Source organism: Salvelinus sp. IW2-2015, unplaced genomic scaffold (genome assembly GCF_002910315.2).
Source record: "Salvelinus sp. IW2-2015 unplaced genomic scaffold, ASM291031v2 Un_scaffold16303, whole genome shotgun sequence".
NCBI classification, from domain to species: Eukaryota; Metazoa; Chordata; class Actinopteri; order Salmoniformes; family Salmonidae; genus Salvelinus; species Salvelinus sp. IW2-2015.
In genome coordinates, this window is record NW_019957529.1 from 68,197 (window position 1) to 140,285 (window position 72,089).

At 42.8% G+C, this 72,089-nt stretch overlaps 3 protein-coding genes across 8 annotated transcripts in view; 2 read left to right on the forward strand and 1 right to left on the reverse strand.

Moving 5' to 3' along the window:
* LOC112080385 (myosin regulatory light polypeptide 9) overlaps positions 1 to 130 on the reverse strand; it is a 4,566-nt gene extending 4,436 nt beyond the window's left edge. The window contains exon 1 of the mRNA XM_024146121.2: positions 39 to 130. The gene's annotated coding sequence lies outside the window, so the exon portion shown is untranslated. The remainder of the gene's footprint in view (positions 1 to 38) is intronic.
* A 5,286-nt stretch (positions 131 to 5,416) lies between these two features.
* On the forward strand, positions 5,417 to 46,639 carry LOC112080386 (myomesin-1-like). Of its 4 annotated transcripts, none has more exon segments than XM_070442532.1 (37): positions 5,569 to 5,660; positions 6,437 to 6,659; positions 14,587 to 14,718; positions 14,859 to 15,042; positions 17,946 to 18,103; positions 18,415 to 18,507; positions 21,707 to 21,795; positions 22,036 to 22,077; positions 23,964 to 24,125; positions 24,351 to 24,512; positions 26,265 to 26,406; positions 26,846 to 27,045; positions 27,237 to 27,290; positions 27,570 to 27,694; positions 27,934 to 28,117; positions 28,517 to 28,691; positions 28,899 to 29,020; positions 32,538 to 32,734; positions 32,849 to 32,975; positions 33,335 to 33,519; positions 33,926 to 34,040; positions 34,195 to 34,351; positions 34,442 to 34,548; positions 34,708 to 34,752; positions 34,855 to 34,991; positions 35,168 to 35,312; positions 35,714 to 35,773; positions 35,873 to 35,940; positions 36,093 to 36,206; positions 40,766 to 40,853; positions 40,954 to 40,992; positions 41,129 to 41,234; positions 42,047 to 42,210; positions 42,313 to 42,349; positions 42,667 to 42,689; positions 42,911 to 42,966; positions 45,336 to 46,639. In XM_070442532.1, coding segments are annotated over 36 exon segments (4,401 nt in total). In that variant the 5' UTR covers positions 5,569 to 5,660; positions 6,437 to 6,501; the 3' UTR covers positions 45,585 to 46,639.
* Positions 46,640 to 57,499: 10,860 nt separating this feature from the next.
* Positions 57,500 to 72,089, forward strand: part of LOC112080388 (phosphatidate phosphatase LPIN2) — a 51,000-nt gene continuing 36,410 nt past the window's right edge. For 2 of the 3 annotated variants that reach the window (XM_070442536.1, XM_024146123.2), the window contains exon 1: positions 57,500 to 57,634. The gene's annotated coding sequence lies outside the window, so the exon portion shown is untranslated. The remainder of the gene's footprint in view (positions 57,635 to 72,089) is intronic. The other variant, XM_070442537.1, reaches the window with a different exon arrangement.

Genomic DNA, 72,089 nt, shown 5'->3' on the forward strand with positions numbered 1-72,089 from the left:
TAATACTTTTTACGTTCAAATAAGCATATAAGACCTACCTAATTCCGAAAAAATGGATAGTCAGTTAGCCCGTGCTGCCCTCTCAACCACCGCCCTAACTTCCTAATAATGGTTTCGCACAGGAAATGCAGGCCAAACCAACTTCGGTAAATGGGGAGGACTTTAAAATGTCTAAATCATTTGTATTTGTATTCAATTATATTTTGCACCGTACAATAAAACAATACATATTTAGATATGTATTTAATGTTTTTTAGATTTGACTATACATAGTTTATGTAAATGCTCGTAAATCATTTCATTTTTACTTTGGTCAACCCCCACGAGGTAATGGTGTTTTCTCAAAAGACATTCTTGACATATGCCCAAATACGGAGAAAATAAATGCATCTTCCTGTGCCTAATCATGAGTAAAATAACGTTGCTTTGGTGACACAATTTTAATTATATTAAAACTCGGATTTCCTTCATTTCACAAAACATATACAAAAATAGAATGATTATAGCTAAGCCATTTCCAACACTTCTACAACTACACTAGTTGAGCCCCACCCTCTTGTCATAGGCCAAAGGAACAGCAAACATAATAATTTTTWWAAATATTTTTTTTAACCTTTATTTCACTAGGCAAGTCAGTTAAGAACAAATTCTTATTTACAATGATGGCCTACCAAAAGGCAAAAGGCCTCCTGTGGGGACGGGGGCTGTAATTAACTCCTTTGTAAACTCTCCTTTGTAAACTCTAACTTTAAAAACTCCTTTGTAAACTCAGCACAAAAAGAAACGTCCTCTCACTGTCAACTGTGTTTATTTTCAGCAAACTTAACATGTGTAAATATGTGTATGAACATAACAAGATTCAACAACTGAGACAAAACAAGTTCCACAGATATGTGACTAACAGAAATTGAATAATGTGTCCCTGAACAAAGGGGGGATCAAAATGAAAAGTGACTGTCAGTATCAGGTGTGGCCACCAGCTGCATTAAGTACTGCAGTGCATCTCCTCCTCATGGACTGCACCAGATTTGCCAGTTCTTGCTGTGAGATGTTACCCCACTCTTCCACCAAGGCACCTGCAAGTTCCCAAACATTTCTGGGGGGAATGGCCCTAGCCCTCACCCTCCGATCCAACAGGTCCCAGACGTGCTCAATGGGATTGAGATCCAGGTTCTTCGCTGGCCATGGCAGAACACTGACATTTCTGTCTTGCAGGAAATCACGCACAGAACGAGCAGTATGGCTGGTGGCATTGTCATGCTGGAGGGTCATGTCAGGATGAGCACCACATGAGGAAGGAGGATGTCTTCCCTGTAATGCACAGCGTTGAGATTGCCTGCAATGACAACAAGCTCAGTCCAATGATGCTGTGACACACCGCCCCAGACCATGACGGACCCTCCACCTCCAAATCGATCCCGCTCCAGAGTACAATCCTCGGTGTAAAGCTGTCTTAGGCGTCTCACAGTACGGACATTGCAATTTATTGCCTTGGCCACATCTGCAGTCCTTATGCCTCCTTGCAGCATGCCTAAGGCACGTTAACGCAGATGAGCAGGGACGCTGGGCATCTTTCTTTTGGTGTTTTTCAGAGTCAGTAGAAAGGCCTTTTTTTCTCCCCAATTTCGTGGTATCCAATTGGTAGTAGTTACAGTCTTGTCTCATCGCTGCAACTCCCGTACGGACACGGGAGAGGCGAAGGTCGAGAGCCATGCGTCCTCCGAAACACAACCCAACCTAGCCGCACTGCTTCTTGACACAATGCACATCCAACCCGGAAGCCAGCTGCACCAATGTGTCAGAGGAAACACCGTACACCTGGCGACCTGGTCAGTGTGCACTGCGCCCGGCCCGACACAGGAGTCGCTAGTGCGCGATGAGACAAGGATATCCCTGCCGGCCAAACCCTCCCTAACCCGGACGACGCTGTGCCAATTGTGCGCCGCCCCACGGGCCTCCCAGTCACAGCAGGCTGCGACAGAGCTTGAACCCAGAATCTCTGGTGGCACAGCTAGCACTGCGATGCAGTGCCTTAGACCACTGCGCCACCCGCGAGGCCCAGAAAGGCCTCTTTAGTGTCCTAAGTTTTCATAACTGTGACCTTAATTGCCTACCTTCTGTAAGCTGTTAGTGTCTTAACGACCGTTCCACAGGTGCATGTTCATTCATTGTTTATGATTCATTGAACAAGCATGGGAAACAGTTTTTAAACCCTTTACAACGAAGATCTGTGAAGTAATTTGGATTTTTATGAATTATCTTTGCAAGGCAGGGTCCTGAAAATGGGACATTTCTTTTTTTGCTGAGTTTATATAAATATAGGACAAAACACACATCATGACGAGACAACACAGCACTACATAAAGAGAGGCCTAAGACAACAACATAGCAAGGCAGCACACATGACAACACAACATGACAACACAACATGACAACAACATGGTAGCAACACAACATGGTAGCAGCACAAAACATGGTACAAACAMTATTGGGCACAGACAACAGCACAAAGGGCAAGAAGATAGAGACAACAGTACATCACGCAAAGCAGCCACAACTGTCAGTAAGTGTCCACGATTGAGTCTTTGAWTGAAGAGATTGAGATAAAACTGTCCAGTTTGAGTGTTTGTTGCAGCTCGTTCCAGTCGCTAGCTGTAGTGAACTGAAAAGAGGAGCGACCCAGGGATGTGTGTGCTTTGGGGACCTTWAACAGAATGTGACTGGCAGAACGGGTGTTGTATGTGGAGGATGAGGGCTGCAGTAGATATCTCAGAMAGCGGGGAGTGAGGCCTAAGAGGGTTTTATAAATAATTATCAACTAGTGGGTCTTGCGACGGGTATACAGAGATGACCAGAATTATCCCTAATAGTGCTATTTAACTTCTTAATAGTTTGGTTGTTCACGGTATGAGCTACTGCTAGTTTACTACTATGATCCAATAACCATCTTTTAAATGAAAAAGGAATGCATTCTGCATGTTCCCAAGAGAGCTGGAATGGTTCTTAGTCTGTTGAACAGTATAACATTTTCTTCATCAGCAAGTTCAGCAGATGGGAACCACTACAATGGCAGGAATGAGCAATGGCAAACTCATCTTGAGACCATAATGTGTTCATGTTTACTGAAAGGAGACAGAGGGTCGCTGCTCCAAACTGGGATGGTGAGGAGAGCTTAACATAGTTTCACATTCGCCAAAAAACAAGCTCTAGGCTATGTCTAAACAAGTAACAACAATACATTTTTTCAAGTATTTCTGGGATCCATGAAGACAAACAATAACATTAACATGTATAAAATAATAGTAAATCTCTAGACCATTAAACCAATACGAACACACTTGATTCAGTTCATTAATAAGTCATTGATTAGTGAATTTAGTGTGTTGTGCCTGTCTGACCAAAATCAAAGAATCTTGCCTGGAAACATGACCTCATATTGCACTGCCCTTATTCAACCACTTGAGGGTGCTAGTCTCATAAGGGGGACTAAAACAAAGTTTCCATTCATAATTACAATCAATCAACTTCCAGTAGGAGTTTCACAGAAGACTTGCCTGAAARGATTCTGACTTTCTATGATCTAACACACCCACTCCTACCCACTGGTCAATAGTAGTGCACTATATAGGAAATAGGGTGCCATTTGGGCTCCTGAGTGGTGCAGCAGTCTAAGGCACTACATCTCAGTGCAAGAGGTGTCACTATAGTACCTGGTTCAAATCCAGGCTGTATCACATCTGGCTGTGATTGGGAGTCTCATAGGGCGGTGCACAATTGGCCCAGTGTCATCGGAGTTTGGCTGGAGTATGTAAATAGGAATTTGTTCTTAACTGACTTGCCTAGTTAAATAAAGTTGGAACATAGTAGTACCATCCCAATGATTTACTGCAGGTTGTGATAGGATGAAGTCATTAGCCCACAATTTTATCACATTCCTGGTTGGGAAGGCACTTGAGCTTTAAATGGAAGAGTGAAGAATTGTTTGAGTAAAATATCCTCCATATGAGTTATGATTGCCATGCTGTCAGGTAATTGGGGGTTATCTTTAGATTGGAGTAAATTACTGTAGTTTTAGTTGAAACCCTATTGAAAAGCAACACAATTTCCTTTGATGTTCAGTCACACAAAGACAGCTGGTCTTTTGTTATGTTGTATGTACCATAGAGATATGTGATTCAATATGACGTTCTATGGTAAATGTACCTCCATAGGTGTCTGATTGGTCAATGCTCTCTCTATCAGTAGGAACTACTGAAGATACCAACAACAAAAAAAGGCATTCATGATCTGTATTCTGGAAATAGCATGACGAAGACGTGTGTGATGCAAGGAATAAGGCAAAGGCMAAAAGTGGATGACCTGTCTTGGAAAGTTGTTCAAGCAAAGAAAGAATCACAGACTAGTGGTTTTATAGTGTTTTGTGTAATCTGTAAGATCGTCTCATAACAAAGCAGGAGCCATAACAAAGCAGGAGCCTTAGTGTTCAATCACTACTCAGAGGATGTCACATTTGTCAGTTTCATGTGCAGGGTCAAAAGGCAAGGAGTAGGGCTCCACCCACATGATAAAACATGGGCATGCAAGCACACACAATGCTAACTGGCATTTGTTATATGTGACACAAGCAACAATAGCTAGTCACAGCTGAAGCTCTCTTAGATATTGTTTATTTTTATTTTACCTTTATTTAACTAGGCAAGTCAGTTAAGAACAAATTCTTATTTTCAATGACAGCCTAGGAACAGTGGGTTAACTGCCTTGTTCAGGGGCAGAACGACAGATTTGTACCTTGTCAGCTCAGGGATTCGATCTAACAACCTTTCYGTTACTAGTCCAACGCTCTAACCACGAGGCTACGCTGCTGCCCCATTGTGAGGAGCCAAGACAACCATTACTGAAGTGTAGGATATTGAACATTGGCACAATATGAGATGGAAATTACACCATTTATTCCTTTTTAAGATAAAGTCCAAGTTATGGGGTCAGCCCAATAAGATTGATCAGAGTAGTATATAGGGCTGCCAGGCAACCAGATGTTCAGGTGTGAGGCCTAAAGTGACCTTTCTAAATGTGAATATGATACAACGACAAAAACCTTGATAGTCATTAATACATCTAAGGTCTTCTGTAAGAGGAAATACCCATGTTTAAATACCAAATGTATAAACTATTCCATTAATGGGACACTGATGATGAGTTAGGCTATACTCTTTCCAATAAGTGGTGTCAAAAATACAGTAACATTGACTGATGATGAAAGGCTACACATTGTTTGTACAGTAGGCCTTGTCTAAAATATAGGCCAACAGGTAGAGAGAGTAATTTTTGGCGTTGCAAATAGTCGCACTCGTCAATGACCAACCTATTCAAACGTCGCTGGAACTAGGTTGGMTCTGCCGCTCTCTTCCTAGAGTTGTGATAGCTTCAATCCGCTCTGCACTCGTCTATATTTATCGGGCCTCCACGCCATAAAAGGACGTAACTGCGGTTTGGCCATTCCATAGAGTGCCAATATTATTTTTGTTGTGTAGACGGCTGCCCTGTCCTCTGCTACCGCACCTACCTGCGGCTTTGCCTGGATATCAAGCTTCGTTGACTTACACCTGGAGTTGGATCACTTTTTCCTTTGKTTTCAGCAGTTGGTGGCTTTTTGGSCCTAGGTAAGTTATCGCGATACGAGTAACTGATACGCTTTCTGATTCATCAGCAAAATAGAAGTAACCAGAGGTAATTTTTTTCATAATTCGTTGTTGAATATTATGTTATGTTTAGTGTGCATTTTGATGGTGTGATTGTTTGCAATGTGAATCCTGTGCTATGCCAGCCTCAGTCGCACACTGCAATTTGGAATTTCAGATTCACAGGCTCTTCTCATATTAAAATCATGCCCTATTGGATTGAACAACTACTGAACCAGTGCACCTGTTGCCATCCACTCATGTCAGTTAACATACTATGCCTATTGCCGTTTAGAACAGCCAAAAAGTATTTTCAAAGCAATGGAATCTGGAAATCCATTGATTTCCATTAACAGGATATAYGCCTAGGCTACACCAGTCAAGTTATTTGGAAAAACCCTCAAKATATTTTAATTCTACATCTACTGAATCAATTTGGCAAATTTTACTATCAGAAAAAAGTTGTGCATTTTATTCCTTGTCCACTGATGTTGATAGTAGGCTACACTTGAGTTGTGTACAGAGCATGACGATATTGATCTGGCACAATCAATATAATTTCCCCCCTAATCCAATAGAGACAATGAAGGTCATGACCGTTCCTCTGTGATTATTTCAAGTAACATAATACAATAACAACAAGTATCATCAAGACAAATTGTAAATGAAACRGAAACATTAAACAAATAATAGCTTACAAAAGTACATTTCGCAYCAGTGCTTTAACTGTYTTGAACAAAACCATTCTCAWACACTAGCTAAGCAGACAGGCAGACTACAAGACACTGAGAATTCAGTGCCCGTGCCAGGAACACCGTGRAGGATGTCTGGATCCATTCCTTTCTACCAGAAACAGCACCGCCACTATGACCGTGGCTACCGCAGCAAGGAGGTGGAGTCGGCTGTTAGCCAGTACCAGTCGAGCAGCAGCAGCTATGCCACCCGCAGCAGAGCCAGTGCCAGTCTCAGTGCCAGCAGGGGGTAAGGAGGAGCAGGATGCCCTGCAGCACAGTAGCTCTGMCCCATATCCATGCATCCCCTCCATACTGGTGTCAGAAGATGGCCCTGCTGCCCTTGTAACCCCATCACCCCCACCCAACTTACTTCCTATCTCATACTTCTGGCAACTTTTCCCGTGCCATCATGGCCTCCACATCAGTCGGTCATGCTTAGTAACCCTTATTTCTCTGCGTTAAATAATAATWATTCTACTTCCTGCTTCTACACCTGCGGTATTAATGTTTGACCACTCCCAGTAACATTCTCCAACCTTATCTGTTTTCTCTAAAAACCATTCCACAAATATAACATGTCTGTGAATCTTGCATGAAGTTCCAAGTAGCGCGTTGCATGGATACTGTGTATATCGGTGTCTGTTGCACACTGCTTTGTCTGCTTTTGAACTAATGCACTTTTTCTTTCAAGACAACCTTCTCCTAGTTCTCACTATCATTCAGTTAACCAGAAATYGAACATCTCAGATTCACACCGGCTCTGTCGTCATAAATGTTTGGTGCAGGCTGGGTATAATCAAGCTTTAAAGGAATGCACTGGGTTGCATAATGAAGTGTTATGGTATTGGCCTTTGCCATGGCCTATAGACTGAAATAACATCCTGACCCATGCATACCATGTCTTTGGGAATGTGAGCTGTGGTGTAGATTCTCTGCCCTAGTTGTCTAAACCCCAGTTTTAATGGTTTACTTCCTTGAGGTCTTGTTTCCCTATTAAGATATTTTGTTTTTATTTTATTTATTTTTATTTCACATTTATTTAACAAGGTAGGCCAGTTGAGAACAAGTTCTCATTTACAACTGCGACCTGGCCAAGATAAAGCAAAGCAGTYCGACAAAAACAACAACACAGAGTTACACACAAAAAAACGTACAGTCAATAACACAATAGAAAAATCTATGTACAGTGTGTGCAAATGTAGAAGAGTAGGGAGGGTAAGGCAATAAATAGGCCACAGAGGTGAAATAATTACAATTTAGCATTAACACTGGAGTGATAGATGTGCAGATGATGATGTGCAAGTCGAGATACTGGGGTGCAAAAGAGCAAGAGGGTAAGTAATAATATGGGGATGAGGTAGTTGGGTGTGCTATTTACAGATTGGCTGTGTACAGGTACAGTGATCAGTAAGCTGCTCTGACAGCTGATGCTTAAAGTTAGAGAGGGAGATATAAGGCTTCAGTGATTTAAAAAAATATATATATTTTTTTTGCAATTCGTTCCTGTCATTGGCAGCAGAGAACTGGAAGGAAAGGCGGCCAAAGGAACTATTGGCTTTGGGGATGACCAGTGAAATATACCTGCTGGAGCGTGTGCTACTGGTTGGTGTTGCTATGGTGACCAGTGAGCTGAGATAAGGCGGGGCTTTAACTAGCAAAGACTTATAGATGAGCTGGAGCCAGTGGGTTTGGAGATGAATATGTAGTGAGGGCCAGCCAACGAGAGCATACAGTGGTGGTGTGTAGTATATGGGGCTTTGGTGACAAAACGGATGGCCCTGTGATAGACTACACCCAGTTTGCTGAGTAGAGTGCTGTAGGCTATTTTGTAAATGACATCGCCTGAGTCAAGGATCGGTAGGATAGTCAGTTTTACGAGGGTGTGTTTGGTAGCATGAGTGAAGGAGGCTTTGTTGCGAAATAGGAAGCCGATTCTAGATTTAATTTTGGATTGGAGATGTTTAATGTGAGTCTGGAAGGAGAGTTTCCAGTCTAGCCAGACACCTAGGTATTTGTAGTTGTCCACATATTCTAAGTCAGAACCGTCCAGAGTAGTGATGCTAGTCGGGCGGGATGGTGCGGGCAGCAATCGGTTGAAGAGCATGTACTTAGTTTTACTAGCATTTAAAAGCAGTTGGAGACCACGGAAGGAGTATTGTATGGTGTTGAAGCTCATTTGGAGGTTTGTTACCACAGTGTCCAAAGAAGGGCCAGATGTATACAGAATGGTGTCGTCTGCGTAGAGGTGGATCAGAGAATCACCAGCAGCAAGAGCGACATCATTGGTATATACAGAGAAAAGAGTCGGCCCGAGAATTGAACCCTGTGGCACCCCCATAGAGGCTGCCAGAGGTCTGGACAACAGGCCCTCCYATTTGACACACTTAACTCTATCTGAGAAGTAGTTGGTGAACCAGGCGAGGCAGTCATTTGAGAAGCCAAGGCTATTGAGTCTGCCGATAAGAATGCAGTGATTGACAAAGTCGAAAGCCTTGGCCAGGTCAATGAAGAAGGCTGCACAGTACTGTCTTTTATCGATGGCGGTTTAGGACCTTGAGCGTGGCTGAGGTGCACCCATGACCAGCTCGGAAACCAGATTGCATAGTGGAGAAGGTACGGTGGGATTCGAAATGGTCGGTGATCTGTTTATTAACTTGGCTTTCGAAGATTTTAGAAAGGCAGGGCAGGATGGATATAGGTCTATAACAGTTTGGGTCTAGAGTGTCTCCCCCTTTGAAGATGGAGCCTGCAGCCTATCTCTGCAGTAGATTGCAACTCCGCCCCCTTTGGCAGTTCTATCTTGTCGGAAAATGTTATAGTTAGGGATGGAAATTTCAGGATTTTTGGTGGCCTTCCTAAGCCAGGATTCAGACACGGCTAGGACATCCGGGTTGGAGGAGTGTTCTAAAGCAGTGAATAAAACAAACTTGGGGATGAGGCTTCTAATGTTAATATGCATGAAACCAAGGCTTTTACGGTTACAGAAGTCAACAAATGAGAGCGCCTGTGGAATGGGAGTGATGCTGGGGACTGCAGGGCCTGGGTTAGCCTCTACATCACCAGAGGAGGAGTAGGATAAGGGTACGGCTAAAGGCTATAAGAACTGGTCGTCCAGTGCGTTCTTAACAGCGAGTAAAAGGAGCAGATTTATGGGCACGGAAGAAAAGATTCAAGGCATAAWGTACAGAGCCTGTTGAAACCCCCTTGGACGGTTATGTCGGCAGACCAGTCGTGATGGATCGGCAGGGCTCCGTGTTGGCAGTAAAGGGTAGCCTAGCGGTTAGAGTGTTSGGACAGTAACTGAATGGTCGATGGTTTGAATACCTGTCAATGTGCCCTTTCGCAAGGCACTTAACACACATTTTCTCCAGGGGCTTTGTACTACTATGGCTGACCCTGTAAAACAACACATTTCACTGCACCTATCAGGTGTATGTGACAATAAAACATGTTTTTTGGGGGGGGATTGTTTCCACCTGTGGATTTCCCAGAACTGTTGAATTCCGTGGTCATTAATCTCTTTCAGTGGTTCGTTATTTGCTGTTTGAATGATTTTATTTAAGGAATTATTGATGACATGTAGGAGTATTTACGAGACTATTCTGGCAATCTATGGCCGGCCTAACAATAGTGGTTGTGACTATATTGAATGACGTGTTGAAATGTTGGCGGTCTCACTCTTATAAACACATGGCATCTCTAAATACACTGGCCTTGACAGTGTGCATAGGAGGTCAAAGGGTGTCTGTGGAGCTAATGGTCCCTCATTTGGGCCTTTATGGTTGAACCTCATGCTGTCAGGAATTTACCCAGTTTTCCCTGCCTTAGGGTTAGTGACACCATTGGTCGAACCATAGTACTCTACCTTGTCGCATAGAAATGTACTTATGGCATAGGGAATAGAAATTGTGTATTGACAAGACGGATCCAAATCAAAAAGCCTCAGTAAGTGACATTTTCTCCCCTGTTGATGTTTGAATTGAATAGCCTTTTGCTGTTAATATAGTCTTGATGGTGACATACCAGAAGTTATGGAGATTTTCCTGGTATTGTGCAGACATACCAATTGTTCCATTAGGAATACTCATTGAATGTGGATTGCCTTGCCTGCATTCCCATTCATTCTTATTGTAGTCTATCTACATTTATTTATTTATTGACCCTTATTTTACCAGGTAAGATTACTTATTTTCTTTTACCGCAATGAACTGGAGAAGATTTACAGGGGGAGGAGGGGATAAATGAGCCAATAGGAAGCTAGTGGTGATTAGGTAGCCATGATGGTATGAGGGACAGATTGGGAATTTCAAATCAAATTTTATTAGTCAAATGTGCCGAATGCAACAGGTGGTAGACCTTACAGTGAAATACTTACTTACGAGCCCCTAACCAACAACAGTAAAAAAAAAAAAAAAAACATGAGTAAGAACTTTTAACCTGTCTCCTCCCCTTTACCTACACTGGTTTGAAGTGGATTTAACAAGAGACATCAATAATGGATCATAGAATTCACCTGGATTCACCTGGTCAGTCTGTCATGAAAAGAGCAAGTTTTGTTCACTCAGTGTACATTGTATGCACACATAGGAGATACATATGACACTGTTTCATATTGTCTAGAATATATTTTTTTGCCTATAAGGCACTGTACTGTTAATTAAATGTTCATATACTTGTGAGAAAAAATTTGATGTAACCTAAATAATGGTTGTGTTGGATGTTTGGTTTAGAGGTCGACCGATTAATCGGACTGGCCGATTTTAATTAGGGCCAATTTTAAGTTTTCATAACAATCGGAAATCGGTATTTTTGGACACCGATTTGGCCAATTTTTTAAAATGGATTTTTTACACCTTTATTTAACTAGGCAAGTCAGTTAAGAACAAATTCTTATTTTCAATGACGGCCTAGGAACAGTGGGTTAACTGCCTTGTTCAGGGGCAGAACYACAGATTTTTACCTTGTCAGCTCGGGGATTCAATCTTGCAACCTCACGGTTAACTAGTCCAACGTTCTAAACACCTGCCTTACTTTGCACTCCACGAGGAGCCTGCCTGTTACGCAAATGCAGTAAGAAGGTAAGTTGCTAGCTAGCATTAAACTTATCTTATAAAAAACAATCTATCATAATCAATAGTTAACTACACGTGGTTGATGATATTACTAGTTTATCTAGCATGTCCTGCGTTGCATATAATTGATGCGAAGCGCATTCGCGAAAAAGGACTGTCGTTGCTCGACTGTACCTAACCATAAACATCAATGCCTTTCTTAAAATCAATACACAGAAGTATATATTTTGAAACCTGCATATTTAGCTAAAAGAAATCCAGGTTAGCAGGCAATATTAACCAGGTGAAATTGTCACTTCTCTTGCGTTCATTGCACGCAGAGTCAGGGTATATGCAACAGTTTGGACCGCCTGGCTCGTTGCGAACTAATTTGCCAGAATTTTACATAATTATGACATAACATTGAAGTRTGTGCAATGTAACAGGAATATTTAGACTTATGGATGCCACCCGTTAGATAAAATACGTAACGGTTCCGTATTTAAACTGAAAGAATAAACGTTTGTTTTCGAGATGATAGTTTCCGGATTCTACCATATTAATGACCGAAGGCTTGTGTGTTATAATTAAGTCTATYATTTGATAGAGCAGTCTGACTGAGCGATGGTAGGCACCAGCAGGCTCGTAAGCATTCATTCAAACAGCACTTTCGTGCGTTTTGCCAGCAGCTCTGCTGTTTATGACTTCAAGCCTATCAACTTCCGAGATTAGGCTGGTGTAACCGATGTGAAATGGCTAGCTAGTTAGCGGGGTGCACGCTAATAGCGTTTCAAACGGCAKTCGCTCTGAGACTTGGAGTAGTTGTTCCCCTTGRTCTGCATGGGTAACGCTGCTTCGAGGGTGGCTGTTGTCGATGTGTTCCTCGTTCGAGCCCAGGTAGGAGCGAGGAGAGGGATGGAAGCTATATTGTTACACTGGCAATACTAAAGTGCCTAAAAGAACATCCAATAGTCAAAGGTATATGAAATACAATTGGTTTAGAGAGAAATAGTCCTATAATTCCTATAATAACTACAACCTAAAACTTCTTACCTGGGAATATTGAAGACTCATGTTAAAAGGAACCACCAGCTTTCATATGTTCTCACGTTCTGAGCAAGGAACTTAAACGTTAGCTTTCTTTCATGGCACATATTGCACTTTTACTTCTCCAACACATTGTTTTTGCATTATTAAAACCAAATTGAACATGTTTCATTATTTATTTGAGGCTAAATTGATTTTATTGGTGTATTACATTAAGTTAAAATAAGTGTTCATTCAGTATTGTTGTAATTGTCATTAAAATTGTCGGTAAAAATACCGACTTAATCGGTATCGGCGTTGAAAAATCATAATCGGTCGACCTCTAGTTTGGTTTGTATTGTCAGGTGTGTGTGGGTTTTCAGCTGAGATCCTTTGTAAACTCAGKAAAAAAAGAAACCTCCTCTCACTSTCAACTGCGTTTATTTTCAGCYAACTTAACAACTATTTGTATGAACATAAGATTCAACAACTGAGACATAAACTGAACAAGTTCCACAGACATGTGGAAATTGAATAATGTGTCCCAGAACAAAGGGGGGGGGCATGAAAGTGACTGTCAGTATCAGGTGTGGCCACCAGCTGAATTAAGTACTGAGTCTATCTCCTCCTCATGGACTGCACCAGATTTGCCAGTTCTTGCTGTGAGATGTTACCCCACTCTTCCACAGGCACTGCAAGTTCCCAAACATTTCTGGGGGAATGGCCCTAGCCCTCACCCTCCGATCCAACAGGTCCCAGACTGCTCAATGGGATTGAGATCCGTGCTCTTCGCTGGCCATGGCAGAACACTGACATTCCTATCTTGCAGGAAATCACGCACAGAACGAGCAGTATGGCTGGTGGCATTGTCATGCTGGAGTGTCATGTCAGGATGACCCTGCAGGAAGGGTACCACATGAGGGGAGGAGGATGTCTTCCCTGTAACGCACAGTGTTGAGATTGCCTGCAATGACAACAAGCTCAGTTCGATGATGCTGTGACACACCGCACCAGACCATGACGGACCCTCCACCTCCAAATCAATCCCGCTCCAGGCCTCGGTGTAACGCTCATTCCTTCAACGATAACCGCGAATCCGATCGTCACCCCTGGTGAGACAAAACCGTGACTCGTCAGTGAAGAGCACTTTTTGCCAGTCCTGTCTGGTCCAGCGACGATGGGTTTGTGACCATAGGCGACGTTTTTGCCGGTGATGTCTGGTGAGAACCTGCCTTACAACAGGCCTACAAGCCCTCAGTCAAGCCTCTCTCAGCCTATTGCGGACAGTCTGAGCACTGATGGAGGGATTGTGCGTTCCTGGTGTAAGTCTGGCAGTTGTTGTTGCCATCCTGTACCTGTCCCGCAGGTGTGATGTTTGGATGTACRGATCCTGTGCAGGTGTTGTTACACGTGGTCTGCCACTGCGAGGACGATCAGCTGTCCGTCCTGTCTCCCTGTAGCACTGTCTTAGGCATCTCACAGTACGGACATTGTTTATGGTTCAGTGTTTAAACCCTTTACAATGAAGATCTGTGAAGTTATTTGGATTTTTACGAATTATCTTTGAAAGACAGGGTCCTGAAAATAATTTTTTTTCGGGGGGGGGGGTGAGGATGGTTGTGTCTTCCCTTCAACTACTCTCCTATGACCACAATGTTTCATTCCATCTCATTGGTCCTTTTTTAAAATGTTTTTTCATTGGTCCTATGTTTAAAACATTAAAACAAGTATCAAAACCGCACACTGGTGACGACAGACGATCGACCCTGTCTTAATTCTATCTTTTATTTTGTCATTGCAGACGTGTCATTACACTGCATGAACGAGCAATGCATATCCCTTATAGCTAGACCAGGTTTGTTGGTAGTCATTCCCCTGCTGTGCAAAGGGTTTTCTCTTTCTTCTTTGCACAGTTTGAGATATTTATTAGAAACACAGCTAAACCCATCCAAGCCACCCTCCTTGTTGATGATTAATATACCCAATAATACAACCTTTCTCCTCCTCATCCAGCCCTTCAGATTACATTGACATGACTTGATGTTATTACACTGTGTTAGGTTGACACTGCTGTATTGACATTATCCTGTGTCTTAGACTTAGTGCATCGTACTCTGGGCTGGAGGAGAGCAGACTGAGCCCAATCCCCAAGAGAGCCAAGCCCACCTARCTGGCTATGGACAAAGAGAACCAGATCATCGGCTATGTAGTGCCCATCTTCAGGGGCAGGTAAACGAGTCAACGACCTATGAACCTTAGTGATGTGGAGAAGTCAGGGACATTTTGATTTCAGTGAGTGATTCTGACCAATGACCATGAAAATGACCCCACTGCCCACTCTCTTCCCTGGCTTTGCTCCGCCACCTTAGTCAGGAGTATGCCAGTGGGCTTTCAGATACGGAGGAGGCCCGGATGAAGGAGAGTGCTGGATACATGGCTCGGAGGAATCTGTTCACCAGTGGGTTAGAGATGGAGAGGACGGAGAGGACGGAGCAGACGTCTAGGAAGGTGTCCATGCGCCAATCAGCCGAGCACATCTCCCTGAGCAAGAAGGTTAGTGCAGGAGTCTTTGATGTCATAGAGGGAAGTTTTCCTTGATCCCATCACATTGAGGAGATGGCATAATGCGCTCCTTTGTGACATCATAATGGGGATATTGAGTCTTTGACATGTCATAGATGTCAGTAGGGCTGCGCAATTAATCGAATTCACATCAAAATCGCAATATTGACGTGTGCATTATCCATTTTGCAGAAGCATTCAATATTTTGAAACGCCACTCAGCCGCATGTAACAGGCTCTCCTCTAGCTGCAGCCCAATTTGGTGACCGGAGTATTGGCGAGTGGGTGTATGGAAAGCGAATCAGCTAATTGGGCATATTTGTTGCCACTCAAGACTGTTTTATGGGTTTGATTAGGCTGCAGAGCGACCCGAACTGAGTTGCTTCTTACTGGGTATCACGATCGTGTAGCCGGCGGTAACAAACATGCCAATTTTTTTCTCTCCCATTATTTTATTTTATTTCAAAATAGCAGCCTACACAAGAAATAACTAATATTGATYACCATCTAGATGTCACCTTGATACATACAGCRTAATAATAAATGGGAGACAGTGCCCTTCGCTCCAGTTTGACAAGCACTACCGTCTGGCAACGGCGTGGGAAGTAGCTACCTAGTAGCCAATATCAAGGGGACAGTCAAAGTAAGCAAACTCATGAACCAACAGTACACCCATCAGTACTTTTATTAAAAAATAAAAAATTGAACGTTTTATAACTGAAAATGCACAATTATTTGTGTTAAACTAACAGTGAAGTCCGACTCATCCTCTGGCTTCGAAACAGAAGTACAAACTCTCGCGTTATGGTAGATCAATGTAAGGTTGTTTATGGTACGAAACGGAAGAACAAAAAACACAGCTCAATCAAAACCGTCTAACCTATAGCAGAGCACTTTCGACACACCCACTCCTTTCCACACGCCCACTACTTTCCTTTCGACACACGCACTCGCCCATACTCCGGTTGTAATATTGGGCTGCAGCTAACCCCCTCCTCCCTCTTGTAGCTGCGTCACACAAAACCCCACCCCCTGTCACTCAAGCAGCGCAGTTCCTCCTCCTAGTTGTTAGATTCACTCTAAAGTTGCATGCTGTTTTGTAAGGTCAAATGCAGTCAACACATTGGGCGGATTAGATTATGCTCAGGCGAAAGCGGGGAGGGAGGAACGCCATTCTCAAATCAAACAGATCTGTGCGGCTCGGTCATTTTGTCAAGAAGGCAGCATGGTGCATCGTCCAGAAACATACACCATKTATTTTCTATAAAATAAATGTTTGAATTTTCTAACTCGTTTTCATTTGGAAGGGTGATAAAGCTGGAAAGCAATCACTTTTGCATGTGAAAACACAAAATCCTTAGACTTTGAGTGAATGCTACTCATTACTCCACGTGCTCTACGTCACTTTCTTTTGAGCCGTGGGTTTTGAACGGGGCACCTGGCTCACGCCCGGGAGGCAGCCCAGTTCCAAAACGAACGCAATCAAATATTGCCCGGTGCAAATCACACCTACACAGGTGCCAGGCGAGATTAATCAAACCCCCTCATTGTTCCAAACATGAACGATGCTGCTTTCCACTTTGCTTCTTAATATAAATAAGTCAGTCTAGAATAACAGTAGTTCACTGAAGTGTTTGGAATGATATCGCATGTCCAATCGCAGTATTTGGTAAAACAAATCGCAATTAGATTTTTTGGCCCATATCGTGCAGCCGTACAGTAGATGCCGGAATTCCTTTGTGACATCACGTTGGGGAATGCTGGATAATGCTCTCCCTTGTAACATCATCATCGGGTAGTTTGATGACTTCTGACTGAACAATACCTTGTTTTGTTACACCACAGAGCGACATTATTTCCCTCATCGACAAAGAGAAGGGTACAGATGTATGATCTTAATTTGATCAACATTTTATTTATTAGACAGCATTAAATACCAACTTGTAGTGTATTCAAGGTTTTAAAAGGCTTCTAAAATAGAAAATWAATGATAAATTAATYTTTACTGGTCATGAAAAGCATGCAGTTACTTGCTGTGTAACTCTGATAGAGCTAAATGTGGAAWAATCGTAAATGTGTAGTTCTGACTATACTTTTCTTCAAGGTGATGATATTAAAACCAAATAGTTATAACATTTATTTAACAWTCCCTTAAACGGCARGTAGTTATCAATGTTTTTTYCGGAGCTGGGGTCTCCTTGGCCCCCAGCAGCCAAATCAAACGCTCTGCACCATTTTACACTATAACATGTTATTGATAACGACCTATTCACCTTTATGACATCACAGAGAAGAATATTCACGTTTGTGACCTCACAGAGGAGAATAATCACTAAATTGCTATCATAGATTGGAATACCGTAAGAAATCTATTAGCAAAGTATCACAGGAAATGTATTGTCATAAGAGCAATGTTTCTTTCCATTGATTAATTCTACTCTGCGTCCCCTTCCCTTGGAAGGTTATTTGTGTCCCTCKTTCAAATGTTTATGTCAAGGAATATCCTGCCCCATTCACTCAGGAGGATCATAAAAGCTACAGTGTCCCTTGATTGGGGCACACACTGTACTTAGACTATCACCTTCCTGCCAGCACGTCATGCCACTGGGTGACACATTCAGTGTTCAGAGAGCATTATAGGATTATGTGTTAAGGGTTATTGGAATCAGCTCTAAGAAATGAATTGCCAAGCAAATGCCTTGTAAATGCTTTGTGTTTGCTTCAAGGATGCATTGCAAATGTTTTATGAATTCATGGGGAATGCCTCAAATMTTTTCTACAGGCTACTGGAGGTATAGTGTTTTACAGTTGCACCTGAGAATGTSTTATTGTAAAGGCTCTATAAATGCCATACGAAGGCTCTATAACGGTTAATTGAACACGCTGATCCCCAGATCTATGAGAACGAGGAGTACCACAAGTGTATGAATGAGGATAGCCTGATGCATGCCCCGGAGTTTGTGATTAAGCCTCGCTCTCACACGGTGTGGGAGAAGCAATGCGTCAGGCTGCACTGCACCGTCTCTGGATGGCCTGACCCACGGGTTGTCTGGTGAGTACTGCACACTTACGCACGCACACACACCACCCTGGATAAACCTTGACATGACCAACTGATCACTAACACAATACATACCAAATCAATCCCTTATGGATAGAGCATCAGCAATTGTTGTCCTCTCAATTCTATCCTCATGTCATTGCACTAAAACACTATAAAACACACTATACATCTCTGGTGTCTACACGGCTTCTCTTTCTTGTCTCTCCTGATTCTGATTTGTACTTTTTAAACTCTATTTTCCTCCTTGTCATCTTTCTCTCTGCTTCCCTTCTCTCCTCCTGTCCTCGTTTCACAACAAGGTACAAAAACAATGTGACAATCGATCCAATGGCCCGCCCCGGCAAGTATAAGCTACAAAGCAGCTACAACGTGCATTCACTGGAGATTGACAGGTAGGTACAACCCCAAAGCCACAGGGTCTTTCAGTATGTATCAATCGTCCCAGAGTAGGCGTGCTGATTTAGGATCAGTTTTTAATTTGATATCACAATGAATTAGATTACATGGACAGTGGAGCTCTGATCCTAGATCAGCATTCATACTCTAAGGGTGCTTTCACACTTGGTTCCTTTCAGCCAGTTGTTGTGTACTGAGTGCGGTTTGCTTAAGTTTGTGCAGTTGGAATGCTCCAAAGGAACTCAGAACCCTCAAAAGAACCCCAAAGCGAACCAAACTGAGACCATCTCGAGAGCTGGTCTGAGTTCGGTTCACTTGAAGTCTCCGGTTTGGTTCCCTTTTTTAGTAGAATGTGAACACAAAGCTTATCAGGTTCATTTATCATTATTCTCACACCTAGCACTAGGCTACTGCAACACAGTTTTCCCTGCTATAGCCCCTCACATTGGTGCCAAAAACAAATATGCAGGTTGGCAGTACAATTTTGGAGTACACAATTTTCAATTAAAGCATTATTTAATCTGCAATTATTCTTCTGCCGTTTATCCTGTTACCAGTCATTTTTACATGTAAATATTATATTTGATTATATATATATATATATATATATATATATATATTTTTTTTAAACTGAATGCAAACTATTAGCTTCCAAAATGTATGTAGGTACATCTCTGGCTGTAAGATAACAGGTTCTGATGGTATGGCTTGTCGTGCACTGTGTATTTACCCAGAGTGCATTTTATTTTATTGATTGATTTATTGAATATTTTATTTAACCTTTTATTTAACTAGGCAAGTCAGTTAAGAACAAATTCTTATTTTCAATGACGGCCTAGAAACAGTGGGTTAACTGCCTTGTTCAGGGGCAGTAAGACAGATTTTTAGTTTGTCAGCTCAGGGATTCAATCTAGCAACCTTTCGGTTACTGGCCCAARGCTCTAACCACTAGGCTACCTGGCGCCCCAAAATGAGGGGCATTGAGTGTCAGGTGTGTGCGTACTGGTAGCGAAGTCAGGTGCAGGAGAGCAGAGATTTGTGAACAGGCGCACACTTTGAGGCAAAAGTGCAAAACGTGCAAAACAGTCACAAGAATTATGTTTAACAATAAACATCTTCGTGAAAAATACCACGGGGGAAAAAAAACAGTCTTGCGCGTCAACAATAAACACGTAACACAAACAATCTTTCACAAAGACATGATGGGGAACAGAGSAATAAATACATGTAGATTGATTGGGGAATGAAAACCAGGTGTGCAGGGAACAAGACAAAACAAATGGATACATGAATAATGGAGTGGCGATGGCTAGAAAGGCGGTGACATCGACCGCCGAACACCGCCCGAACAAGGAGAGGAGCCGACTTCAGCGGAAGTCGTGACATTGAGTGAATGTTGGAAAAATATCTTGTTTCCTTTCTAAACATAGCATTGTCAATGCAAACAGGACTCGGACCACAAAATAGGTGAAGTTAACTAGCAAAAGAGTTGAGTCCTCATTCAAAGGTAAGGGCAGTGTGAATACAAAGAGAACTGAGTTATTTGGCTTTTTTTTTTACCCCAGAGTTCACTTTAGAGGACTGAGATCAGTTATTTTAAAGAAGAATATATGTGGAAACACCTTGACACTTCATACAAAGGGGCCAGGTCTTTTCTCTGTGGTGGCTCATTGCTGTGAATTAACAGATACTATTAAACAACAGTCATCTCTGGCCATGGTATAATGTCAGCATGATGTCACCACCACGTCCCTAAAGCCTCTTAAGGATCCGCCCCTTTTTTTCAATTTTCGCCTAAAATGACACCCATATTTAACTGCCTGTAGCTCAGGACCTGAAGCAAGGATATGCATATTCTTTATACAATTTGAAAGGAAATACTTTGAAGTTTGTGGAAATGTTAAATTAATGTAGGAGAATATAACACAAAAACTTATTTTTTCTTTTCTTTTTTTACCATCTTTGAAATGCAAGAGAAAGGCCATAATGTATTATGCCAGCCCAGGTGCACTTTAGATTTCAGCCACTAGATGGCAGCAGTGTATGTGCAACGTTTTAGACTGATCCAATGGACCATTGCATTTCAGTTCAAAATGTTGAATCAAGACTGCCCAAATGTGCCGAATTGGTTTATTAATAAATTTTCATGTTCATAACTGTGCACGCTCCTCAAACAATAGCATGGTATTATTTCACTGTAATAACTACTGTAAATTGGACAGTGCAGTTAGATTAACAATAATTTAAGCTTTCTGACAATATCAGATATGTCTATGTCCTGGGAAATGTTCTTGTTAATTACAACTTCATGCTAATCACATTAGCCTACGTTAGCTCAACCGTCCCGCGAGGGACCCACAGATCCTGTAGAAGTTCACCCCTTCATGGTGTAATACAATCGCCACTCTCAGGAAAGGTCATGGTAGGCCAGCGTGTGTGGGCAGACTGACAACCCTGGGAATGCTTGGATGGGCTCACACTGTGAACTCGTGGGACAGTGGATTATAGTTGTTAGAAATATGATTAGAAATGTGTGAAATCAATACCCCTCTCTGACTCGCACTGTATCTGTCGGTCTGCCTGTCCATCTGTCAGTGCCCTGAGCTCTGTTAGGTATAGACAGACACCAGAAAGCTGTTGGTGAAGGCTATACATTATCCGGGCCTTTTCGCAGCTTGCCTTTTGATAACATAGAGGARGTCAAAAGATAGCCCCTTGCCCCGKCAGATACATTCTCTGGAGATYGAGGAYTCCTGTTGTGGCTTGTTTTAAGTCATTTCACAAAGGACTAAACACTTAAGTGTCTKGAGCTGTTTCAGACAGAACAGCTTTTTAAGTTCTCTCATAGTCTCAAACTCAACCATACACGTTGTATGTACTAAGCAGTATAGGTAATCAGCCATGGAAAGTTGCATAGCATGTTTCCATGACAGAATCTAACCACACATAATTTGCATACAGAAACCCATACCACCTGACACATTATGACATCAGTGTCTATTTATTCCCAGAGTATTCCCGGCCTGGAGTTCTGGAGCATTTTACGGTCCCAGCTCACATAGCTGTGTGTTGATTAATATGGCTGAGTTGGGAGGGGTGGGGGTATTTATGTACACGTGAACCATTAGGAGACAGAAACGGGTGTGTGTATACGAGACATTGATTCAGCTGGTCTTCTCTCTCTTCTCGTTTCAGATGTGATTTTGATGATACTGCACAGTATCGTGTTTCTGCCATGAACAGCAGGGGAGAACTCTCTACCTTTGCCTCTATCGTTGTTAAGAGTATGTTTATAAAGTATAGTTCTCAAAGTCTGCTACTTCCACAATAAACTAGAAAATATTCCCCAATATCACCCCATTGAGTAGATACAAAGTGATTAACCTATGTTACTGTCTGTCTTAGTGCTGCTTTAACTTGGTCCAGTTTCAAGACTCCTCTGTGTAAAAGGATCACATATTTCTGTTGACTACAACACAGCAATAACATGCTAATAATAAGTACCTGTGTTCATTCTACTCTAGGATTCAAAGGAGAGGTAGATGAGACTCTCCCCATGCCCAGACGTAAGTAAGAGGAATATCATTTATTGGAAAAATATACCCAATACTCATAAAATATATATTGTATTAATATCCATCCATATGTATTTATGGATGTGTGCATACCACCTTACTAAACAGTATTAACATAACCTATTCACAGTATGCTAAGCTGGAACACTGTGGTAAGTTTTGAGGGGCTGGAGGGAGGTGGTGGGGGGGGGGGGCCTGGGGATGCTATGGGTGCTATTGCACTAAAACCTTTCTCGTTCCCTTGACGCTGAGCGCAGGAAAGTCGACAGACACCGAAGGTGTCACTAAAGCTCTGCGCTGGTTTGATGACGTTTTTGTCAACTTGGTGAATTCACTGAGTGTCACTCAATGTGTATGCATGATCCCTATTATGTGCATCTGTTTGGAAAGATCCTGTGATAATATCTTTCAAATGCCTGGGGAAGACCCACCGATGGTTCAGCATGACAAATGTGGCACTTTATTTTGTCATAAACAACAGAATACCTGAACATTTTGGCAAGTGTGGGGTTTTTGAAATTGTATGCAAGTCATAGAGCCTTGAAAGTTAAACACTAAACTAGAGTGACATAGAGAATATATTAAGTCATATGGAGACATATACACTGTAGTTTACAACCTGGATCATTGATTTGAGACTATAGATTACTGCACTTAGGAMTTGATTAGTCACATTCATTACCCTTTTTTAATTCATAAACGGGACTTCGATTCTAAAATCGGACACACGTGGGATTGAAGTCTTTAACTCCTACTGGGTTTAATATGTCAAGTGTGCATCACTGTCTACTGCATGATGTGACCCCCAYTTTCCCCAGTGCTGTTTGTACACAGTCTGTAGTGACTCTTTTTAGTGTCTGAACACTCTACTTAATGATGTTAATGGGGTTTTGTGTTGTCCTTCTGGTACATTGTCTGGTACATGTACACGCCTCTGTCTGTTTGAAGAGCTTGGCCGTAGTCTGTGTAGGGTTATTTTTATTTCACTTGTTCTTGGGAGGGGAAGGGTAAAATGTAATCATCAAATMTATTTATATAGCCCTTACATCAGCTGATATCTCAAAGTACTGTACAGAAACCRAGCCTAAAACCCCAAACAGCAAGCAATGCAGGTGTAGAAGCACAGTGGCTACCGGATAATATTTAGTTACATCATCAATCATCCTAAAGTGTCTAAAATGTATTTTGTAGCTSAATAAAGTTACTATAAGATGGACATGAAATGTGAATGTGAGAAAATGCTACAGGCCAGTGTTTCCCAACTCGTCAGTACCCCAACAGTACATATTTTTGTTATAGCCCCGGACAAGCACACCTGATTCAATTTGTCAACTAATCAAGCCCTCAATTAGTTAAATTAGGTGTGTTTTTCCAGGGTTACAAAAAAAGTGTACTGTTGAGGGTACTCGTGGACTGGTGTTGYGGAAACACTGCTATGGGAGATACTGACTTTGGTTGTTGGACACATGCGAAGAGACAGTGGCCAGGTAAACAAAACCAAAACAGGGCTTTGCTGTCTAACCTTGTTCATAGATTACTTACAGGGAAGGAAATCAATGTGTTATTTTGGAATTTGGGTGAACTATCCCTTTAAGAGCAGTTACTTTCTCTTTGTTCGTCCATCCCTTTCGATTTGAATAATAATGCAGGCAGGTGTCTTATGGCAGCTCCACGCACCTCTCTGATTCAGAGGGGTTGGATTAAATGCGGAAGACACATTTTTCAGTTGAATGCATTCAGTTGTACAACTGACTAGGTATCCCCCTTTCCTTTACCCTAAATTTGAGGTGTGTCACACAATGCATACTGTTGCATGATGGGAACAAAATAGCAAGCTGACCTCTAACCTTATGTTACTTGATGCTCCTTCCTGTCAGATGGCATCGTCTCTGAGTATGGCATCACCTTCGAGACCCACATCGTGGACGGGTTTGGCGTGTCATTCGGACGGGAGGGTGAGACCATGAGCCTGGGTGCCATGGTCATCATTTCCCCCAACCTGGCACGCTACCAGCCCGAGGTGCAGTGGTACAGAGACGGTAGGTGAAGCACTAGAGCTCTAGGAACTGTTGGCGGAGGTTTAATAAGGTTACATGGACAGGGAAGATCTGATCCTAGATCAGCACACSTATTCTGAGCTAGTTGATACYTACGCCCCTGGGCTATYGGATTTATTTGAGATGCTCCTTGATGAGGAAGGCCTCTGACGATGGTAGGGCAGCCATTTTAACCTTGTCTCTCTCCTTTGCTTCTTTGTCTATCAGATGTTCTTCTGCAGCCCTCCAAGTGGTGTCAGATGCACTGGAGTGGAGASAAGGCCACGCTGACCCTGACACACCTYAACAAGGAGGACGAGGGGCTCTACACCCTGCGCATTACCACCAAGACTAAATATGAGACATATTCTGCTTACGTCTTTGTCAGAGGTGGGGACCTTACCATGAGCAAAACTGAACACCACTGCTCTCTGTCACATTATCACTCCTCAGTCTATTACATGCCTTGTTTACTGATTTGCAAGTTTAACTGATTATATTTTTCACTGTGTGTGTGTGTGTGTGTGTGTGTGTGTAGACAGTATGGCCACTTGTTTACCCCCTCTCTGTTTCCATTGGCCTGTCTCATGTTCTATATGGAGTGTGATTAACAGTTTATCGTCAACGTCACACAGACATCTCAACTGGCACCAGATAACAATGTAATCATGATCCGTGTGTGTTCTTAAATATACATTGGAGTTGAACCATAGCAGTCTCTGGTTAAACTGACCTCCACATATAATGGAACTCACGCATTATGACTATAGTAGAGTCAATCAACTCCTGTCACAATCTCTGGCCTGGTTTWGTATAACATGGAYAAAATGATGCACACAGACACCGCCAACTTATTCATTAAGGTACACTCTTAGCACCTTTTTTTCTATCTAGAACCGTGTCCCCATAAGATAACRCTTTTTTGGCTCCATGTAGAACAMTGGAGTCTTCAGAGGGGAGGAAGGCTCATAATAATGTCTGAAACGGCGCGAATGGTGACGTATTTYATACCATTCCATRMATTCCGCTCSAGCCATTAKCACAAGCCCATTCTCCCCAAWTAAGGTGCCACCAATCTCCTGTGATGGAGAACKCTTTTTACAGAGGGTTCTACATGGAACCCAAAAGGGTTCTCCTATTGGGGACAGCCGAAGAACCCTTTTGGAACCCTTTTTTCCTAAGAGTGTATTGACCTCCTCTGTGGTTCCATGTTACTCATTCTCTTGCTAACAGATGAAACATGTGCTCTGTACAGTYTGGATGGAAATAGGCCRTGCTCTCTCTGTCATGGTTCAGGGTTGCTCTGTAAAGGAGAGGCCATGTACAGTCTCTCTGTGGACACCGAGACCCCATTGCAGTCGAGAGACGGACAAGGCTAGGCTATTCTCAGTGAGCTCAGATATGGAAGGAGTTTGGCTGGGAACAGAGGTAGATACTGTATATATCCCTTCTTCCAGGAGAGACAATTGCCTGCTGAGTGTCCTTATAAGCCAGTGGGCTTACTTGTTCTCTCTCTCTCGCTCCATCTTTATCTGTCTCCTTCACTCTCGATCTCGTACACACACACACACACACACACACAGAAATATATAGTACCAGGCAGTATATAGTCCTACAGTATATACAGCTAACGTAGACATATACATAGACATACCACATAAGTAGCTAATTTTGTTTCTCACTTTATTGAAAGCATGTGTTCTGTCTTTTTAAGCATCACCTCTCTTATCCCCTTTAACTGAGAGGCACGCTGCTGCTAATACTGGGATGTGTTTGACTTAAAGACTAGTAGCATTCCTGGCACTTAGCTGTGGAGCCACGTAGTTCAGCAGGGTGGGTGGAGCACTGTATATGTAGGCACTGTATCAAAACAACAAGCCTCAATCAAAATACTGTACACCATAGAGATCTTATAATGCACCATGGATTCTATATGTAATTCTATGCCTTAAAACTCGGTACAAAAAGCCAAGGAAATGTACATTAACTGTGTTCCGTACACACTCTGGTTGTGTGTTTTGTGTTAGCCTGATAAGATATTGTACWGTGTGTGTGTGTGTTTCCGAGAGAGAGAAATAATGAGAAAGGGAGGAAGTACTACACACGCACATTTGACTGGCAATGTGTATGTTCCTGTATTAGATGCCGATGCGGAGGTGGAGGGAGCCCCTGGTGCCCCACTGGATGTGACGTGTCAGGACGCCAATAAGGATTACGTCATCGTGACCTGGAAGCAGCCGGCTGTGGACGGTGGCAACTCCATCCTGGGCTACTTTGTGGACAGGTCAGTYCCATCACCCATCACTGCATGCCAGTTCTGGTAGGGCCCCTAACCTTAAGGTTCGGCTCCACAATGCCACCCGGATGAGAGACCTCAGAGTGGAGTCGAAGAAAAATCCTTGGCTTATCATGACACAGCTAGGAAAARGTTTCTCTCCCTTTTAGCACCCCTTGTACTGCCATTCACTCCAGTTACAACTGCAGATAACCTAGAAGAAGAGGGACAGAAGTTTTTCCTGATCATGTGACCTGACCTCTAAATAAAAAAATTAAAAAAACATGTGACCAGGTGAAATAACCTCGTTATGGGCTATGACAAGGGCCCAGAGTTTTTCCKGATCTTACCAATAGACCTAACTCTGGGCCTTATCAAGAAGCCCTTGTCAAGTTTGTTATTGAATGGCTGATGGCATTAATTCTGTCTCTTTGCGCCRTGTGTTCAGGTGTGAGGTTGGTACCACCCACTGGAGCCAYTGTAATGACACCCCCATCAAGTTTGCCCGTTTCCCCGTGACGGGGTTGGTGGAGGGGCGCTCCTACACCTTCCGTGTGCGTGCCGTCAACAAGTCTGGCATGAGTCGGTCATCCCGCACCTCTGAGGTGGTGGCAGCTATGGATCCTGCCGACCGCGCACGTATGAGAGGTATGGTGGGCACTCCGATCTGGCATCTGCCCCTCCTTGTCTGTCTTCTCTCATATTGTCTTATGGTACTGCTAAATTCTTTATATTATGAGTATGTAACTTTGTGATGTCTAATGGTTTTAGTATTAGGCATATCTTTTCTTGTTAGTAACTATGCATCGGTAACATTCTCCTCTTCCCATGGCCTTCAGGTACCTCTGCACCCTGGACCGGCCAGATCATTGTCACTGAGGAGGAGCCTGCAGGTAGGAAGGAAATGCTTTTGCACTCTTCAATGATGCTCAATACTCTGATGCAGCTATAGTTCTAAAAATACCTACAATGTTCTTTGATTGGAAGGATAATGAAAGCTCTAGTCTAGATCAATAGCCTGGTTGCCAGTCTGTTGCTCTTGCCAAGTCCTTGTGGAATTGTCACGTTTGGCTTAACAATGAKAATGGAATAGGCAAGAGCACAAACTGAWCTGGGACCAGGCTTWGAGKTCAAACCKCTGATACATTTTCTTTCACYTMACTTCCTATCAGAGGGTGTAGTCCCTGGCAGACCCAAAGAACTGGAGGTCGCTGAGGCCACCAAGAACTATGTGGTTCTGAGCTGGAAACCCCCTGGAGAGCGAGGTCACGAGGGCATCATGTACTATGTGGAGAAGGTGAGAAATAAATAACTAAATCATATACCTTATCTGTAGCATGACTCATCTGATCAACTTAACCAACATGTCATCACGGTTATCCATAACAACCACCATATCAAAATAATTCATTAAGTAATCATGATTCTGTTATCTCGAAATAGAGTACTATATACTGTAGAACTGCAGGTTTGGACGGTTGGTTTTTGGAGGGCTGGAGCCCTACTCTAACTGCTTTGCGTTGCATTGTGTGTTAGTGTGTGTCTGGTACAGACAGCTGGCAGAGGGTGAACACAGAGATCCCYGTGAAGTCTCCTCGCTACGCCCTGTTTGACCTGGCTGAAGGGAAGGCCTACAGATTCCGTGTGCGCTGCTGCAACTCCGCTGGTGTGGGCGAGCCTTCAGAAGCCACCGAGGCCACCACTGTCGGGGACAAGCTGGGTGAGGGGTCACAGGTCACACTTCACACGCCACTGGCACAACGTCCAGCCCTGCAACACGAATACCTATGGACCGAATGCTAACATTCTATACAGTACGGGAACAGTACAGAAATGTATCCACTCACTACTGTACGTCGTTCTGGATAAGAGCGTCTGCTAAATGACTAAAATGTCAAATATACACATGTAACTCAAACCATCCTGTACATCCTGCATTTAGATCAATGCATCTATACCTCATGTTAGGATTCTGCCTAATGTGCAATCCCCTCCTTATCAGTCTACCTGGTTTCTAGCAAGCTATCAAACAAATTCAAATTTGACACGCACTCATTCAAAATGGAATCCTAATGTGCTTTCATTTGATCTTAGTTGAATAAACCTCTCCTGTCCCCAGATATCCCATCTGCCCCAGGCCGTGTAGTTCCAACCAGGAACACTGACACGTCCGTGGTGGTATCCTGGGAGGCTTCCAGGAATGCAAAGGAGCTGYTGGGATACTACATCGAGGCCAGCATCGTGGGCAGCAAAAAGTTTGAGCCCTGCAACAACAAGCCTGTCAAAACCACCAGGTACAATGGTCCTTCTAACTGTCCTCTCTGTTTCAATTGTTGTTTTACAGAAATGCTGACCGTAACTCAAATTTGGTGTTAAACCATAAATTATGTTGAGCTCAAGTTTGACGAAACAATTTCCTCACTCAAATGAAAATGTACAAAAATGTATAAAAAGAAAAGGCATGTCTTTCTCAAAGCGTTTCTGTGTCCTGGTACTCACAGGTTTGTCTGCCACGGTCTGGTGACAGGAGAGAGCTACGTGTTCAGAGTGAAGGCACTGAACGCCGCTGGGCTCAGCGAGTGTTCTCAGGAGTCTGAGGCTATTGAGGTGAAGGCTGCTATTGGTGAGTGAGACAGAGGGTGTCATGGCACACCGTCACAACAGGATAGGATGGGAAGTGTTTTATAGYAAGAATGTGAAGAGCCACAGGCCTATACAAGGAACCTATTTTTGTTTATGTTTGATGATACACTATGAAGGGCCAACAGTAAGGTATAATGTAATGGTAGAACCAGGGAAGCTTCTTAGCTCTATGGAGATTTGATTATTGAGTCTTATGCATATTCTTTACTGTTGTTATTTTTTAGTTTATATGTCCATGATGAAAGAAATGCCGTGTGTCCACACTGAACATGGGTTGAGCTGATGTGTTGTACTGTTCTTTTTGTCTGTCCATCGAGACATCACATTGTCAGCTCTGTGTACCATCAGCATTAGACTCCTTCCACATGTTATTTTCTATCCCCCCCCCCCCCCCCGATGAGTCATAATCTATCCCCACCCTCCCTGTACAACCTGAGGTGGGGCCAGGGTCAGGAGTTGTAGACTTCCTCTAACTTGGGTCAGTGCGATCCAGCTCAGCGGTTGTTACAAACCGGTCACTCGCAATCCACCCCCTACCCAACCAACCATCCCCACCCCTTACCTGTCCTGGGCACGAGATGTGTCAGCCACCACAACCCCACCTGTTGTTAAAGGTACCCCCCCTACACCCAATCCCCCTCATTTATGCTGTGTGTCTGTCCATTCTACTCACTCTCATCTGGGAATACTAGCTCTGGTCCAGGGCATTAGTGCGTCTCAGTGTTACAAGGTGCACTAATGCCCTGGACCAGAGCTAGGGAACAGGAATATTAACCTGACAGCCCTGCTCTTTTACACAGTTGTCCCATAATGTCAGTTTGCGCTGTGACTAACCAGGCTTCCAGCTGTGAGACGTCAGTCAGTCACTGGCAAGCTTTGTGCCGAGCAGCATGCGCCGTTCTCCCTTATGAAACACACTTAGTGGCAAGGTCAATGGATTTCTCTCCACAGTCCATTACAACCAATAGCAGTTGGTAGACATAGGGCGTAGACCCATTAGTGGTAGTGTCTTACACGATGAAAGGTAAATAATACTCACAACTGAGGCGAGGTTAGTATTGTTAACCCCCCCCAACAACAACTGCTCCCCGGGTCCGACGATGTGGACGTCGATTAAGGCAGCCCCCCCCTCACCTCTGATTCAGAGGGGTTGGTTTAAATGCGGAAGACACTTTTTCGGTTGAACGTATTCAGTTGTGCAACTGACTAGGTATCCCCTTTCCTTCCTTTGTTAGTGAACTTTTCTATCACACATGTTATCAGGATATATTAGGAAAGAATAGCTGTACCATAGATCTTACTCATAACAATTTCCAATAGTTGTCTCCCAGTACATACACTTGATCAGTTTAGGCCATGTAGTGCATATAATGAAATCCACTGGCATATAGTGTGGCTTTTTCATGAAGGGTTGGCGCAAAGTCCACACACACTCACTTTCTCCCCTCACACGCTCGTGCTTTGTCTTTTAACTCCGCAAATTGCTTCCTCACGCAGATGTCACTTGTTGGTCATCTTGTCTTCATTTTTCATAGTCTGTCAGATGAAGATATTTTACTGCATTTGATAGGGTATTGGTAACATTTCTTGCTCTCTCTACCTTCTGAGTGTTCTGATTTGAGCTGTTTGCTAGTGTGAATGGTTGTTCTTTGCCTGTGTAAAATGGCTTTCGCTTTTCTCTGCTAACTCCTTGTAGGGGGCGGTATTCCTCACGGTGTGTTGCCGGAGGGGGAGTTACCAACGGGTGGTAACGTGGGCGGACTAACTGAGCACACGCCACACTGGACGGGCAACACACGAGGCTGTTCAGTACCCACATTACACTACGCTGAAGTTCAATGCTCAGACTGACAGTGTGCCTGTGGCAGGGGCCACAGTAATTTAAAGCAAGGGAGGCAGTCTGACCTGGAGCCCCAGGCCAAGGCCTCCGATGAGGTTAAAGTGCCAGTGGCCAGGCAAACACATAAGTCCTCTGTAGATGCTTCAGCCAAACAGGGGACAGAGAAAGAATCAGCCCAGGACAGACTCAGGTGAGAACATGTACATTTTAGTAGACACTTTTATCCAGAGTGATTTTACACTAGTGAGTGCATACATTTTCATACTGGTTCCCCGGGGGAATCAAACCAACAACCCTGGCGTTGCAAGCACTGTGCTCGACCAACTGAGCTACACGGGACTACACTGTCAGGCCACGGCAACCCTTATATGATCAAATCATCCAAAGTAAAATGTCATCTTTTCCCCTCAAGGATTTTTGTTCCTGTTTTAAACAGTTTTTTTAATCGATCTTGAAATGTGAATATTTTTTATCACTTTGTTTAGAAGGTAGAAAACTATTTTGAACAAAATTATCTGCCACTGTAATATTAGTATAGTGGTCACAGTTTGAACGTATGTGGTTCTACTGTAATATTCACAGGTAAATCATTAAAACAATATTTATAGTGAAAGTATTCAACTGGTAAAATTCTGTTTTTATCCTAAGGTAAGTTTCCATAACAGCTTTCACAGGTTTAACTACACCATCACGCGGCCTTTCAGGCTATCTACTGGCCACCTCTAGCACAGGGCTGCCCCACACACACACAGGGGGGCTTTTMGTCCTCCCTCCACACCCTCAGTGTTCAGGCACTGTGCTGACCACCTCTCAACTTACTGTAGCCTGGCTGGCTCACACACACTCTGGGCTCTTTTGGCCCACCGTCACCTTGGGAGATCAGTGCACATGAACACACGGGCACTGCGACATAGCTGGAGCTATCCTATCACAGCTTGTCTCTGAAGAGGGTCAGCCAATCACAAGACAGAATTGGACACTTATGACCTGAGACCTTTTTGGTAGTGTACTTCCAAGTCAGATTCTTCGCCATACCCCCACCCCCAAATTATGGAGAACGCCATGTCCATGTGACTGTGTGACAGGTTAATTTATTATATGTAATATTATCCAGTCAGCTGTATGCGCTCCCTCTATCGAAGACCAGCCACTGAGGTCATATGTGTCCTCACAGCTCCTGTGGCTAAAATATTTTGTCCCATTCAGTCCAGGTCCCTYAAATGTGTGTCCTCATAATGTTGTCAATGTGTTATGACATAGTGTCTAGTTGAACCATAGCTTAAGGTGAAAGGTTATCTTACAAGAAGTATATGTGACACAAACTGTATGGCATTAGCTGTTGTACRTTAATAATGTTAACTGACATTTAAAGAACTTTGAACCAACCCACTGGGCCCACACTGGTTGAATCAATGCTGTTTCATTTCAATGAAATTACGTGGAACCAACGTTGAATTGACGTCTGTGCCCAGTGGACTGTTCAGAAATGCACAAGGGAATGAGTGCCCAATACTTGCTCTAAGAAAAGAGAATGTTAGCAGGTCTAAGTGATGGAAGACTGAAGCTCAACCAAGAGCATTAAGCTTCCGTCTCCCATGACTTCATAGTGTCAGAGTTCACACAGCATGATGCTAACTGGAGTCCTCTGCTGTTCCAGCGTCCCCTACTCCACCCTATGGCATCAGCATTCTGGAGTGCGTGCGGGACTCTATGGTGTTGGCCTGGAAGCAGCCCACCTTCATCGGAGGTGCTGACATCACCGGCTACTTCGTGGACTACCGTGAGGTCATCAATGGGGTGCCAGGGAAGTGGCACGAGGCCAATGTCAAGGCTGTTAGCGACCGAGCCTATCGAGTGAGTCAGCCATTTTGCTTCTTTGGGATTTCGCTACCCTCTTTAACCTGAATTTTCAGCCACCTTTTGTCATATCGGGAGAAAAGGGAGAATTATTTTTCACTGTCTGTCCAGGTGTCCGACTTGAAGGAGAACAGGAAGTACCAGTTCCAAGTGCGCGCTGCCAACATGGCAGGSGTGGGCATCCCGTCTCTGCCCAGTGAGACGTTTATCTGTGAGGAGTGGACCATTGCTGTGCCAGGTGGGTAGTGCCAATAACATTCACTCGCAAACCTYAGCAAGTATGATAATTACACTTTAACGTATAACAATTTAATAACACATCACAGTACAAGTTATACCTCAAAGATGTGTGTAAAAAAATATATATATTTGACTTGTATTATAACCTTTTGTGGTAATGGTCTGTTGAAYCTTGCATGCACATGGGACATTATTTATGTACATTGCCTTGTCTATGTCTGCGTCCCAAATGGCAGCCCTATGGTCCCTGGTCAAAAGTAGTGCACTACAAAGGGAATAGGGTGCGAGTTGGGACACTAGCCTATGTTGTGTCCGTGTTCTTCAACTCTGAAACGAATTACCCCTAATTTCCCACAGGACCTCCCCATGATCTGCAGGTGACAGAGGTGCGCGCCAACACTCTGGTGTTGCTCTTTAAGCCACCAGTGTACCAGGGCCGTGACCCAGTCAACGGATTCTACATTGACATTAAGGAGGCTGATGCTGAGGAGGAGGCCTGGAGAGGAGTCAATGAGAAGGCTATCTCCACTAACTACATGAAGGTCAGGACCCTATCCACTCCAATCGCTCCCGGGTAAAGTTTCCCCTGTAACAGATTTAGGATCAGCTTCCCCCTCCTCCAATACTAACCTTAGCCATTAGTGTTGAAAATGCAAAATTGACCCAGGATCAGCGTCTAGGGGCAACTACACCATTTCTATCCACTTATTCAATGGTACCATTGAGCAGACATTCTAATTCAAAATTTGGATCCAGATTGTGTGATGCAATATGGTGACATAGTCTACTTGTAAATAGGATGTGATTGGTGTTTGTCAGTTAGAGGGTGTCCTCCGTGTAAAGGGATTTTCAACACTACTGCTTTTCTATGTGAGAAAGTTTGTCTCAGTAGTAACATATTTGATGTATGTGACCAACATGTCTATAATGTGACTCTTTCATGAACAGATTAAGATTCTAAAGGAGGGGGAGACCTATGTGTTCCGTGTGCGTGCTCAGAACAAGGCAGGTGTAGGAAAGGCCTCTGAGCCCACAGAACCAGTCCTGGCTGAAACCAAACCAGGTAGGACCATGTTAAAGACCCCTCAACAGAGCAGGTGGGAGAGAGGGATGGACAGAGAATTACATTGTCATACCTTTAAGTAATCCTGCACCTTTGCATATTTGTGTATTTTGAGTCTCCAGCCATATTTGATTCTTGTTGTGTTCTCTCTCAGGCACTACAGAGATTGTTGTGGACATTGATGATGATGGAGTGATCTCCATGAACTTTGCCTGCTCAAACCTGACTCCAGACTCCAAATTCGTGTGGTCCAAGAACTACAAAGAGATCACTGACGAAACCCGCATTACTGTGGTGACCAGTGGGGAGAAGTGTGTGTGTGCGTCTGTGTGTGTGTGCGTGAAAGTGAATAAGGTTTGCTCACGTTTCTACAGTAYCCTGTGTTAATTGTATCCCCTCAGGTCCAAGGCCATCTTTAACATGCCTGCTGAGGATGACATCGGCATTTACTCTTGTGCRGTCACCCACACCAATGGCGAATCCTCCAGCTACACCCTCTCAGCAGAGGGTGAGTCCCACTGTGTGTCCGCGGTACTGTAACACTGTCCACGTTATCACTTTGGAAGCTAACTTAGCAGGCTAAGAGGGTTAGCAGAGCTCCATTGCTCCTGGTTTCATTTCTACATTCTAATCTCTGATTTTAATCTTTGTGTCCTTTTTTTGACAGAGTTGAAAAAACTGCTGGAGATCAGCCATGACCACAAATTCCCCAGTAAGTAACATATTATTACCGATGRTCTCAATTTTTTTTACCGATGTTCCTCCGTCCCTGCTCTCATGTACTGTTGCACTTTCCTTCTTTTTCCCCCTCCAGTTATTCCCTTGAAGACCGAGCTGGCTGTGGAGCTGCAGGAGAAGGGCAGAGTTCGCTTCTGGCTGCAGGCTGAGAAGATCTCTGCTAATGGCAAAATAGAATATGTGTTTAACGACAACACCCTCTCCCAGGGAGAGGTAGGTAGGCACGCTTCGGGACTGAAATAAAAATACTCTCCGACATGCTTGTAAAAGAGGTCTTCTGACCTCAGACTTCTTGGATGGGTGAATAAATAAATAAATAGAATAAAACTACTGTAATTGATGTTGTTCAGGTAAAGTATAGTAGACTGTCTATGGCCTTTGCTTTTCAGAAATACAAGATGAACTTTAACAAGGACACGGGTGTGATTGAGATGATCATGGAGTCTCTGCTCCAAGAGGACGAGGGAACCTTCACCTTCCAGCTGCAGGATGGCAAAGCCACCAACCAGTCCAGCCTGGTGCTGATTGGAGAAGGTAGGATTAACTCCGTCTGTCCTTATCTCCTCCTCCAATCACCTTCCATCATTCTCACTCTCGCCCGAGTGCCAGTTTGTGTTATCATGCCAACTCCTTGTCACTCATTGTCATGGTTTGACAGCAATGGAGTAGGCAATAGCACAGACAGATCTGGGACCAGGCTATCACCCCTCTGTTATAAAGAAGAAAAGAAACAAGCCTCACTATGATCAGAAGTTAGATCTTAACATATTCCACTAGGGGGCAGTYAAAGATTACTATGAATGAACTACATACAAATGTATGAAAAATGTATTAGTTTAAATAATATCCACGTCAATGTACATAACACATCGTAGTAACTATATTACAAGAAAGATTAATATGATTGTAGATACAGTTTTGTTTCCTTTTCCCAGTGTTCAAACAGCTGCAGAAGGAGTCTGAGTTCATGTGTAAAGAGTGGCACAGAAAGCAAGGTATGGGATTTTTTTTAAATTAAGGAAATAGAATAGCAGTATGTTATGACACAATATTGGAGACTACTGAATAGTTCCTGCTTTGTTTTTCTTTTGCAGGTCCTCATTTTGTTGAGTACTTGAGTTACGAAGTGACCCCAGAATGCTGTGTTTTCCTGAAGTGCAAGGTAGGAGAAGAACACACAAAGTGAAGTATGGGTTTTATGAAAATAGATCAGCTCAGCTCTCAACTTTCCAGATGAGTTGTTGTCCGGCTGCACACTGGTAATACCATCTGGACAACAACCTGAACGTTATAGGTGTCTCTCGCCTCCCGCAGGTTGGAAACGTAAAGAAGGAGACCGTTGCATTGTGGTACAAGGATGGGCGTGAGGTCAAGGGAGACGGGAATCTCACCTTCACAGAGGGAGTGCTCAACCTGGAGATTGCWCAGGTGAGAGGAATTCAAAAGTTGTTTCATGCACCTCATACATGACAAATTTACAGGGACTGTAAAACCATATTGCACAACACCTGTCTTTACAGCTTAGAGAGTATTGTTTTGCAGATTTCTGTATACTATTTGAATGGCTCTTGTGTACATTATAGGCTAGATAAAGGTTGGGAAATATATATTTCAATGATTACACGGCACATGTAGTAACATACTATGTATTGAATGTTTAGTGATGTGTTATACAAACATTATGTGTTGTTCATTTGCAATACTGTATGTAAATATGAAACTACATCATCATTGCACATCTCTGTCTATGTTCATATATCATAAATACTGTATATGTTCCTCACACCTCATGGATACTATCTTCTGGCTACAAGATTCATTGGTGATAAGGTGGTCTAAAGAGGTTGTGACCCTGTGAAAAGTTATTTTACAGTAATCTTAAATGTCTTTATACAATAGCCTAATATGTCACTCTCAACTGAATTTATCGACAGTTATCTCGTTTCCAATCCCAGCATCGAACCCAACCCTATGAGGGGCTAGCTATGTGTTCTATGGAGAATAATGCATGACGTGGAAGGTGAAGCATTCTTTTCCAGAGAACGTATAGAGCCCCGAGTTGATTATACCACACTATAATGTAACACATTTGCTGCAGGAAATGTGTTCAACATCCACTGAAGTAGCTAGCAATTTTACTAGATAGCTACAGTAGTTGCCTTTGTAACCCGAACAAACAGACTTGTTAGTTTAGCTAACCAAATCATCAGTCCTTGCTGTAGAGGGGTTGGCTGACAGTCACAGAAATGAGTGCCTGCGCATCAATGAGCCATGTGGTGTTATGATTCTGAACGYTCAGATAGCTAGGAACCATGACAAGAAGCTGCCATGTGGGGAATCGTATGTGGCTCGTTTCAGCTCGTTGTATCTTGTTATTGCTACCATGTCTTGTTTTGACTCATGTCATGTTTATGCTAATAATATGGAAAAGATTCACGACTGTAGCTAGTTAACCAACAACCATAACAATGTATTTGAGACAAGTGCAAATGTATTTATGTTTTCGATAAACGTTTGGAGAAGAAATAGAGTTTACATGTCAACAATCTAAGCCAACGCAGTCGGTTTTGTTGCGATACAACCAACCCGTCTATTATGAAAATTGAATTCAACAATATAACAATTGTTGATCATAACATCTTCAGAAATCAGCGATTCTGACAGCTTTTGGGGCACATTCTTACCACACTTCTGTAAATAAGTTAACATCCTTATACAGTACCAGTCAAATGTTTGGACACCTACTCATTCCAGGGTTTTTCTTTATTTTTACTATTTTCTACATTGTACAATAATAGTGAAGACATCAAAACTCYAATAACACATATGGAATCATGTAGTAACCAACAAAATCTAAATATATTTGACATTCTTCAAAGTAGCCACCCTTTGCCTTGATGACACCATCACACCACCTCCTCCATGCTTCACGGTGGGAACCACACATGCGGAGATAATCCGTTCACCTACTCTGCGTCTCACAAAGACACGGCGGTTGGAACCAAAAATCTCACATTTTGACTAATCAGACTAAAGGACAGATTTCCACTAGTCTAATGTCCATTGCTCGTGTTTCTTGGCCCAAGCAAGTCTCTTCTTCTTATTGGTGTCCTTTAGTAGTGGTTTCCTTACAGCAAATCGACCATGAAGGCCTGATTCACACAGTCTCCTCTGAACAGTTGATGTTGATGTGTCTGATACTTGAACTATGTGAAGCATTTATTTGGGCTGCAATCTGAGGTGCAGTTACAGTAACTCTAATGAACTTATCCTCCTTAAGTAGAGGTAACTCTGGGTCTTGCTTTCCTGTGGCGCTCCTCATGAGAGCCAGTTTCATCATTGCGCTTGATGGTTTTTGCTACTGCATTTGAAGAAATTTTCAGAGTTTTTCATTTTCCCAGTTGACTGACCTTCATGTCTTAAAGTAATGATGGACTGTCGTTTGTCTTTGATTATTTGAGCTGTTCTTGCCATAATATGGATTTAGTAATTTAATAAATAGGGCTATCTTCTGTATACCACCCCTACCTTGTCACAACACAARTGATTGRCTCAAGCGCATTAAGAAGGAAAMAAATTCCACAAATTAACTTTTAACAAGACACATCTGTTAATTGAAATGTATTCCAGGTGACTACCTCATGAAGCTGGTTGTGAGAACGCCAAGAGTGCAAAGCTGTCATCAAGGCAAAGGGTGGCTAGTTATATTTTGATTTGTTTAACACTTTTTTGTTACTATATGATTCCATTTGTTATTTCATAGTTTTGATGTRTTKACTATTATTATACAATGTAGAAAATAGTAAAAATAAAGAAAACCCTGGAATGAGTATGTGTTCTGAAACTTTTGACCGTGTGTGCTTCTAAAAGCCAATGAGGAGATGGGAGAGGCAGGACTTTCACTGCGTTCAGCGTCACAAATAGAACTGACTTCTATTTTAGAGCTTGGCAACACAGACGCTCGCGAGCAGTGTGGGTGCAATGATTGAATAATGTGTATGTGTACATTTATTTTGCAACGCTCGCACACGCAAAAGCAACAAGGACTTTTCACAAAACTGCATTCAGCAAATGACGGAATTGCGAGAGATGGCTATGTACTGTCCCACAAAATTGCTAAACATATCAAGCCATTCGCTGAGTGCYAATTTATTAAAGAATGTTTAATTGACTCGGCAGCAATACTTTGCCCCCACAAGAAAGAGCTGTTTGAAAATGTTTCCCTGTCAAGATGAACAGTGACACAGCGCGTTGAGGACATCGCAGAGAATATGGAACAACAGTTGAAAGACAAGTCAAAGAAAATCTCCTTGGCCCTGGAGACCGCAGACTTTGAAATTACAGAGGAGCTTGCTTCAGTGCAGTCACTGAACAGCACAACCACAGGGAAATATTTATTGGAGGAGGTTCATATAAGTGTGTGGCAAAGCTGGGACTGAGTTTTGAAAAGTTATCCAGTGTGACCACTGATGGGTGCCCAAACTTGACAGGGAAAAAAACATTGGCCATTTGAAAAGGATACAAGATCAGGTAGCTGAGCTGAACCCAGATAGATCAGTAAAGTATTTTCCTGCATTGCATTATTCATCAGGAGGTGCTCTGTAAATGTGTTCTGAAAATGAGCCATGTTGTGGATACAGTCACTAAAGTGGCAAAATCTTTAAACCACAGGCAGTTTGTCTCTCTGTTGGAAGAGACAGTCGGGCCATGCAGATCTCCCCTACCACAGAAATGTGAGATGGCTGAGTTTGGGGAAGGTCCTTAAAAGGGTGTAGGAGTTTTGCAAATGAAAGGAAAATATGTGGATTTCCCTCAACTGCAAGATAAAGAATGGCTGATTTTGCCTTCCCCGTGGACATCGTGGCCCTCATGAATAAACTGAATTCCAAACTACAAGGGAAGGGCCTTTTTGCACTTCAGATGTACAGCCTTGTCAAAGCCTTCAAGGGAAAATTACTCCTCCTGACCCGCCAAATAGAAGCCAACAATCTCACCCACCTTCCGACACTACTAGTCTGTTCCCTATCAGATGACCAGCGGGAGAAGTATACATCGCTGCTGCGTGCTTTGAACGGTGAGTTTTCTCYTCGTTTTGAGGATTTCGAAGTGTTCCCACTGACCTGCAACTTGAGCTGATCGTTCTTCAGTCGTATTCAGTGATTGGAGAACTATTCAAAACAATATCACTGAGGTTCTATGCATCTCTTGATGAACAAAACTTTCCAAAGATTATGAGTCATGCTCAGAAGATGTTTGCACCAACCTATGTATGTGAGCAGACATTTTCTGTGATGAAATATAACAAGTCAAGGCACAGATAATCTCTTACTGACTCTCACCTCTCAGCCATCCTGCGCATAGCGACATCAGAAACTATACCTGACTTCACTGCTCTAGACAATGCCCATCAGACTTCACTCCTCACACTGATTGACTAGTTTAAATGTAATGTTGAGCTCTCCCTTTCTTGTGTTTTTGTAAATACCTGTTAACAAGAGTTCTGTCCATGGTGCTGAATGCACAGTGTACTTTTCCCTCCGTGTCGTTCATTGCATGTTTAATAATGAAAATACCTACCAAAAGGAGAACATGGATGRGGTTTATTTCTGTGCATGTTKAAAAAGTAAAATAAGTAGCATATCTGGACATGATTTACAGTAGATATATCTATCAACATAGTCATGCACATGATGTATAATCCTGTAATATGATTCTGGCCCGCGATGGCAAAAATYTATTCTAATGTGYCCTTCCATGGAAAATAATTGCCCAGCCCTGCCAAAAGTGGTCATTCTGCCATCTTGTTTTTTTGTTGTTATGAGAATGCTTTTTTTGCTTTTGCGTCCTATAAATGTGTGTCCTMCAGCACCCATAGCAGGGGAGAAAAGCTTGTCTTTTCACTTGAGATTTTCATTTTCTTCCTTCACAAAGAATGGTGGCTGTGCATTTCTTTAGATGTGTGTCTCAAACCTAGCCTTCTCTTATAGATCTCAAAGAAGGATGCCGGTGTCTATGAGATTGTTATGAAGGATGACAGAGGGAAGGACACATCGACGTTGAATCTGACAGAACAAGGTGACTAAACCCTCAAAGCCATACCTCATTGTCTGTACAGTAACCCCACAGGTCTGTCATTTTTACAAAGTTATATTATTGTCACATTTCTGTTCTCCAGGTTTCAGAGACTTGATGAATGAAATGTTCAGTCATATCGGTAAGTACATGTTTCACTGTAGTAGTAGAAGCGTCATCTTAAGTTTTACTTGTGTTCAAAACATCCCTGAAGTGTCCCTCTGTAAAGTTGAGCTGTGCAACATTGCGCTGTGTAAAGTCTTTGTAACCTCTGCTAGCTAACTCCTCCACCGCACTGAAGATCCAGAGCACAGAGGAGGGCATCAGATTGTACTCCTTTGTCAGCTACTACAACGAAGCGCTCCAGGTCACCTGGCACCACAAGTGTGTACTCTCCTTACTGCTGTGTGTTTATGTGTGTCGGTGGTGGGAGGAGCTATAGGACGACGGCCTCATTTTAATGTCTGGAATGGATTAATTGAAACGGAGTCCAACGTGGTTCCCATATGTTTGATTCTGTTCCATTAAGTCCATTCCAGCCATTACAATGAGCCCGACCTCATATAGCTCAACCCACCAGCTTCTGGTGTGTGTGCATGTAGCACACAAAGACTTACTACTCAGCCTGAAGTGTCCCCACTTGCACTGCCAAATAGCTAGCTTTTCGGTGGCGCCGACTTGGTAAGACGCTTCGGGATGTCGGTCACGTGTGCTAGTAAGGCAGAGGTCCTGGGTTTCAGGCCTCGGTGTGAGGTGAATCAGGAGGAAACYGTACTCGCTAAGCAAACCGTGTGAAGCCCGTTACAGATGGTGCCGTGACCCGGATCTGCAGTTGTGCTCAGCTCAACACTGGGGCCGCTGTGTTGTAAGTTTGGGGGTTGAATGTAGTGTATGGAGATGTTTTGAAACGTACTCCTCAGCCTGAAGTGTCCCCACTAGCGCTGCAGAATAGCGAGCTTTTTGATGGTGCTGACCGCTAAGACGCTTCGGGAAGCCGGTCACATGTCAAAGCAAGGCAGCGGTCCTGGGTTTGAGCCTCGGTGTGAGCCGAAATCAGGAGGAAGCAGTACTCGCTAAGCAAACAGCGTGAAGTCCGTTACGTGRGTGTGTCTGCATGTAAATTTAACTGTGAGGTGTGTGTCGTCTGATGCAGCCTATATGTGTGTAAGTCAGTGATCTGTTTTCCTCTCTCGTAGGGATTCAGCGATAGCCTTCACAGACCGCATTAAGAGTGGTGTGGTAGGAGAGCAGCTGTGGCTACAGATCACAGAGCCCACAGAGAAAGACAAGGGCAAATATGCCATTGAGTTCCATGATGGGAAGGGCGGTCTGAAGAGGACTGTGGAGTTGGCCGGCCAGGGTGAGACCATTTGGGATGCGGCCTACATCTACTTTTGAATTAGCCAGCTTCCCATTACACCAATGCTTTGATAGGCTTACTAACCTCTTTTTTGTATTGCAGCATTTGATGACGCATATGCTGAGTTCCAGAGGCTCAAGTAAGTGACCTAAAATTGGTGGATTTTTGTACATAAAAAAAAAAATAATAATACACATTGTGTAAGCCTATCTACACGTTGTGGACGTGTCAGTAAGTACTGTCCTTCTTTTCATGTCATTGCTATTTTTGGTGTTCCTCCCTGTTTGCCCAGCCACTCTCGCTTTGCATGTACTGTTTAAATAGCAGACTTGAGGAAGGGAAGTAGGTAGACAGATGAAGTCTTTACTTAGACACGCTTCCTGGCTCCAAACACATTCTCTGCATTTGTTTCTCTTACCTTTGTTCTTCAATTTGTTCTGTCTCTTCCACTGTCAGAGCGGCCGCAATTGCAGAGAGAAGTAAGTTCTCACTCGCTCTGTCACACACACACACACACACACARACACACACACACACACACACACACACACACACACACACACACACACACACATACCTCAACTTTTAAAAATGTTATTATAAGATGGGGATGAGAGGACTGCTTACTGTATTTTAGTGGGTACTGATATTTTCAAACTGATCTGAGCTCAGTGGCCTAATTTGGTGCTCCTTTTTTCAGATCGTGCTCGTGTGGCGGGAGGCCTGCCTGATGTTGTCACCATACAGGAGCTCAAGGTAACCATGTCTGGATGGATCTGTATCTGTCTATGCATGTCCAGTCCCAAACTGTCCATGCGGGCTTGATAGTGTATGACACTACTATGGCTGCATCTGAAATGGTACCTGTAATAGGGATTTTCAAGGTGAATAAAAGAGCAGAACAATCACAGATAGTCAATCTGGTTTAATACAAGTTGCAACAGGGAGGCACCTCCAGAACAGAAGCAGAGAAAATGTCTAGTGGGCCCTCTCTGAGAAGGCCCTTATATATTAATCACACAGCACCGAATGTTCTGTAAACACCAGCCTCTGTAAACACCAACAGGAAGTACCAGTGATGCGCTCAATACGGATGTGGTCCGATGAAGCGGATGCTAAGCTACAGGACTGTTTCGCTAGCACAGACTGGAATATGTTCCGTGACTCATTTGATGGCATTGAGGAGTTTACCACATTAATAAGTGCATCGACGACATTGTCCCCACGGCGTACATATCCCAACCAAAAGCCATGGAATACAGGCAACATCCGCACTGAGCTAAAGGCTAGAGCTGCCTCTTTCAAGGAGAACCCTTTGACGAACCATCAAACATATATACAGGACTAAGATTGAATCCTACTACACCGACTCTTACGCTCGTCAGATGTGGCAGGGCTTGCAAACTATCATTACAAAGGGAAAAACTAGCCGCGAGTTGCCCAGTGACACAAGCCTACCAGATGAGCGGAATGTGTTCTATGCTCGCTACGAGGCAAGCAACAGTCAACCATACATGAGAACACCAGCTGTTTCAGACGACTGTGTGATCACGCTCGCCGTAGCTGATGTAAGACGGATTACCAGGCCGCAAACTCGGAGCATGCTGGCAAGTGTCTTCACTGACATTTTCAGCCTCTCCCTGACCCAGTCTGTAATACCTACATGTTTCAAGCAGACCACCATAGTGCCCAAGTAACCTGCCTAGATGACTAATGCCCCGTAGCACTCACGTCAGTAGCCATGAAGTGCTTTGAAAGGCCGGTCATGGCTCACATCAACACCATCATCCCGGAAACCCTAGACCCACTCCAATTCGCATACAGCCCCAACCGATCCATAGATGACCTCAATCGCACTCCACACTGTCCTTTCCCACTTGGACAAAAGGAACACCTACACTACTGTTCAAAAGTTTGGGGTCACTTAGAAATGTCCTTGTTTTTGAAAGAAAAGCWAACTTTTTTTGTCCATTTTAAAATAACATCAAATTGKTCAGAAATACAGTGTACATATTGTTAWTGTTGTAAATGACTATTATAGCTGGAAACYGCAGATTTTTTATGGAATATCTACATAGAAGTACAGAGGCCCATTYTCAGCAACCATCACTCCTGTGTTCCAATGGCACTCCTGTGTTCCAATGGCACGTTGTGTTGGCTAATCAAAGTTTATAATTTTTAAAGGCTAATTGATCATTAGAAAACCCTTTTGCAATTATGTTAGCACAGCTGAAAACTGTTGTGCTGATGAAGGAAGCAATAAAGGAAGCAATAAAACTMGCCTTCTTTAGACTAGTTGAGTGTCTAGTGCATCAGCATTTGTGGGTTCGATTTACAGGCTGAAAATGGCCAGAAACAAAGCCCTTTCTTCTGAAACTCGTCAGTCTATTGTTCTGAGAAATGAATGCTATTCTCGCTATGCGAGAAATTGAAGATCTCGTAGAACGCTGGGTACTACTCCCTTCACAGGACAGCGCAAAACGCCTCTAACCAGAATAGAAGAGGAGTGGGAGGCCCTGGTGCACAACTGAGCAAGATGACAAGTACATTAGAGTGTCTAGTTTGAGAAACAGACATCTCACAAGTCCTCAACTGAGAAAAAAAAGACATCTCAGACTGGCTAATAAAAAGAAAAAATTAAGATGGGCAAAGGAACACACTATATATATTTTTTTTTACATACAGATGTGTCTTTTTAAAGTAAAAAAATAAATAAAAAATGTTACTTTTTGAGTAAAATGTCATTAAAGTAACAGTACTTKTACTTGAGTAGGATATTTCAGTACTCTTTCCACCCCCTGGGCGCAAAACTACTTAATTAAATATGGTACTTAAAAATGCATGGTTAACTCCTATTTCCATTCCCCAAGGGAATGCATCAGTGTGCATCTCCCCGCACATACAATCATGTTTACTACATATCAAATATAGGAAAAGGATAACTCAAATAATTTCCCATTACAGTACCGTAGTATTCCCTACATAGTGCACTACATTTGATCAGAGCTCTTGTCAAAAGTAGTGCACTATAGAGGGAATAGGGTGCCATTTCGGACYTACCCTACTGTATATGTATGTGATCCATAGACCATAAGGTGTGATCCCGTCCCTCTCTCTCCCTCCAGGCCCTGAACCTGACCTGTAACATTTCAGGCGACCCCATGCCTGAGGTCGTCTGGCTGAAGAACGAGAGGGAGATTGTGTCGGACGACCACTACATCATGAAGTTCGAGTCGGGCAAGTACGCCAGCTTCACCATCACCACGGTGAACACGACAGACTCGGGCAAGTACAGCYTCCTGGTGAAGAACAAGTARGGCACAGAGAGCGCAGACTTCACCATAAGTGTCTTCAGCCCCGACAGCAAGAAATAAGGSAGAAAGAAAGAAGGCCGSCCGGCAAGAAATAAGGGAGACCTCAATCTTTGCGTAAATATAATGTATAAAAAACAGATTGAGTCCCGAGCATTGGTTTGAGATGGTTTTTATGGTACTATACAAAGTATTTAACTCAAGTTTGAAAWGGTGTATCGTTTTACTCTGAGCATGAAATGTCCAAAGGTTCAGAGAGAAATCAGAGAAGAGTTGTTTCAGCATTTTATCTTTCAGAATGACAAAAAAAAACATATACTATACTAACGGTCCAATCGTCCTTTATCTTGACACAACTATGAGTTTAGTTATACATTCATAGCATTTTCCCCATGTATTATAATTAAGGCTGTCAATCAGCTAACTCGAGTTAACGTTTTGTAATTTAAGTGCACACATTTCTTTTTCACAACTAATCGCATTGTCTGAAAGCGTTCAAAATACACTGAAAACATCCCCAATACATCACCTATACAGCTAAAAACAATGTGATGTCAAAACAAGTTGACATTTAGGTTAAAGAAAGTGTGCTTAATTCATCTACTTGATTTTGCTTACTGTTACTTTTGGACAAAWTCAAAGACAAAATCWTAAAATACAGCTCAATTTGAGCAAATTCAGAATTTGTGATTAATCACAGCAAATCCTGGAATWAACTCGATTCCATTTTTTCATCGTTTGACAGCCCTAATTACAATATCCCACTGGGCACACACTGGTTGAATCAATGTTTCCACGCCACTTCAATGAAAWTAAGTTGAACCAACATGCAACAGACATTAAATTGACGTCTGTGCCCAGTGGGATGTTGCTATAGCWAAAAAATATGAATTTAAGTACTTAAAAGGCACGTAGACAGTTTGTGTTAATTCTAATTACTCAGTTGTTATTACATCACTCCTTCTGTCACTGTATTGATTGACTCCACTTCCTTGAATTATGACACCACGCCTTCTGATTATGACATCACTTCCCCTGACAGTAGTGATTATGAAATCACTTCCTCTGTCCCATCTCACGAGAAGGGCTAATAAAATGGAGCATGCATTTCCTCACCACCTCTGTTTTCACTGCGTTGTTCCCTCTCTATGGCACCCCACTCTTCATTCTCCGTTCTCTCCCTCCACTCTTCACTCTCTTCTTCAGTCTCCTTTTCACCATTCACRCCTGGTCCCTTGTCTGATATTGTCTGTTGGTCATCTAGTCTCCGAAGGCCAAGAAGGCATCTATCGGGAACATACACACACACTTCTCTTCTTACACTAGGGATTCAAACTCAACTCCTTGAGGACTGCACTCCTGCTGATTTTGTCTCATTTACACCTGGGCAATCGGGTGTGTTGATACTGCCGATGTGTGGCCCTTGAGGASTTGAGCTTGACAACCCAGCTGCTTTATACCATATACTTTGTCTCGCAATACAATCAGCTAACTGTACCTTGTCAATGTCCACACACATTTCCAGTGAGCACCACTCCTCTCATCACATTTCTCTGTACTGAGTGTTTGAAAGGTAAGCACAAATCACCTGAGTGACCCTCAGACACCCATCYTGTTATTGTTCATTACATGTTTTCTCATCAAGGATTGACCACTAGTAGGACCTTACACTGGCTGTGTCCCAAATGGCACCCTATTCCTCATATTCCTTTTACCAGAACTATGGGCCCTTGTCAAAAATAGTGCAATAAATAGGGAGTCATTTGGGAGGCAGACATTATACAGTGCATTCGGAAAGTATTCAGACCCCTTGACTTTTTCCATATTTTGTTATGTTAAAGCTTTGTTCTAAAATGGATTAAATGAAAAAAATTGCTCATCAATCTACAAACAATACTGCATAATGACAAAGCTAAAACCGATTTAGACCTGTATTTAAAAAATAAAAAAAACAGGAAATGTAACATTTACATAAGTATTCAGACCCTTTGCTATGAGACTTGAATTTGAGCTCCGGTGCATCCTAATTCCATTTATCATCCTTGAGATGTTTTTACAACTTGATTGGAGTCCACCTGTGGTAAATTTAATTGATTGGACATGATTTGGAAAGTCACACACCTGTCTATATAAGGTCCCASAGTTGACAGTGCATGTCASAGCAAAAACCTTCCAACASGACAACGACCCTAGGCACACAGCCAAGATAACTCAGGTGTGGCWTCGGGACAAGTCTCTGAATGTCCAGGAGTGGCCCATTCAGAGCCCYGACTTTAACTCGATCGAAAATCTCTGGAGAGACCTGAAAATAGCTGTGTAGCGATGCTCCCCATCCAGCCTGACAGAGCTTGAGAGYATCTGCAGAGAAGAATGGGAGAAACTCCCCAAATACAGGTGTGCCAAGCGTCATACCCAAGAAGACTCAAGGCTGTAATCACTACCAAAGCTGCTTCAACAAAGTACTAAGTAAAGGGTCTGAATACRWATGTAAATCTTATATTTTWGTTTTTTACTTTTAATACATTTGCAAYAAATTCTAGATTGATGACGGGGYAAAAACWATTTAATAGATTTTAGAATAAGGCTGTAAGGTAACAAAATGTGGGAAAAGTCAAGGGGTCTGAATACTTTCCGAATACACTGTAAACTGCTATATAGGGTCTATGATATGATGCAACAGTGCTCCAAGCCCCCATGATAAAGGAAACGAACAACATATCCGCATCTTACACACATGACCATGTTATGAGTGCTGAATAGAAAAAGTCTAGCGTGGGTGTCTGTCTGGGCCACCAGAAAAGATGGATGGTAGAAACATAATGCGTTAAGTCACCAGAATATAATGAGAGCAGCCTGTCACATACCTCTAACATGTGGAGGAACCAGGATGTGGGTTAGCCAGTATGAACCAGATGACTATCGGTCTGAAACAAGCATACCAGGGCCCGTATCCATATAGAGTCTCAGAGTAGGTGCTGATCTAGGATCAGGTCCCACCTGTTCATATTCATTATAGTCTGAAAGYCTAAACAAACTGATCCTATAGATCAGCACTCAGATGCTTTATGAATACGGGCCCAGGTTCCAGTCACTTATCTCTGTTGTATTCTTTAAAAAATTCGCTGTAGGCATTTCTATGTGGTAGGAAAGGCTTCTCTCTGCTTTCAGACATGAGCTAAACTCGCTTCAGAAGATGTTTTAGTGTAATTACATTTGTATAAATCACATTAGGAATGTTAAAGTCTGGTAAGTAATCTCAAATGCAAACAAACTTGTCTTTGAAGCAGAGCACATTTGCAAACAAGGCTTGATGAAATGTAACTTTTTATTCATGAGACAAGTTTTAAAAGTAGCTAGGGAAAATGTGTTTGAAAAGTGTGTGTGGTGTGTGCGCGCGTTAACCCTAAAACCTTTTCTATTTACCAGTTGATTGTAACAGAAGTCAAAGGGGACTTGGGAGTGACCTCCTATTTGACTGATGCTGAAGGAAACGTGATCATTGGTTCTAAAAGTAGACCTACCACTTCATCAGTGAAGAAGGCAGTCAGTCACTGGGAAGAACATGCAGAAAAGAGAGGGTGAGGAAACAACAATGTGTGCAAGAAAATACTTACCCTTATCTAAGACAAAATACTTTTAATGTGAATAAATACGGATTTTAGGTTTTTGAACATTTAGTCCATAACGTTGCTTGGTCAGAAGTAGGCTACATGAAAAGTACAATAGAGTTAATATAACCATGTGTTAGTGTGGGTTTTCAGTGAATTTTTATTTATTTTTTTCACCCCTTTTTTTCCCCCCAATTGGTAGTAGTTAGTCTTGTCTCATCGCTGAAACTCCCATACGGACTCGGGAGAGGTGAAAGTCGAGAGCCATGCGTCCTCCGAAACACAACCCAACCAAGCTGCACTGCTTCCTGCTGCTGGGTTGTTGCCCTCCTACGGCCTCCTCCACGTCTCCTGATGTACTGGCCTGTCTCCTGGTAGCGCCTCCATGCTCTGGACACTACGCTGACAGACACAGCAAACCTTCTTGCCACAGCTTGCATTGATGTGCCATCCTGGATGAGCTGCACTACCTGAGCCACTTGTGTGGGTTGTAGACTCCGTCTCATGCTACCACTAGAGTGAGAGCACCGCCAGCATTCAAAAGTGACCAAAACATCAGCCAGGAAGCATAGGAACTGAGAAGTGGTCTGTGGTCACCACCTGCAGAATCACTCCTTTTTTGGGGGTGTCTTGCTAATTGCCTATAATTTCCACCTTTTGTCTATTCCATATGCACAACAGCATGTGAAATTTATTGTCAATCAGTGTTGCTTCCTAAGTGGACAGTTTGATTTCACAGAAGTGTGATTGACTTGGAGTTACATTGTGTTTAAGTGTTCCCTTTATTTTTTTGAGCAGTGTGTGTGTGTGTGTGTATATATATATTTAAAGTCATTTTTTTCCCCACTTCACCAATTTGGACTATTTTGTGCATGTCCATTACATGAAACCAAATAAAAATGTATTTATAATACAGGTTGTAATGCAACAACATAGGAAAAATGCCAAGGGAGATAACTTTTGCAAGGCTGTCACGCCCTAACSGTAGAGAGCTTTTTATGTCTCTATTTTGGTTTAGTCAGGGTGTGATTTGGGTGGGCATTCTATGTTCATTTTCTATGTTTTGTATTTCTTTGTGTTTGYCTGGGTGTGGTTCTCAATCAGAGGCAGCTGTCTATCGTTGTCTCTGATTGAGAATCATACTTAGGCAGCTTTTTCCCACCTGTGTTTTGTGGGTAGTTATTTTCTGTTTAGTGTTTTGCACCTTACCGGACTGTTTCGGTMTCATTTATTTCTCTTGTTATAGTGTTCTTTTCTAATAAAAAAGCATGAACACTTACCACGCTGCGCTTTGGTCCGACTACTCTTCTTCAGACGACGAAAACCGTTACAAAGGCACTGTAAACACTATCACAACAAGCTATGTTTGAAGTTAAGAAAATAGTTGAGTTGGATTTTTCACCACCAAACTAGTTAAGTTGTTTTGAATGGAATTTTTGGTGATGGCAAAGAAGTCTTCTTATTGAGTAAGTGATTAAAAACATTAGTCATGACGCATTAACTTTTTCTGGAAGGAGCGTTGTGAAATCCAGGGATATTGGCAAAATGATTGACCTGTGTGTGTTCTTCCTAAAATGTTGTAATCCTGAAGCCTCCAGAGGAGGAGCGGTAGAAGGAGGAAAAGATGACTGAGAAGGAGGAAGAAAAGGTGGAGGACAAAACTGATGCTGTACCCCCAACCACAGACAAGAAAGTGGCTGTCCCTGCTGTCACCCACTGCTTCAGCAGATGAGGCAAAACCAGATGATGTCCCCACATTTGAGAAAACACAGACTAACAAGGGCAAAAAGGATCAAGAGGGGTAACAATCAGAAAGCTGGTTACATTAGTGAAATAGTTATTTTGGCGTTTGATGTGTCTTATACAGTGCCAGTCAAAAGTTTGGACCCACCTACAGTACTCATTAGAGGGGTTTACTATTTTCTACATTGCAGAATAACACATATGGAATAATTTAGTAACCCAAAAAGTATTTTAATAATATATTCTTCAAAGTAGCCCCCCTTTGCCTTGATGACAGCTTTGCACACTCTTGGCATTCTCTCAACCAGCTTCCCTTGGAATGCTTTTCCAACAGTCTTGTCATATACTGAGCACTTGTTGGCTGCTTTTCCTTCACTCTGGAGTCCAACTCATCCTAAACCATCTCAATTGGGTTGAGGTCGGGTGATTGTGGAGGCCAGGTCATCTGATGAAGCACTCCATCACTCTCCTTGGTCAAYTAGTCCTTACCCAGACTGGAGGTGTGTTTTGGGTCATTGTCCTGTTGAAAAACATATGATAGTCCCACTAAGTGCAAACCAGATGGGATGGAGTATCGCTGCAGAATGCTGTGGTAGCTATGCTAGTTAAGTGTGGCTTGAATTTTAAATAAATCACTGACAGTGTCACCTGCAAAGCACCATAACACCTCCTCCTCCATGCTTCACGGTGGGAACCACACATGCAGAGATCAMCTGTTCACCTACTCTGCGTCTCACAAAGACAAACATGCGGTGCACATCAGGAGAGGGGCGGCAACTCATCCGGCCACACCCCAACCCCGTCACGAACGGCTCTACTCCCCTGCCAAAAGAGGCAGGCTATCCCGGGCCAACCGAAGATTGGTGGTGCTACGGTATCGTTATGTTTAGGGGGGATTCTGACTTAGAGGCGTTCAGTCATAATCCCACAGATGGTAGCTTCGCACCATTGGCTCCTCAGCCAGGCACATGCATCAAATGTGCTTGGGTGATTTGAGTCTGACCGCAACAGGTGGGTACGCTCCATTGAATTTCATCAAGTTGACATTCAGTGATCCTTGCCCAGTGTGAACCTAGGCTTCATCCGTCTGTTTTATGGGTCCGCAGCAAATCAATGGGCGTGGATGGTACTACCCACAACAGATGTAGGCCTCCCTCCCCAGACAAGCTGGAGATGCCTCTCCCTACTTCGTAGGGCATGATCCAGATCCATGCAATGCCCTATCACTGCAGGGCAAATGGGTTTAGTCTCCGCCTCGAGTCTAGTGAGCATAGAGGAGACCTCCCCACCTACAATGTGTGGTGTCCTGCACTCAGGCAAGCCTGAGGCCTGGTAGTGTCAGCTAATGGTAAGGCACATGCCATCTCCACTACATGCTCCAAGGAGTGTGGAGGAGAGCTCCCACATAGAATGTGTAGAGTCCCAGGCGGACCTGAAACCTGGCAGTGTCCATAACCGCTAAGCACATTCCATCTCAATTTYGTGCTCCACTGTTAGCGGGTCCAGCCGAAGCCAGCGTTCGATTCAAACCTTCGCAGTTTAGAGTTAGCTAAGTATACGGGGGARGTGTGTTTAAACGTTTCACCACAGCCACTCTGTTATCAGACTGATGCCAGTAGTACACTTTCATCAGCCATCTCCCAGGTCTTAACTCCCCCCTCCCAGCCAAAGCCAGGGATGATTTTGAGACATCATTCTCTGATTGGCTTCCTGTCAAGGTCAGGATTCGTTTACAAGAGCCCCGCAGCAAATCATTGAGTCTGGTGGAACCCCCCTCACATTTTTATGCTTGACCGAAAGTCCCATATTCCAGAACCGACTGCCGCCTACCGTTAACAATCAACACCCATCACCATCTGCAAGACTCTCWTTGCGTACGGACTAGTACCGAGGTAACTCCCGTTTGGTTTGCATCGTTAGCGACAACAGGTGACACACAGGAAGGGTTTGGAAGAGCCCTGCTAGAGGGCTACCTCGTTATCTCCCTTACGAAGTCTAAGGACTCCTTAAGAGAGTCATTGTTACTCCCACTGTTTACCCGCGCTTCATTGAATTTCTTCACTTTGACATTCAGAGCCCTGGGGAGAAATCACATTGCATCAACACCCACCTCTGGCCTTCGCGATGCTTTGTTTTAATTAAACAGTCGGATTCACCTGTTCCGCACCAGTTCTATGTCAGCTGCTAGGCGCCGATGAGACCCAGCACGAACAGGGCCGGCGAGCGCCGTAGCTGCGGAGATCTGTGAGAAGGGCCCGGCGCGCGTCCAGAGTCGCCGTCACCAACCGCCGGATCCAACCCCTGTCCGCGGATCCAAGCCCGCTGACGGACACCACCCTGACGAACCCCCCGCACGCAGCCACTTGCGAGACCACGCACAACAGACCGCAAGATGGGCCGCACAATGAACAAGTCCCGCTTCGCACCCCAGCCCGACCGACCTAGCCCTTAGAGCCAATCCTTATCCCGACATTACGGATCTGACTTGCCCACTGAGTGTACATTCTGAACCTTCTTTGAAGTCAGTAGGTCACATAACCAAGGAGCTACTGAAATGTAACATTTTATAAAAATTRATGTAAAATCMAGTGAAAATGGACAAACTAACTGGTAGTCAGTGGACATTCTGAACCTTGGTTGAGGTCAGTAGGTCACATGACCAAGGAGCTATTGAAATTCGAATGTAAAAAAAGTTTAGACTTTGTTTACGCTCCCTAACTAATTGAACTAGGAATACAACATGCTGCTCACATTTCCAAATGTTTATTAGCTTTGGAAAGTGAATGAATGTCCAAATCGTGGAAAATAAGACCAGTGCAATGTTTTGCGCAATTTTTCCAACATCATGACACTTATTTGGAGTCCGTGGCTCAAGTGGTTTGAAAGTTATTGAAGTTTGAAAGCGCGAATATCCGTTGAATATCCAACATAAACTGTCTTTACTTCAGTGCAGAGAAGATTAGAAATCGAGGCCCAGCTCCCAGAGCTTGAGACAGTCTATGTAGAAGCGCCAAATTGAATGACATCATAAATTAGCAAGTACAAATTACAAGTGCATGACTATCGTAATTTTCCATGAAGAAAAAGTATTTATCATTATTTTGGCAATAAAAAAAAAGCTTAATGTTGATGTTGGTCACATTACTTCTAACTGTACAGTTCRGTCATAATTCAAAGGGTGGCAGCCTAGACCACAAATGTTTTGCACAAAATAATGTTGTGGTTACGCAATATAGCAGGATTGAGATTGTAGGCTGCCATCCTTTGGATTATGTTTTTTATTTTATTTTTTATTTCACCTTTATTTCACCAGGTAGGCTAGTTGAGAACAAGTTCTCATTTGCAACTGCGACCTGGCCAAGATAAAGCAAAGCAGTTCGACACATACAACAACACAGAGTTACACATGGAATAAACAAACATGCAATCAATAATACAGTAGAAAAATCTATATGCAGCATGTGCAAATGAGGTAGCATAAGAGAGGTAAGGCAATAAATAGGCCATGGTGGCGAAGTAATTACAATATAGCAATTAAACACTGGAATGGTAGAATGTGCAGAAGATGAATGTGCAAATGGAGATACTGGGGTGCAAAAGAGCAAGATAAATATATGGGTATGGGGATGAGGTAGATTGGATGGGCTATTTACAGATGCGTTATGTACAGGTGCAGTGATCTGTGAGCTGCTCTGACAGCTGGTGCTTGAAGCTAGTGAGGGAGGTAAGAGTCTCCAGCTTTAGTGATTTTTGCAGTTCGTTCCAGTCATTGGCAGCAGAGAACTGGAAGGAGAGGCGGCCAAAGGAAGAATTTACTTTGGGGGTGACCAGTGAGATATACCTGCTGGAGCGCGTGCTACGGGTGGGTGCTGCTATGGTAACCAGTGAGCTGAGATAAAGCGGGGCTTTACCTAGCAGAGACTTGTAAGAATTGGCTCTAAGGGCTGGGTCGGTCGGGTTGGGGTGCAAAGCGGGGCTGGGCTCGAGCTGATGCTGGGGGAGCAGTCGTTCCATTGCCCTCCTCTCGCCACCATTGGAAGTTCGTTGTGCGGTCCATCTTGCGGTCTCTCGTCCGTGGTCTTGCAAAGGGCTTCGTGCGGGGGTTCGTCAGTGTGGTGTCCGTCGGCGGGCCGAAGGCAGACAGGTGGGGGATTGGGTCCGGCGGTTGGCGGCTGCAACTCTGGACGTGCGCCGGGCCCTTCTTGCGGATCTCCCAATCTACGGTGCTCGCCAACCCCACACATTGTAGGTAGGCAGGTCCCCTATARGCTCACTAGACTTGAGGCGGAGACTAAACCCATTGGCCGCGCAGTGATAGGGCATTGCATGGATCTGACTCATGCCCTACGAAGTGGGGAGAGGCATCTCSAGCTTGTCTGGGGAGGGAGGCCTACATCTGATGTGGGTAGTACCATCCACGACCATTGATTTGCTGCGGAACCATAACATTGACGTAATAAGCCTAGATTCCCACTGGGCATGGTTCACTGAATGTCAACTTGATGAAATTCAAAGGAGCGTACCCACCTGTCGCGGTCGCACTCAAATCACCCGTGGGGTGACTGTGACCCCCCTTATGTCAAAGTGAGGAATATCGATGTCGATTGATGTCGATTGGGTGTAAAAACCCAGTTAAAGTCCGCTGAAGGTTAGTAGCGGCAACTGATGTCCAGTTTGTAAGACAGAAAATCCTCTGATACCCCCGGGCGTGACTCGAATGGATGTCAATTTGATGATATCTGACTGTAGCATGCTACCCTTCGCGGTCGAACTTAAACTACCTTCGGGGTGGCTGTGACCCCCTCATGTCAAAGTGAGGAAATTCAATGAAGCGGGGGGTAAACGATGGGACATAATTAAGTCTCTTGAGCTAGCCAAATGCCTCATCTACTTAGTGARGCGCATGAATGGATGAACGAGATTCCCACTGTCCCTACCTACTATCTAGCGAAACCACAGCGAAGGGAATGGGCTTGGCAGAATCATCGGGGAAAGAAGACCCTGTTGAGCTTGACTCTAGTCTGGCACTGTGAAGAGKCATGAGAGGTGTAGAATAAGTGGGAGGCCTCGGCCGTCGGGATAGCCTCTTTTGGCAGGTGAGTAGAGCCGTTCYTGACAGGGTTGGGGTTCGGCCGGATGAGTTGCTGCCCCTCTCCTGATGCGCACCGCATGTTTGTGGGGAACCTGGTGCTAGATCATTTGTAGACAACCTGATTCTGGGTCAGGGTTTCAAATACATAAGTTTCAAATACATTTATTTTTTAACGTTTATTTTGAAACCTACTGACAACGTTTATAAACGTTGGCCAAGAGTTCCTTCTCGTACGTGTCAAACAGTACCAAATCCCAACCTATTGGATACATTGGAATAGTTTTCAAATGCATTTATTTTTAAACGTTTATTTGGGAATGTTGAGAGGACGTTGTTKCAACGTTTGTTTTTGCAACACCAATATACAACCTTTCCCAACTTAAGTTCAACGTTGATTTAGGTTCCAGGAACGTTTTGTGCTACTTGGGTAAACGTGGACTCATTGGAAATGTGTAGTTCCAAGCCAGTGGTGGCTGCTGAGGGGAGAACGGCTCATAATAATGGCTGAAAAGACTCAAATAGAAAGGCATCAAACAAATGGAAACCATCAAACCATTTTGATACCATTCAACCCATTCCTCTCCAGCCATTACCGCGAGCCCGTTCTCCCCAATTAAGGTGCAACCAGCCTCCCGTGGTTCTGACTTTGCTCTTTAAGAGGTGATTATATTAAACCAAATAGTTATAACATTTATTTAACAATCCCTTGAAAACGGCATGTAGTTGTCAATGGTTTTAGTGGAGCTTGGCTCTTCTTGCCTCTGGTTTGAGAGTGCCAAAGCGCAGAATAATTGAAGAATTTATGAATGCCCAAACTCGGTTTGTTATGACATGTGTAAGTACACGTTGGCTAAATGTTTTTATTAAATTGTTGCCAGAAAACACAGTTAAAGGCACTAACCCTCTTAATAACATGAACACACTAACAAGCTCTGCTAGGGCGAGTTAAATGTTCAGAGGTGTTTTCTCATTTGTGTCTGGAAGTAGCTAGCAAGCTAGCCAACTTTAGCCAGTTAGCTTGGCTGCTTGACTGCCGTTATGAAGTCAGAACGCACAGACCAGAGCGTCCAGTGTGCGCTCCGAGGGCGAAATACACGGAATTTACGAACGGACAATGCTCATAATTTACACACGCCCAGAGCGCACTCTGACACTCCAGAGTGAATCTGTGTGGAACATGATATTGGTCAAAATCAGATTTGGAAGAGGAAGCGAGACATRACACTCCCTCGTTTTTCTGATTCATATACAGTCAATGAAGTAARACATTCGGCACACACTGGTTGAYTCAACGTTGTTTCCGTAGAACCAACTTYGAATAGACGTTGAATTGAAGTATGTGCCCAGTGTCAAACAGACCAGACCAATGACTGTATTTGACGGACCTGACCCAGCTGTAATACATTGTTGCCTATGGGAGAGCCACCCCGTTAAGCAGYCCGGAACTGACAGTTTTTTAAATGTTAAACYGACTGAGTGGGACATCTTTATTTATCCATCATCTTTGACTATAARATTGTATCACGTGGAAGAGCGGTTTACCTGGTCACATGGTCAGATCATAGTGCCGCGAGACGATTCAATGTCGAGCTGAAGTGAACTGCGGTTATTGAGGAGATACGACCGTGACAAATAAGGGATACCGGCTGGCAAATGACTGTCTGCTAACGGTAAGTATACAAGAACTACTCTCGCCGGTGAAGTTCATAAGCTCCAGTTTTCTGAGAAACGGCAGGTTTTTCATAGAGCCTTTGGTGTGAAGCTCACGTATGACTGGGCTATGTAGGGCAACACAGTATCGGCTTTAGGCTACTGTATGAAGCTATAAGGAAATGTTTTTTTTTAAGGAATTCTGACGACCAGCTTCTGTTAGCTTTCGCTCTTGTAGTTCTAAATTGTTGGCTAATTTAATATACATACATATATTTAAGCATATGTGRAGGTTAGGGTAGGCTTGTCTTTTGTCTGTCCTGACGCATAAAGTGTAAAGAGTGGCCATAACGTCATTTCAGAAAATGTGAATATAACCACAGCTAAATATCACACAGTCTTACTCAGAGTAGGGAGGGCAAAATAATGTGCTGCTGCACAGTCACTATGGAAACTATTTCTAGAGCTCCAGTTTCAATTGTGAATACGAGCATTTTTAGTCTCTCAAAATGGTTAAACTAGCGATCAATATGTGATTGTTCCAATAATCTGTGGATTTGCTTCATTTACTATAACCCTAGATTAAAATATTGATTTTTTTTGCCATCATTCTTTAAAGAACTGCAATATGTAACATTTTGGGRGACCCGACAAAATTCAAATAGAAATGAGAATTCTATATGTCATTCTCATTGAAAGCATGTCTAAGAAMCGTTAGATGTGTAATATGTGCTCTTTTTCTATGCTTCCAGTAGTTTTTGTCTTTTTTACTTTCGGTTATTYAAAATATATTTCACAGRGGTTTCGATGGTACAATGATTCTCTACACTTGTAGAATCATCTACGCTTGTTTTGTCACATAAACGGAAATTAGGTAAACTATTAGAATTCATTTATATTATGCTACTTTCCTTGATGTGGACAGGATGTGTTACTACTTACACAAACTCATGTTTTGACCTCCTCGAATTGGGGGGGTTACACATCCTTTTAACCTCAGATTGGTGATGTTAATATACAACTTTATAGCCAATGACACAAGATCAATTGCTTAAAACAGTTTAATATCTTTGGTTTTGTACTGTTGATGTTGTCATACTGTGCTGGAGGTTGTAGGACTTTGAACTCTTGCTCTCATTTTCGAACTCCAATGGCACGGAGAAGTCAGGGCTGGCTCTCTATAAGTCACTTGCCTCACACCGATACATGGATTTGAGAGTCAATTAACAGCCAACCCTTGTCGGTGTTAATATACTATGTCGGGTCGTGATTAGTTTTAAGTTAAATAACAAAGCAACTGATTTGTTTCTTCCCCGTTTCTGCAGCCTCCTAAAATCTAGACCACTGTCTTTAGCTAATTCTCTTCTACCCAGAGTATGTGAGCAGAGCGAGGAGTGGAGCGTGCCCAATTTGACTGGAGCACGGTGCGAGATTCCCAAAGGCTGGAGCATCATTAGCCTTCTCGCCCACTCCAATTTCGCTCCAGTAGCGGTCACTTCAAGAGCCCAGGGCATGCCTGGCCCAGCATGCATTTGTAGTCTACTTTTTGCTGCTGTAACTGGTGTGAAATGGCTAGCTAGTTAGCGGGGTGTGCGCTAATAGCGTTTCAATCGGTGACGTCACTCGCTCGGAGACCTTGAAGTAGTTGTTTCCCTTGCTCTGCAATGGCCGCGGCTTTTGTGGAGCGATAGGTAACGATGCTTTGTGGGAGACTGTTGTCGATGTGTGCAGAGGGTCCCTGGTTCGAGCCCAGGGAGAGGCGAGGAGAGGGACGGAAGCTATACTGTTACACTGCTATAGCCCCTATCTTTAGCTACTGCCATGGAGTTTGCAAAATATTTTCATAAAGAAACTGATAAAACACACAGGTGCAAATTCAAGATGACTTACAAAGATGAGGACCAAGAGTAAGAGAGTGAGTGCGGTGATGTAGTGTCCACAACTAAACAATCATTGAGCAATCTGAAAAGACACGTATCCTGAAAGCATGCTGGTGTACTTACTACATGCACATGCTAAAAGAAAGGAACGAGGTGGGTAGATAACTGCACTGGATATCGGTGCATCCCTAATCAATATGAGTGATTAACAAAATAGTGTTGCGTTTACTTTTCCACGTTGGCGACCCACTTGAAGCAAAATGCAACAATACAAAATGTAGCTGGCTGTCTTCTACAAGTTGTTCTCTTGACAAGTTGAAACTAACAACCAATTTATTGGCAGTTTTAGAATAAAAAATMGAACTTTCAACATTAATTTCCAATCYTATTCAGGTAAAATTCCCCCCCCCCCCTTACCTCACTGTGGGATTCACAGAATGTCTTAAGTAGCTTGAAGAACCAATCATGCACGTCTGTCGTAGACAGCACCTGCACATCTGTGTCCATGCAGAGCAACCATATCAGGCAAGGACACGCACTCCCTGTGTGTTGTCTGCCTGGGTCTTGAAGACTTAGAAGKAGTGTTCGACGACCCCCAATCATGCATCCATTGTGGGGATTTTGCTGCTAACACCCTCCGTTGAAGAGGGACTGGTACGATGGGAGGAAACTRCCCTCTCGCACCGTCCAAGGCAAGCAACTCTCCCAAGCTTGCGTGGCGGAAGCTAAACACAATTGGGACAAATGCTTGACCAGCAGGGTTCAAACCAGACTTTTTGCCAGCATGAATGTCAAGGATATGTAGGAGCAAATCACCGATGGTCGAGCCATCAATGGCGTCAATGGCACCTCAACCCCAGTACCCTGTCACTAACAGGCACTTCTCTCCCTGGTAAGACAGAACGAGGCTCCGCATCCATCTACCAAAAGGTCTACGCGTCTGCCACCCGTTCTGGATGGGCGTTGAACGTTACGTCCCTACTTCCGGCTTACCAGGCCAATTAGCTAGATATGCATAATCTCCTAACTATCGGCAGGCCTAAACCAGACGTTTGGAATGATATCTGTGTGGTCACAGAACTCAACCACCGAGCCTCCAGGGGTGGGGGCACCATTCAAGGCTGTGCCATGRAGGCTGTCGGCGCCATTTGGCAGAAGTGAGAACTTATAAAAAAGGAGGCTGTGGCAGGGAGAGGGCAATTCGCTGGCACCAGGGCTTTCCAAGGGAAGCTCCCAGTGACGCAGCAGTCATCGACATTACAGTTTGGATCCCCAAATAGGGGCCAACAGAGCCCCCTGTGGCAGAGAAGCGCAGCCAACAGTTCACCCCGTGTTCTGGGCTGCCACCTCTAGGTTGGAGCAAAGACAATGGGSGAGAGGCACATCTATGCTCCTAGAGCCCTTCCCTTTGTGCAGTGATCCATTCTCATACTTTTGCTCTCAATGAAGACTGAGGGAATCCACTCTACCCCCGAATGCTCTCCTTGCCACAGCTCTCCACCTGGCTCTAGTTGAATCATCCGTGGCAGGAGGACTAAGAGCTCTATTCAATCTGCATCGTAGAAGTTCCGCATTACGGCTGGATTGCCTATACATTTCAATGTTCCCGCTTTACCGGAGACTGCATTCACGGTAAACACTGCTTATGTCGGCTCAATCAGAAATTACCTGCACATTTCTTTTGCCGAATCTTTACAGCTTTACAGATTGAATAGAGCCCTAATTGTCAGTCGCCCCCAAGCACTGTTCCAGTGTGTCATCACTGCCCTTTTCAATAAAAAGTGTTTGCTGTATCCAGGCGTCATGCCAAGGACAAAGCAAAAATACAATAGAAACGATACTCGCGCCATCGCCTTTGGCACCACTGGTGAGCAAGAGTCTACCAACCTGTAGGCTACTCGCCACCAGAGCAGGGAACTGGCGTACGTTTGCAGTCCAGCCCTGGGTCTTGTCGACGGTTACGAAGGGGTACAGACTGCAGTTTGCTRTGGGACCACCTGTTTTCAACAACATTTTGAAATCAGTGGTGACGCGACTGCATASTAGAGCAGGAATTCTCCTCTCTTTTATGGGACTATCAGGGCGATACCAGCGGCAGAGAGCCATTTGGGCTTCTAATCCTGGTGATTCCTGGTTCCCAAAAKGGGGGAGGAGACCTATGGGTCCTCAACAGCTATCTGAAGAAGTTCACATATGCTGTATGCTTCTGTATGCTTATGTTCAACGTGCTGTCTCGCTCTATTCATTGAGGCAACTGGTTCACCTCAGTCGACCTAAAGGATGGTTATTTTCAGATACAGTTGAAGTCGGAAGTTTACATACACTTAGGTTGGAGTCATTAAAACTCGTTTTTTTTAACCACTCCACAAATTTCTTGTTAACAAACTATAGTTTTGGCAAGTCGGTTAGGACATCTACTTTGTGCACGACACAAGGATTTTTRCCAACAATTGTTTACAGACAGATTATTTCACTTATTATTCACTGTATCACAATTCCAGTGGGTCAGAAGTTTACATACYCTATGTTGACTGTGCCTTTAAACAGCTTGGAAAATTCCAGAAAATMATGTCATGGCTTTAGAAGCTTCTGATAGGRTAATTGACATCATTTGAGTCAATTGGAGGTGTACCCGTGGATGTATTTCAAGGCCTACCTTCAAACTCTGCCTTTTTGCTTGACATCATGGGAAAATCAAAAGAAATCAGCCAAGACCTCAGGAAAAATAGTGTAGACCTCTACAAGTCTGGTTCATCCTTGGGAGCAATTTCCACGTAGCCGTCAATCTGCTCAGGAAGGAGACGTGGACTGTCTCCTAGAGATGAARGTACTTTGGTGCGAAAAGTGCGAATCAATTCCAGAACAACAGCATAGGACCTTGTGAAGATGCTGGAGGAAACAGGTGCAAAAGTATCTATATCCACAGTAAAACGAGTCCTATATCGACATAACCTGAAAGACCGCTCAGCAACGAAGAAGCCACTGCTCCAAAACCGCCATAAAAAAGCCAGACTACGGTTTGCAACTGCACATGGGGACAAAGATCGTACTTTTTGGAGAAATGTCCTCTGGTCTGATGAAACAAAAATGGAACTGTTTGGCCATAATGACCATTGTTATGTTTGGAGGAAAAAGGGGGATGCTTGCAAGCCGAAAAACACCATCCCAACCGTGAAGCACGGGGGTGGCAGCATCATGTTGTGGGGGTGCTTTGCTGCAGGAGGGAGTGGTGCACTTCACAAAATAGATGACATCATGAGGAAGGAAAATTATGTGGATATATTGAAGCAACATCTCAAGACATCAGTGAGGAAGTTAAAGCTTGGTTGCAAATGGGTCTTCCAAATGGACATTGACCCCTTGTTGTGTAGTTTCATGAATGGGGTGTTTCGCTTACGTCCAGATTCCAAGCCTTTAGTCTTGCTTGAGGCTATTTCAAAGCAGCCTTAACCCTCTCTGGGATATGTGGGACGGTAGCGTCCCACCTGGCCAACATCCAGTGAAAATGCAGAGCGCCAAATTCAAATAAATTACTATAAAAATTCAACTTTAATGAAATCACACATTCAATATACCAAATTAAAGCTACACTTGTTGTGAATCCAGCCAACGTGTCAGATTTAAAAAATGCTTTACGGCGAAAGCAAACAATGCTATTATCTGAGGATAGTACCCCAGCTAACAATCACAGACCATCATATTTCAACCCTCCCGGCGCGACACAAAACGCAGAAAGAAAGATATAATTCATGCCTTACCTTTGACGAGCTTCTTCTGTTGGCACTCCAATATGTCCCATAAACATCACAAATGGTCCTTTTGTTCGATTAATTCCGTCGATTATATATCCAAAATGTCCATTTATTTGGCGCCTTTGATCCAGAAAAACACCGGTTCCAACTTGCACAACGTGACTACAAAATATCTCAAGTTACCTGTAAGCTTTGTCCAAACATTTCAATCTACTTTTGTAAAACAACTTTAGGTATTTTTTTTACGTAAATAATCGATAAAATTTAAGACGGGATGATCTGTGTTCAATACCGGAGGAAAACAATGTGTAGCATGCTTTCTGGTCACGCGCCTCTAACAAACAGTACACTTCACTGGAGCCTCATTCTGAACYTGGCTACTTCATTTCTCAAAGGATAAACCTCAACCAATTTCTAAAGACTGTTGACATCCAGTGGAAGCGATAGGAACTGCAGGAAGGTCRCTTAGAAATCTGGATTCCCAATGAAAACCCATTGAAAAGAGTGACCTCAATAAAAAATCTGAATGGTTTGTCCTCTGGGTTTTGCCTGCCAAATAAGTTCTGTTATAGTCACAGAATGCATTCAAACAATTTTTAGAAACTTCAGAGTGTTTTCTATCCAATACTAATAATAATATGGCATATATTAGCATCTGGGACTGAGTAGGAGGCAGTTTACTCTGGCACACTTTTCATCCAACGTGAAAATGCTGCCCCTATCCTAGAAACTTAACACAGCATAATCTAGAGGAAAACCTGGTTGTCTTCCTTCCAACGCACATGGAGATGAATTCACCTTTATGCAGGATAATAACCTAAGACACAAATCTACACTGAAGTTCTTACCAAGATGATATAGAATTTTCCTGAGTGGCCTAGTTACAGTTTTGACTTAAATCGCTGAAACTGTATTATAAGACTTGAAAATGGCTTTCTAGCAATGATAAATAACCCACTTGACAGAGCTTGAAAATTATTTCAAAGAATAATGCCAATATTGTATAATCCAGGTGTGCATAACTCTTAGACTTACCCCAAAATATTAATTAGCTTTAATTGTCATACATAAAAAAAAAAAAAAATGTTTGAATTTTTCTTCCATTTTGACAGAGTATTTTGTGTACATCATTGACCAAAAATGACAGTTAAATCCATTTAATCCCACTTTGTAACACAACAAAWTTTGGAAAAGTCAAGGGGTGTGAATACTTTCTTAAGGCACTGTATCTCTCCTTTAAGACCGCTTTACTGGTCTCCCTTACATCTGCAAAGCGAGTGAGTGAACTATAGTTTGCCCAGGGCTTTTCCAAAGTTAGGCATAAAGGTGGGGTTGTGCAACAAGCTAAGGTCAGCGGCAATTACAATTGTGTTGCCTTGGAGATTATGGCATTCCACCTGCTGCCTTTCCCTTCTTCGGAAGAGGAGCGACTCCACCGTTTGTGTCTAGTACATTTGCCTATAATATTAAGGGGTTACAAGGCCTGAGGGCTCACTCAACCAGAATTATAGCTACCTCTTGGGCACTTTTAATGGCATCTTCTTAAAGGAGGTTTGTGATATGGCTTGTTGGGCATCCCCTCATACTATTATGAGGTACTACCGGCTAGATGTCACTGCGTCTTTGGCGCATGCTGTCCTCAATGTCTGGGCCTCTGAGGGTTGATAGTTGTAACTGCCTGGCTTCGGAGAGCATGTCCGATATGGGAGTTGGCCATGTCGCACGGTGAGATATTGAAACAAATAATTGAAAGAGAACTTAAGTTTACTTGCGTAACCCCGGTTCTCTGATATGAGTGCAATATCTCCCCACATTAACCTACTCGCAAGAGTGAGAGGAAGTCCGGCATGATTGAGAATGACCAGAGGGCACGCTAGTGTTGCTTTAGTATGAGAGGAGGGGCTCCTTCATTTGCCACTTGACCTGTCTGTCTCTGACAGATGTGTATGATTTAGTTATTTGAGTTACTTAAGCCTTGTTCACACTGCAGGCCTTAATGCTCAAATCAGTTCTGTTTTGCAAATCTGTTTCGGACTATTGACTGTCCAAACAGCAAGTTACAAGTGACCAAATCGGATTTGTGTGTTCAGACTTGTCWTTTGCTGACAAGGCTACACTAGTTGTCGTAGTAACGGCGGGTGTGTGTGCATTGGTGTACAGTGTAGGCTGATTATTGGTGGTGGTAGCATAGTGGTTAGAGTGTTGGGCCGAAAGGTTGCTGGAGCGAATACCCAGCTGACAAGGTAAAAATCTGTCATCCGTCCCTGAGCGAGGCAGTTAACCCACTGGTTCCCCGGGCGGCGAAGACGTGGATGTCGATTATGACTATCTGATTGACAGGTGGTTGGGTTAAATGCGGAAGACACATTTCAGTTGAATGCATTCAGTTGTACAACTGACTAGGTATCCCCCTTTCTAATGTAGCAAGCTAAGGTGACAACAATGCCTGCCATGGACATTTCCCAGTTGCTTTGAATGTTCAAAATCATAGTGTAAGAACACTTTTTTTAAAGCCTCAAAGGATACGATGATCCAACTTTCAGTCCTTTTGGCAAGCTACAAAAGTCAACAAGCTAGCTAGGTAGCTGTTTTGCTTTCTAGCGCATTCACAAATTTGTTTGTAAACGATTAACAAGCTAGTTAGGTACCACATGTTCTTGTCAAACTGTCAACAGAGTAGCTAGCAAGCAACAAGATATGCTGAATAACAGTCTAAAAACCACGAGGGCAAATAGATCAGATTTGACCGTTCAGACACAAGTCACATGGCCAGGAATCAGATTTGTATCAGACTTCAAACCACCTACGAAAGTGGTTTTAAATGTGGCTTGAAATATCCGATTCCATGTGCTTTTTGGCTATTCAAGAAAAAMAACAGATTAGAATCGGATAAGCAAATAAATATGATTTGAGTCACTTCAAACTGCCAATGTGGACACTGGTAAATCCCACAGTGAGAGATCTCACTCGTAATATCAGAAAACGCAAGTAACCTTAAGATTTCCACAGTCTCATTTTTATTAATGAATAGTATACCCCGTGAATTGATGAATAAGATCTTGTCATAAATACTAAGGACATATAATACTTGATTGTTTTATGTTATTGTTTTCATTAGATACTTTGTAAACAAATTATATGGCTTCAAATCAAAGTAATGTTGCTCTCATGAATGTCATTCCTTGAACATTACAGATGCAGCATGATATACATTGAGTGTAGAAAACATTAGGAACACCTGAGCTGTGTTCGAATACCCATACTAACATACTGTATACTACATACTTAATGAGTATATACTACATAATATTAGTTCATTTTAGTATACTGTAAACGCACTGTATCCTTTCAGTTGATCGTACTAGCTCTTCACCTGTCTACTGGAAGTTGATGCTGTTGCTATGGAACCTCTTGCTAGCTTGTTAGCATAACAAATTACTAGCTAGACTTCGGGTGTGTTCGTAAATTTAATGTGGAGTGCGCTCTGGGCGTTTGTAAATTCATGGCGTTGTCAGATTGTCCGTTCGTAAATTCAGTGTTTCGCTCTCGGAGTGTTCAGTGCGCACACTGGATGCTCTGGCCGAGGAGTAGGGTTGATCCGAGTGTTCTGACCTCTCAACGGCAGTCAAGCACCCAAGCTAACTTGCTAGCTACTTCCAGACACAAATGAGAGAACACCTCACTCTGACCATTTTACTTGCCTTAGCAGAGCTGGTTAGGCAGCTTTCATGCTATCCAGAGCATTGGTGACTGTAAATGTGCTGCTGGCAATAATTTAATTATGCTTTTTTGCTGACGTTTAGTGAAACCGGCCATATTCAATGGGTGTTGAGGGTTCGTAAATTCATCAGTTATTCTGTGCTCTGGCACGGTTAGACGAGAGTGCTCTGAAATCGGATTAGATAGCCAGAGTGAATTTACGAACACACTCAAACCACTATACCACTTAGCTAAGCTGTGAATAATCAAGTCAATAAACGTTGGGTAGGTAGTTAGCATAAAGTAAATATACTGGCAAGTTCGATGTATTAATATCCAATTAACGTTACAGTAGGTAGCTAAAATACCCAGTACATACTGCTGTAATGATATGCTATGCTATGCTGTTCGCAAGGATAGCGTAGCTAACAAATCGTCAGCCAACATAACATGTAACGCAACTTATTTGAGAAGTCATTACTTTATTACATTACTCAACATTTTAATAATGTTGAGTTAAAGCAACAAATTTGTATCCGCTCTCGTCGGACTTCGGCTACATATTTTCCGCCCTTTTCTTCAAATTTGAAAACGCTGTGAAGCCACGCCCATTTTCTGAAGAATTGCATTATGTGCCCTAAAAGCACGGAAATAGTGTGCATTACTTGTATACTTCGTATTTGGCGAATGTAGTACAACATCCGGGAACCTTTGGCAACTATATCCATACTATGACTACTAAGCATACTACATACTCAATTTACGTCACTAATAGTGTGGTTAGTATGAGTATTCGAACACACCTCTGCTCTTTCCATGACAGACTGACCATGTGAATCCAGATGAAAGCTATGAGCCTGTCACCTGTTAAATCCACTTTAATCAGTGTAGATGAAGGGGAGGAGACAAGTTAAAGACGCCTTGAGACAATTGAGACATGGATTGGGTATGGTTGCCATTCAGAGGCTGAATGGGCAAGACAAAATATTTAAGTGCCTTTTGAACAGAGTTTGGTAGTAGGTTGAGTGTCAAGAACTGCTACTTTGCAGTTTCCCATGTGAATGGGCCACCACCCAAAGGACATCTAGCCAACTTGACACAACTGTGGGAAGCATTGGAGTCAACATGGGCCAACATCCATGGCCTGACAAATTGAGGCTGTTTTGAGGGCAAAGTGGGGTGCAACTKAATTTTAGATAGGTGCTCCTAATCTGTTGTACGTTCTGTAAAGTGCTATTTCCATTTGAAAATGAAATGTCATGGGATGCATTTGCTCTATAGTCTATTGTTTACATTATTGTTGGTGGCCCACTCTTTGATGTTGTGCACATCTTACAGAATGTGGCTTTAACTATTACCAACGCGTGATAGTGTGTTTTGCCATTCAATTGGCAGTACTGAACGCACAATCTTTGCAAAGCACATTGCTGGGCACTTGGACTTGGAGCAGTAGAAGAATGTGCCAGCAGTAGACAGGGAAAGACCGATTTGTACTGTAAGCTTGTAAAAACGATAACCGCCACCCAAGATTCTCTCTAATCACCCTAGTGGCCAGAGAGTCTAGGATGATAACAGGTAAGAAGAGCATTTATGTTTTGTTGAATACACCATCAAGCACCAATAGGATACTCTGGAAGGAGCTTATTGATGTTGACAGCAACATACCTCAGATTATTCTGATCCACAAAATAGGATACAGTCCCATGGTTGCAATGCCTCACAGATAGAAAAATACCTCCACATGCAAGTGACACATTTAAAATGTTTGTACCATGTTTTGTGCTGCTACCATGTTGTATTGCTACCATGTTGTGTTGTCATGTTGCTGCCTTGCTATGTTGTTGTTTTAGGTTGTGTTGTCTCTCTTGTTGTGATGTGTGTTTTGTCCTTTATTTATTTATTTATTTATTTATATATATATTTTAATCCCAGGCCCCCGTCCCTGCAGGAGGCCTTTTGGTAGGCCATCATTGTAAATAAGAATTTATTCTTAACTGGCTTGCCTAGTTAAATCATTTTTTTTTTACAGTCTCTGTTGTCTGGTCTTGCCATTCTGTAGTTCACATAAGCTGAGCTCAGCAAGAGTATGTAGTGGCTTCCTTCTGTGTGTGCATGACATTTTTTGTTACTTTACTCGTCAAACTTAATTTGATGTCTGCTTTACTGAAATTCTACTCACTGATTTCTGAAAAAAACGGGGAATTTATTGAATGTTCCCAGAATTTTGAAACCCTAGGCATTCTACTAGTACATGCAGGTCTCTGACCTAGCAGATGTGTAGCCAATTGAATCCTCCAGAATTCTGACATGCACTGTAAAAAGTGGGACGGCACTGTTGTTCATCTGAAGTGCTTTTTCTGATTGGTATGATCCAAAATTAGGCTTTGGTTCGTTCAACCTATTCTATTAAATTTGTCTGAAATCAAATAACGAATTTGACAGATCAGTGTGATTTTATTTTGTTTTTATTGAATGAAATCTTCTAAATTGCTTGTAACACCTCATGTGCATTCGCGTCACATAGCGGTGGGTGCAATGTAGCGGCGYCAGCCTATCAGAAGAGTTGGAGGCATAGCCTATAAGGGGCATAGCGTTCAGTTTATTTTTGGCCACCTGTGAGAGTGAATGTCATTCCAGGTATTGTGTTCTGTTTATTTACATTTTTTATGATTATATGTTTACTGCCACCACTGAATCTTAAATGATGCACTATCTGTATATGTACTGTGATACTCAAGAGCCTGGAAAGGCTTCCATTGATGATTTGGTTACAATATTGTAACCAGTTAATGTGTAAGTCTTAAATAAGTCTGATGTCATTATTTCATTTTTGGAACCAACTTAATATCTTAACAGGAAATGTATTGAATTGTTTGTAACCCAATTGAAAAAATGTGGATAGGTAATTCCAAAGTAAAAAATCTACTTGGTACAACATGAAAAATGTGTTTGTATAGACCTATCCATTAGTTTAATTAATTTATTAGGTTTAAATGCCCATTTCGGTCCCCCAAAAATGTAATGTCGTTTTTTTTAATCATATTGTACAATAGCTAATGAAACTAACACTGTAAAAAGTGTGAGAGGAAAAAATATCAGTGTCATTTCCTGATAGTTGCCTTTTAAAAATACAATGTACACAGGACCTTCTAATCAGCCTGTTTGCATGGCCGGGTGTTTCGCTTGCCTGGCGACATCACCAGGTAGGAAATTGGTGAATAGAACAATAACAGAGTTCCAAATGTGTCTGCCAATAACAGCTAGTCCTAACAAAGACCACTCCCAGACAGTCCTAACAAAATTATTTTTGGAGAAATATTTTTTTGCTTAGAAGCTATTTTTTTGTCAATTTTAATGGAAACTATTACAGTAAGTTTCTTCATTGTTACCCAGAAATGATTTGATATTGATATAAAATGTTCTGCATTGGGCCTTTAACCAAAGGGGAATTTAAGAGCAGTGTTGAAAGAAATAGGTTGTAACTTGAAATATAGACTTGTTTTAATAGTAAAATAGAACAGATGGCATTGAATCAGATATTTGGTTTCATTAAATGTAAAAAATTAAATCCAATTGAAAAAAAAAACACAATTGTTTTTTGTGGCTGACATTAGGGTCGGGCAGTATCCAGATTTTCATATCACGGGATTTACAGTATTATCGGCTTAGTACACAAGGGGGCGGCAAAAAAACACAATTACCAGAATGCTAATAAAATTAGCACAAGTAATAGCAAATTTCCATGGAGGCTGCTAGCAAAATATGCTAACATTCGCAAACATGTTTTTGTTGATGTTTTTTTTTGTTGCAAAGACAGGCGGGTCCAGCTCATAAAATTATACCTATATAGGTAGGAAATACCGAATGTCATTTTTGGTGACTTTGAACATTTACAAGTGATTGTGAATGAGAGACATTGTGCACGTGTACACACTGTGTTTGTGTGGAGTCTGGAGTTGCTAGGGCAACCGGCCTGCCTTCTCTGCTCAGTGAATATGGGGGAGGAGCAAAATATAGCAYTGGCAGCTGTACAGACATCTCGTCCAAAGGGCTTTGACTTCTCAAACACCGCAGAAAGCCAACAGAATATGATTCCCCATTACCTTATTAATTCAGCCACTTACTTAGATAACTAGGAAGTTAAATTTAGGGGTCGCGGTAGCGGAAAAATATAAAACTCATAAATACGGTATCTTACTGCGTTTTGTAAAAAATGCTTCTTATTGTAATTTCTGCTTGGATCAAACTCATTTTGTGCTTCAGTTGCACTCCACTCMATTGAGAATTTGCGAACGGCATTCTATCAGCAGACCGCAGTCTGACTGATGTGTTGCTCCTTTTCACCAGTACTTTTCTCAGTATAGCCAGCCTACTTTTCTCCAGTAAAATGCAAGATTAACTTTGAGAATTTTTTTMGGAAATGTAGCTGGTTACATTCTTTCTAGGATAAACAGAAATATGATGGCCATGCATAGTTTTTGCAAAAACGACTGTGCTTTTTCATTGTAGCGTTGCAGTTCTGTTGTCATCTGATGAAAATGAAGCTATTTTCTGTTGAATGTGTTGCACAAATGTATTTTCTGTGAAGGAAAACTATAGTTGCACGTCCCTGATCACTCTATTGAAGCAAAAAGAACGTTCAATATAACGTGACCCGTGTCAATAGTAGTGGATGATATTGCCACTCCTATTTCCCATATCTTCATTCTAAGCCTACTAGAAAGGTTGTGCCCTCAGGGCTTGCCCTCAGACTACCCAATAGTAATAAAGCCCCCTTTACTGGCTCATAGCCGACCAATCAGCCTGTTACTAACCCTTAGTAAACTTTTGGAAAAAATTGTGTTTGACCAGATACAATGCTATTTTACTGTAAACAAATTGACAACATACTTTCAGCACGCTTATAGGGAAGGACATTCAACAAGCATGGCACTTACATGATAGGCTGAAATAAATTGATGATAAAAAAATTGGGAGTTGTTTTGTTAGACTTCAATGCAGCTTTTGACATTATCGATCATAGTCTACTAATGGAAACACTTATGTGTTATGGCTTTACACCCTCTGCTATATTATGGATAAAGAGTTACCTTTCTAACAGAACACAGAGGGTGTTTTTTAATGGAAGCCTCTCCAACATAATC